The 72,089-nt window shown below is 47.3% G+C and overlaps 1 protein-coding gene across 1 annotated transcript; it reads left to right on the top strand.

Annotated features, from left to right (window-relative positions):
- Window positions 1–17,820: 17,820 nt before the first annotated feature.
- On the top strand, window positions 17,821–69,385 carry BLOC1S2 (biogenesis of lysosomal organelles complex 1 subunit 2). The gene is made up of 5 exons (XM_069215343.1): window positions 17,821–17,931; window positions 42,034–42,150; window positions 42,684–42,803; window positions 61,383–61,487; window positions 68,083–69,385. Exons 1-5 carry the CDS (start codon window positions 17,880–17,882, stop codon window positions 68,112–68,114), a joined length of 426 nt encoding a protein of 141 aa, XP_069071444.1. The 5' UTR covers window positions 17,821–17,879; the 3' UTR covers window positions 68,115–69,385.
- The last annotated feature ends 2,704 nt before the right edge of the window (window positions 69,386–72,089 follow it).

Below are 72,089 nucleotides of genomic sequence, written 5' to 3'. Positions count from 1 at the left end.
GATTTGCGCCATTTTTTTTTACTCCCAACCCCCATTGAAATGACTCCTGTCTTAGCAAAGACAGGAGTCATGCCCCCTTGCCCAATGGCCATGCCCAGGGGACTTATGTCCCCTGGGCATGGTCATTGGGCATAGTGGCATGTAGGGGGGCACAAATCAGGCCCCCCTATGCCACAAAAAAAAAAAAAAAAATTACTTACCTGAACTTACCTTAAGTTCCCTGGGATGGGTCCCTCCATCCTTGGGCGTCCTCCTGGGGTGGGCAAGGGTAACAGGGGGTGTCCCTGGGGGCATGGGAGGGCACCTCTCGGCTCCTTCCGAGCCCACAGGTCCCTTAACGCCTGCCCTGCCCTGGCGCTAAAAAACGACGCAAAAGCGGCTGGATGTCATTTTTTTTGACCCGCCCACTCCCGGGCTTCATTTTTGCCCGGGAGTGTAAATACGGCGCACATGCCTCGGAGTCATTTTTTAGGCGGGAACGCCTACCTTGCATATCATTAACGCGAAAGTAGGTGTCCACGCTAAAAAATGACGCAAACTCCATGAACTTTGGCGCTAGACGCGTCTAACGCCAGAGTATAAATATGGAGTTTGTTTTGCGTCGAATTTGCGTAAAAAAAAACGACGCAATTCCGCCGCAAACAGAGTATAAATATGCCCCATAGTATTTTGCCAGCCAATCCCTGAGGGCAAGACTTTATACACACCCCGCACTCATCCAACACAGGCGTCACTGGGCAGGTGACCCTGCCAATAAAGGGGGCCGAATGCACGTGCTCCAGGCCAGTTCCATAACCATGCATACTGGTGTCAGCGTCATCATTCTAAGTAGCATGTGGACCCAGAACACTAGGGCCCATATTTATACTTTTTTTAGCGCCGCATTTGCCTAATTTTTTTACGCAAAAGAGGCGCAAACTTGCAAAATACAATTGTATTTTGTAAGTTTGCGCCTTTTTTGCATCAAAAAGCGGCACAAATGTGGCGCTAAAAAAGTATAAATATGGGCCTAGGAGCGTCTTGGAAGGCGGAGGACCCGGGGCAGTTCCATCTCATCTCTTTGCCCTGCCACGCCTCCCAGGGTGGTGGATGCGAGGTGCTCAGCTCTCTTGTCTCAGGCTTATGCAGCAGTTTCACTAATGGCCACGTGATGGCAGCAGAGACCGGTGATTGCGGGCGCTCAGCATCTCCTGCAATGTGCATTGTACAGGTTCTCTGTCTTGAGGCCACAGCTGGCCGACAGACAGACAGCTCGTTTTCACAAGTGCACCTGTTGTAACATTTTGTTAAGAAGTCCAAGCTCACGTAGATTACATTGTCTCTATTTATTGCCTCTACCACAGGCAACACAGACACCACTGAATGAGCCACAATCCAGCTCTCCACTGGTTGCCTGGGACACCCACAGTTCCATATGATGCCCCCAGAACTCGACAGATTACCCCAGAGCTAAAGAGGGAGGAGAGGATCACCACACACTTCTTCTTGTACCTTTCCAGCAGAGGAAAAACAGTGCATCTGCTTTGTCTGTGGACTTACCCTGGGCAGCCAAACTGTATCTATGTCCAAGGCCGGCTTTTGGGGTGTGCAAGCGGTGCGACCGCACCGGGCGCTGACCTCCGGGGGTCGCTGTGTTTAGCAATAACGTCTGAAACTTGCGATTTAAAAACACCTCCTGAAAAGTTCCTTGTGCGTTTAGCCTTCAAGAAACAATTAAAATGTCTTGAGATTAATGTTCCTGCTAGGGCGAGAGATGGGAGTTTGGCCTGGTGGCAGCTTTGACTCAACATAAAGTAGCATAGAGGAGAGGGTTAGTATGCTGCACAAAACAGAACTATGGGGCATATTTAAGAAAACTTTTCTTGCACTCCTTAGCGCCTCTCTAATGCCACCATGTGTGCATCATATTTAAAATACCGTGCACCATGGCGGTAGTTAGGGGACTAGCGTCAAAATGTTTTACGCTAGTCCGGCGCTTTGCAGGATTAGCGTCAAAACTGTTGACGCTTATCTTGCAAAGCACCCAGACGCCCATTGTAACCAATGGGAAGCTCCTTTTAATGCCTGCTCTGAGCAGACGTTAAAAGTGCCGGAAAAAATGACGCAAAAAAATCTGTCAGACTGTCCTGTGACATTTTTTTGGGCCCCCCTAATGGGGGGGATGCCCCCTTTGCACACATTAAATGGACTAGCACTGCCCTATGGGGCATATTCGAAAAAAAGTGGCGCTGCGCAACTTTTTTGGGGCCCCTTAGTACACCCCTAAGGCCACCATGTGTGCGTCATAATTAAAATATGGCGCACCATGGCAGTAGATAGGGGACTAGCGTCAGAATTGTTTATGCTAGTCTTGCGCTTTGCAGGATTAGCATAAAAAATGTTGATGCTAATCCTGCAAAGCCCCCAGAGGCCCATTGTAACCAATGGAAGCCTCCTTTTAATGTGTGCTCTGAGCAGGCGTTAAAAAGTGCCAGAAAAAAATGACGCAAAGAAATCTGTCAGACTTTTTTGCGCCACTTTTTTGGCCCCCAAAATGCAGGCATAATGTAGTGCAAAGTGTTACAAAATTGCGCAATGCATGCATTGCGCTACTTTGTAAATATGGCGCAGTGTTTTTGGCCTTCTAACCCCACATTAGCTTAAAATAATTACACTAGTGTGGCTTTAGAATGGCACTAGGAGCTCTTAAATATGCCCCTATTGGGCATATTTGAAAAAAGTGGCATTGCACAGTGCTGCACCACTTTTCTTGCACCCCTTAGCGACCCCCCAACGCCACCATGTGTGCGCTGTATTTAAAATACGGCGCAACATGGTGGTAGTTAGAGGACTAGTGTCGGAATTGTTGACGCTAGTCAGGCGCTTTGCAGGATAAGTGTAAAAAATGTTGACGCTAATCTTGCAAAGCACACAGAGGCCCACTAACCAACAGAAGTCTCCTTTTAATGCCTGCTCTGAGTTAAAAGTGGCGGAAAAAAATGACGCCAAGAAATCTGTCTGATTTCTTTGCGCCATTTTTTGTCGTCCCCCCCAACAGGGTAATGCCACCTTTGCATACATTATGTCTGGCGCAGGCATAATGTAGCGCAAAGGGATACAAAGTGGTCCAATGCGTGCATTGCGCCACTTTGGCACAGCGTTTTTGGCCTTCTAATGCCACATTAGCGTGAAAAAAATGACTGGCGCTAGGGGCTCTTAAATATGCCCCTATATTTTATGTAGCTAGGTGAGTGGATTAGTAAAGCCAATCTTTACAAGTGCTTTAAAACACAGGAATGTATGTGAAAGGGGAGCGATGGAGAGATGAGGGGCACATTTGCCGGGTAGTGGTGAGTGAAACCGAGGAGGAGGTCATGGGGTGGGGGGGGCACAATAAACTGTCGCACAGGACGCCACCAGTCCTAAAGCCGGCCCTGTCTATGTCCATGTATCCTGCTACTGATGTCAAGCACTCTGAAGCCTTCGGGCCTTGTGGGCGCTATATAAAATTGCAAAACTAAAAGAAATAAATGTCTGAGCTTTCTTGTACAATAAAAAAACAATGAGGCTAGGTGAGGTATCACACACTCAGTCACACAAAGGGTGACGGCTGGAATGCTTGCAATTAGTTCTGGGTTCCTATCAATGTTGGGGGGAGATCCTTTCAAGCCACCCAACCCTGACACACACCCTAAAGCAGTTTACATGAAGGTACAAGACTTGTGCTGTTCAGTCAGGTGCTCGGTGGATCTGTGGCACACCCAGAAGTGCTGAAACATTTCACATTTTCCTCCAGAATGAACTTTAATACAGCAGAAGTGGACGCCTTTCTACGGAGACCCGCGCTCAGACAGCTTGTCCACCCTAGGCCTTCTGGAAGACCTCACGTGGTGTTTGTAGCGTCATAAGACTAGGACCCAGATTTAAGAAAAAGGGCGCATCAGAGCGCCACTCTTTCTGCGCCCCCTACTGGCACATAACGGCACAATGGTACACACACACAGCGCACCATGACAGCAGTTACAACAATAGACTTAACGTTTTTGTCGCTATTGTGGTGCTTTGATGCTAGTGTAGCAAAGTGCAAGAACGCCGATTGATTTTAATGGGTGCATCATTTTAACACCTCTGTTAAATTTCACTGCTCAATTTTTTCGTGCCTCCTAGCGCCGGAACACCCCCCTTGCATACATTATGCCTGGCGCAGGCATAATGTGGTGCAAGGGTTTACAAAGTGGTGCAATGAAACCATTGCGCCACTTTGTAGATATGGCGTGGGGAAATGCCACCTTAATGCCACATTTGCATTAAAAAAATGATGCAAATGTGGGGCAAGGTGGCAATAGGGGCCTCTTAGATATGCCCCTATGTGCACTAGGACCCTTGTGGTTCTGGGCAGACTTAACATAGTAACTATTTAATTTGCTGGGAGGTGTTAATGTGTGAATATTAACAGTTATGATTTAATCAAAGGCAGTGTGTGACTGTATACTGAGGAATAAAGATGTACAATCCAGAGCTCCATGTGTGGCGTATTCATTTTACATGCTCTGCTCCCGGGCTTGGAAGGATGCTACGTCTGGCGACAAGGATGGGCTCTGTGCTCCGAACAAACAAGACTTCTCTCCCTGAGAGTTTGAAACCTTACAGCACACAGTAATTTGAAGTTGGTGCATGCTGAGTCAAAGGCACGTTCCAGCCCAGAAACAACCACTGAAAAGGATGAAGGCCCTACAAAGGAGCTAAGTCGAGAAGAACGCCACTATGTGCTAGAAAGGTTTAAAGAAGAGATTACACTGCGCCATAACACAGCGCCAGCATTGATACAAAGACAAACAACAAAGGCAGCCACAACCAGAAATGATGCTAAAAGATAAAGGCAGATAAGACCAAGTGTGAGAAACAAAACCGTCACTTCCATCACAAAAGATGACACCATACAATCTCCGATCGGGCGTGACAACCCAATTTCAAGTACGCAGCCTGTGCTTGCTGAAGTGCCAGGTATGGGTGAACAGCAGCTGTCATCTGAACAGCATATACTCTCGACAGCAGCAGAAAAGGGCACGAAATACGATGCTGCTGTGTTTCTGAAGCCACCATTGAACACCCCCAAGAAGCAGAATATTGGCACCAGACGGACTGCATGGATTGAGACATTCAATGATTTTATTGGCGCACTGGAAGAAGTAGATGAAAAGAAAATCATTGAGTACTTAAACAACCTTGCTAGTGATGGAGTAAAAGAAGTGATAAAGAAAATATCACAAGATGATGCGGTATCATACCGTCAAATCAAAGAAGCGTTAGAAGCCAGGTTCAATCCAATGCCGAATGTCGACTATGAAAGGTACTTTTTCAATCAGGCACAACAGCAAGCTGGTGAAACAATGGATGAGTTTGTTGTGAGACTTTATGTACTTATCAAACACTCCAAGTTTAGTGAATTTAATGATGAAGAAGCCATACATCTCTAAGCTATAGATGCCTGTCTTTCAGACTCTTTCAGAAGGCACATGCTGATAGAGACGCTCAGCTTAAAGAAAGTGCTCATGGCTGCAGGGGCCGAGAAAAGAGCAGAACACCAAGCTTCTGACATGGAAGCTGGAACAGCGAGGAGTGAGTTGGCGTTGGTCATGAAAAGCGAGCATAAGCTAGATGCACACAAGTCAACGCCTCTAAAAAAGAAAAAGCTGTGTTTCCAATGTGGGTTTTCATTTCCACATGAAGAAAAATGTCCACCCATGGGGCAGACGTGTAGAGGTTGCGGGAAAGGAAACCACTTTCAAATGGTTTGCAAAGTGAAAGATAAACAAAATACATCACTGTGAGAGGAGAAACGGCTGCTAGGTTACAAGAGCATTCAGGCCACACCCACAAGACCACAGAGTGACACCAGTTACGACAAGTATAAAGCAGACAGAGTCTCTGTGACGTCATTGTCAAGACGATGGATGCACAGTGATGGCACCGACCAAGGAGCGACGTCCACATGTAAGTTCAGCTGCCTGCAAGGAGGAATCAAAGATAAAGGCAAGCCACCAACGGAAACAATTGAACTCATTTGGAGGCTTTCCCAAGACTACAATAAAGGCTATCAGTTGTCCCATAACTTTTGTCATAGGCAGTGGTACGCCGATTAACATCTTGCTGAAAAGTTCAACAGCCTGTCTCCTGTGCCACGCCTCAGCTCGTCAAACACAGAAGTATACACGTGGGCTGCTTCTAAACCATTGCAGAGTCGAGGATCATTCATAGTGACAATGCAACGTAAAGTAGCCTCAGTGCAAGTGCACATTCACGTTCTTCAAGGAGCCTCATCCAGTGCTTGTCTACTCAGTATTGCCACCACTGCTAACATGGGACTGACATCTCTCAATTACAACTTCCACATTCATTCTGAAGTTGTAAGTCAGCTTCCGTTGTTGGCCTGGGCAGTCTAAATGTGACTTCACATGAATGAGAACATTCCTCATGTTGCTCAGCAGCTCAGCCAAGTCACTTTCTATTTGCAAGAAGCTGTTGAGGAAGAACTAGAAACGTTGTTGAATCATGACATCATTGAGTGCTCCATCGGTCCGACACCATGTGTTTCGCCATACAGGTGGTGCCTAAAAAGGACAGTAGCGGTGCAGGGTGCATCTGTGTTGATATGCGCCAGGCCAACAAAGCAATCGAGAGAGAATGACATCCTGGTCCACACATAGCGGACATGATTATGCAACTGAACCGTACAAAGACTCTTCTCATCTTGACCTGAACAAGGGATTCCATCAACTCGAGCTAGAACAGAACTACAGGTACATCACAACTTTATCGACTCATGTTGGTTTGCTCAGATACAAGAGGCTGAGTTTTGGAGTATTGTAAGCTGCAGAAATATTTCAGGATGGTATACATTGAATAATTCAACTGTCACGCATGCAGGTTTCACTCTAAATACAGCAAAGTGCGAGTTTTCCAAACTCAAACTCTTTGGGCACATATTCTGAGATGGGGGATGACTGATTCAGATAAGGTGCAAGCTCTATCAGCTACCTGCCTCCCACAAGATGTCACCATGCTGAGATCCTTCCTAGGCATGGCCAGTTATTGCTCAAGGTACATTCTTGCCTTTGCTACTGGAGTGCCCCATTGAGAGACTTGACAAAACTAGATCTCCCTTTCCAGTGGTCCGCTAAATGTGATCGAAGTTTCAAATAAATTAAACATGCGATTGAAAATGCAACCAAAATGGCCTATTTTAATCCCAAGTTACATACACAGTCAATGCAAGCCCAGTGGGGCTAGGGGCAATGCTGGTTTAACATAATGGTCATCCGAATGCTCAGAGACACATTGTGGCCTATGCCAGTCGAAGACTGTCTGACACAGGACGTGCCTATTCTCAGCCGGAGAAGGAGAGGCCTGCAAACCCTTTCATGTATTTCTATATGGAAAACATTTTCCATCATTACAGATCACCAAGCGCTGCTCACTATTTGTGGAAACCCAAAAGCCAAGATGCACCCTTGCATCGAGAGGTGGGGATTGCGATTGCAAGAGTTTTACTATGAAAATATACACAAGCCAGGAAAAGATCAGAAAGCTACTTATTACTTTTTACAAACTCTTTTACAGCAGCACAGTTCAACTTCTAAAATGGCTGAGGAGTACATTAAATTAATTGTGAGGTCCAGTACACCAGTAGGCTTGTCCATTGAACAGATCATTCATGCTACTAATGGTGATAAGAACATACTTATCCTCCAAGACATCATTTCAACTCAGTCGTGGAAGAAGCATTCTTGACCTTTTGATGACGAAGTTGAATTTCAGAAATTCCAAAATGTACAAGATGAACTGTCCATTACCAAGGAAGGTGTTGTGCTGCGAGGCTCAAAAATTGTCATTCATTTCTGACAGCCTCAGACAGCAAGTCATCAAACTAGCCCATAAGGGACATCGTGGCATTGTAGCTACCAAAGAGCCCTAAAGGGCGGGGGATGGTTCCCGCACTTAGACGAGCACATTGAGAGGGAACTAAAAGATCAATCAATCAATCAGAGTTTCAAGGCGCTAAGGTTTTTTTTCCTCTGAGCTTCAGTTGAAGAGCCAGCTTTTAAGGTCCTTCCTGAATTGGGGTAGCGATGGTGACTGCCTGAGGTGCAGGGGCAGGGTGTTCCAGCTCTTTGATGCGAGGAAGGTGAAGGCTCTTCCACCCACCGATGTCTTCAATATGCGGGGTACGGTGGCTAGTGCTTGTTGAGCGGAGCAGAGAGGTCTGGTGGGGGAGTAGAAGGTGAGACAGTGGTTGAGGTAGGCAGGTCCTAGGTTGGGGAGGGCCTTGTAAGCACGGATAAGGAGCCATCTTTGCAACTATTTCTCTCCCAAAGTGATGCAACATGCATTGACAGTGTCTGACCTTCAGGCACATGCATGGGAAAGAGTTGCAGTTGATTTATTTGGGACTCTAGACAATGGACGTCATTTCATGGTAGTCATCGATGAGTATTCATGCTTTCCTTCAGTAGCAGGGCTATCGTCAACTACCCATGACAAGGTTAACAAGCTGCTAGATAACATCTTTGCGGCATGGGGTATCCCTGCCATTTTTAAATCTGTCACTTAGCCCCTGTTCACTAACAAAGATTTCAAGGAGTTTCTAGTCAAACTAAATGTCACGCATCAGAAGAGCACACCTCTGTGGCCCCAAGCCAATGGTGTTGTGGAACGGTTCATGGGCACCCTCAAAGGGTAATTCAGTGAGCAGCAACGGAGGGGATAGAGTTAAACCAGGCCCTATGTCAAGCTCTCCGTAATTATAATTCAACTCCTCACTCCACAACTGGTGAGAGTCCTGCCACCTTACTATTTGGGGGAGCCAGTTGAACCAAACTGACACAGTGGTTAGTAGACCAATCCTTGATTGCTGATAAGGTTTGTGTCTCCGACACATCTCGGAAGTGCCAGATGAAAACATATGCTGATGTCATTGACAAGCTCAGGAAAAGTCTTTGATGAACGTGACAGGGTCCTGGCCAAGCATACACTAAAGTGAAAAAAAGATTCTCCGTTTGCTGTCGATCTTCTGAGGGTTGTGACTTGCAAAGGACATATGGTGAAAGCACATTGTCCTGGAAAATCCATCACACCGGCTTTGTCGCATTTCAAGCACCTACCTCGACGGATGTCATGTCTTATGATCATAAATAAGGCGACCCTGCCTGACAGTCGAGATCAAGCATCAGATCCTGTGACATCGGTACCCGATCAGAGCTCATCTAAACTACCTCATAACACTCGATCTGGATGTACAGTGTGAGCGCCTCGTCGTCTAATTGGAGAAATCATTGAAGAAATACGTCATTGGAGAATCATCAACACCTTATTGGAGAAATATGATGTAACTGTTGTTTGTACTTTTTATTTAACAAGGGGAGGGATGTAGTGTTGTGAGACTATATGTGCTGGGACCCTTGTGGCTCTGGGAGGACTTAACAGAGGAACTACATAATTTTGCTGTGAGGTGTTAAGGTGTGGTTATTAATGTTATGACATAATCAAAAGCAGTGTGCGATTGTATGCTGAGGAATAAAGACATACAATCCAGAGCTCCGTGTGTGGCGTATTCATTTTACAAGCGGCTGGAGAGGGTGCTACAGTGCTTTCTTACTGCTTAGGTGGCTCCTCCTGGTCCGCATGTCCGCTCGCAGCAGCAGCTAATATGTCAACTACTCTCTCCTAATTCATGGATTGGTGTCAGCAATCCGAGGGGGTCTGTGTCTAGAGGAATAGGACTCTGTGGTACAACCAAGTCTGCCTCTCAAATGTCATCTGGAGTCTGTCCACACAAGGCCTTCAAAGCAAAAACCAAAGACACAGGGACTCTATGCTAAGCCCCGTCCACCATGCGGATGTCTTTTGGAGACTGTTTGTTGAAACTGGCAAAATGTCCACGTTAAAATCTGGGGGGAAATGGAGAACAACCAAAAGAAGTGAGTGTAGTTTACAAGATTCCCCTTATAATTACTGATTTCTTAGTGTACCCCGAGGATACAGACTAATATCCACTCTGAACTACTGATGCCCCAGGAAATAGCAGGGAATTTTGTATGTCTCCCTTGGAGTTGGAGTCTCCCACCTTAGTTTGTGGGTTCCAGAACTTTTTGCCACTCTTGAAGGGATCCATGATGTTTTCACTGGCTATCTTGTCTTTCTCTCTTGATAAATTGTTGGATCTCATATCCACACAAATCCTTACTGCTCCTGATTGCTTGGCCTTCTTTGTCACCATAATGGCAGGTACCCACAAAGTAGGATCCTCAACTTCACAATGACACCCCCCGACTTAAGCTTTTGGAGTTCCCTCCGTATTTTAGGCTGCATATGAAAGAGTATTCACCTATGTTTCTTTAATGAAGCTGGACGCAGTGGTACAGAAGGTCTGTGATTATATCAGACACTAATACTGTGACCCTGCCTTCTGATGCATTGTGTTGATTGTTGATCTCAAATGTGCCTCTGAAGATTAGATTGCAAGCCCATGTAAGCATAAGGCCCAATCAACATGTTCATACCCAAAACCAGGGATTAAACTGCCAGAACTGCTGTAAGGCCTTTACATATATTCAGGAAGCATGCCTAGGGAGTGGTTTTTGCATGTGGGAAATCCTCTGGTTTTGTAACCCTCCTTGTCCTATTAATATGGTAATCTCCATCCTCTTCACCTGTTCCCCTGACTCTGATATGCCAGTTGTGACTGCGGCTTCCACCATAGCCCTAACTTGCTTGAGCTTGGCCACCTTGTAATTTCTGAATGACAAAGAGGCTTGGCACACTTTTGTACAATGGTTAGCCTTTGCTCATTAGAGAAACATATTGCTATTGACTGGCCATGTACCCTTGAGGTGCCCTTGGACTTGCAAGGGCTTCTTCAATTTCTGAGACTGTGGCCCAGCCTATAACATGGCACTTGACTTGATTATACTCTACCAGGTATATCTTTTCATCTTTCAAGGGAAGATTGCTCTGGGCATCCTACATCTGGGTTGGTTATGAGCCCTATTGATGGCCAGATTTGACCAGAGTAGTGTATTCCTGAGTTTTGCTTGCTCAGTTTAGCTGAATTGCATCTTTGGGTGTTTGCTCCAAGACACCATAACTGACATCCACCACTGAGCACATTCCAGCCAGCTTCCAAACCCAGCAATGAGTATATCCGTGCCAGGCTAATGGTGGAAGCCTGTTTGGCCAGTTGTAGTATGGTCATCTCAGTTGAAATGAGTGTTGACATAAGGATGAGGCCATCACTGCAGTGTTTCAATCTGTTCCAACGTCTGCGTTGGTTAGCGCTTGGACGCTATTGTGGAAAACATCTTCACTTACAGAATAGCACTGTAACGGCCACTCCCTCTTTCATTGCACAGAAGATACTTTGGTAATCTTCTCATCAACAATCCTTGACACCCATCAAGAGTCATTGGTGCCACCGGCAACAGGACGGATGCAACAGATACTGGCCACTAGATAAAGAGCCCAGGAGTGGCCATAGCCCCATTTGATAACACCACCTTCGGCGGTTTCCTTACGAATGCATGTAGACGGGTAATGGTTTCATGTTATATGGGGCACTTCCAGCCATCCCAGGCACTTTATCCAACAGTACTTTGCATTCTGGCCAGTTTGCAAGTTTGGACTCAAACCAAGCATTCATTACTAGCTGTTAGGACTCCAGAAGTCCTTGTCCTACATCAAGGTCATTGTAGGCAGCTGCCTTGAGGTGCCATCTGAAATGGCCACAGTAAGGCAACACTAAGCAACGAATGGCCCCTAAAATAGCATTGTTCCTAGAGAAAAGGACCACGTATGTTTCACTGACTGGCTAACAGGGAAGTGGAAGAAAGGACTGTCATGGTCTGTAGTGGGTAGTAGCTGTCAATTAATTATGGACTGAGTAGGTATTGAGAAAACCTTTGCTTTCTACTACAAAAAAACATCTGATCTGGATACATACTATATACAGACAACATGTTGCTTTATGTCGGGCAGCCCAATACTTCCAATCCCCAGATTAATTCAGATGCTATGAATCTATGGAGACGCTTCTGGTCTTGAAGTAACTTGGGATAAAACTATACACATGTCAACACTTGGAGACTGTCATCAAGTCTGCTGCATGCTCACATCAAAGTGGCAGATAGTCATTCTATATATCTGAGTCTGAGGGTGACGAAAGATGCAACAGGGGTCGGAAACTGGACATTTTCCCATTCAGGTGCACCAAGCAGAATTCAGAAGGGCAGGCTTTCTGGCCATTGAGCACCGCGGTGTGAAGTGCGCTCTTTAAAGTGACTGGGCTACCCAGAATTTTGTATATTCTACAAAATGACTTGTTTCCTCTTCCACTCCGATTTTTTCAGAACCTACAATATCCATTCACTAATTCCAGTGGCATGACGGTGCTCCACGAGTTCCCTCTTCCAATTGTACACAGGAACGATAACGACGGAGGGTTGGCTGGCTTTTTGGTGACAGAAATGATTCTATGGTCACACGAGACTTAGAACTGAACAGTTTACACTTAATTTCAATTTCTATTTGGGTTAACAATTCCCTTTTCACATCCATACATAACCGTACTGCTGTTGTGTTGGTAAGAGGTCCTGCGACACTCTTGTCTGGCTCAGGTCTCACACCATGATCCTTTCCAAGCCTGGGACCTTATAGGAATTTTAAAGTTAGGGGACATCTGGGTCAGCCCTGCCAAGTTCCCTAGGTCCGTGCATGATATGCGGCGTCAGTCCAGGTCTTTCCTTTGAATTCTGGGACTTGAATTTGTATTTATTCCATTATAAAGCAGAACTACAAGTCCCAGAATTCAAAAGAAAAAACCTGGACTGAAGAAACACATCAGGCATGGACCTGGGAAACTTGGCAGCTATGCTGGGACTCCAGCAGCATTAAAACCTTAGAACATACGTCTGTAAAATTTACATTAAGAGAATCTCAGTATTTTTGATATTTACTTCACCATGATCTGGAAATATACATATGTAAGCTGATGAATGTCACAGGGTACATCCCGTTAGAGGCCAAAATAACCATGGAACGGGTGGGAATGAAAGGTATCTCCAGGTTAAGTAATCATTGCTACTCAGTACGCCTGATATCTACGTACAACTGCAACAGAAATGGGAGAATGATGTAGGTGATATATATAGAAGAAGGAGAATGGACCAAGCTGAAGATAGCCCCGCGCATCCTGGTCATATCCGCACACCTCTGGCTGATACAACTGAAATATTTCCACAGAATCTACTTTCATCCGGCCAGGCTGTGGCCAATGGGTATAAGACATAGTCCCCAGTTCTTTAAGTTGCAAATTGACAAATTGGAGTAGGGTTAAAAGATGGCTCTGTGTCACTGAGCCTCAGCTTTTCTAATTTGGGATTTTTAAAGGTTACAAATGATTTATTTCAGGAATGCAGTGTGTTGAGTTGAACAATGGCTGCAAATACCTAAATACTCTGAATAGCTAAATGATCTGTAGGCAAGGTGACATTGGGTCCCACAATATCCATTTATGGACGTGATACGAATAGCGAAAGGTAAGGGTGGAAGAAATGCAGCTCTGTGTATGGCACCTTTATGCAGAATATATGGGACTATCCTGTTATTGCATAGTATTGGAAATAAATCCATGAAATATTTGGGGACAGAGGCAACCTGCCTGTAGGAAGCTGGCCTGGTGTGTGGTGAGCACCTATGGTGTTATCACCTTATACCAGGTCCAGCTATCCCCTGTTAGTGAGGTGTAGGCAGTGTTTAGGAAGCCAGGCTCTCTAGAGGTAGCTGTGGATGAGCAGCCAAGACTTATCTAGGAGACATGCAAAGCTTATGCAATACCACTATATGTACACAAATCTTACACACATGAAAGAACCACACAGTGTTACAAAAGTAAAGGTACTTTATTATGGTAACACAAATACTAAAATACCGTATAGGCAAAACTCTGCTATCAGGTGAGTAAACACACTATTATATACACATTAGAAATCAGGAATCGGCATAGAAAGCAGTGAAACAACAGAAAATAATGGAGACCCTAGAGGGAAATCAAACCATATACTAAGTAAATTGAATGCCAAAGACAGCCCCCACCCAAGGATGTGGAATCCTTAGAGGGGAGCTGGAGGAACTAGGAACCCCAAAAGGTAAGTACCAGAATGCCCCCTTGCGACCAGGAGCGAAGAGGTAAGTACCTGGTTTTTCCCCAAACCCACAGGTAACTTTGTAAAAGGATCTGTGCAAAACCCAAGCAAGACTGGAAGAAACAGAAGATGGATCCTGACAGAAGAGGACCTGCAAATGAAGTCCAGTTCTAGTTGGAGTGTCCAGTTAGGGCAGGAGCCACTACCCACCCTTCTCGAGATGCAGGACCAGGTCGACGAGGAAGACAGGAGTCGGCTATGCAGCACAGGAGCAAGAGAAGAGTTCCAGAAGTGATGCAGTCGATGTCTGACGTCGGAAGAAGAGTTGCAGTCAGTCAGTGGTGTGGGAAAACCACCAACAAGCCTTTACAAAGGCACGAGTTGCAGAAAAGAGTTGCAGAGAGTTGAGGATGCAGCCCCCACAAGCAAACTGGCAGCAAGCACAGGAGTTGCAATGAGGCCCACTTAGCACACCTGGAGTGGAGTCCCACGTCACTGGAGCAGCAGGCAGGAGACTGTGCTTTACAGGGAAGAGTGCTCGAGGCCGGATCTACACAGGCCTGAAGATCTCTTGGAAATAAGAGCCAACAAGCCATGGTAGCTGCAAGAGTCGGGTGCACAGGGGTTCTGTCCTGCAAGGAGAGGCAAGGGCTCACCATATCCCAAGTTGGACAGCTGGTAGAGAGGACCGAGGGAACCACTCCAGACCACCACCTGTGTTGCAGGATCCATGCAGTTTTACAGGAGAGAAGATCCACACAGCTGGTTGTCGTTGCAGCTGGTGCCTGCGGATGCAGGGGAGTGACTCCTTCACACCAAGGGAGATTCCTTCTTGCTTCTTGTGCAGGCTGAAGACTCATTACCCTCAGAGGATGCACAGCCAGAGAAATGTTGCAGTTGCTGGAAGGAGATGGAGTTGTTGCTGAAGTTGCAGATTGTCGGTTCCTAGAGGGTCCAGTTGCACTCCCGGTGTCCAGAAGATGAGGTAAGCAATCCAGCGGAGTCCTGCTGGAATCTTGCTGTCGAATCTGAGGACCCACCAGAGAGGGAGACCCTAAATAGCCCTAAAAGGGGGACTGGTCACCTAGCAGGGTGACCACCTATCAGGAGGGGGCTGTGACGTCATCTACCTGACCTGGCCACTGAGATGCTCCCAGAGGCCTCTGTCCATCTTGCATTCAAGATAGAAGAATCAAGGGGCCGCTTGGAGGAGCGCTGGGCACCACTCCTGGGGTGGTGATGGACAGGGGAGTGGTAACTCCCCTTTCCGTTGTCCAGTTTTGCGCCAGAGCAGGGACCAGGGGTCCCTGGACTGGTGCAAACCAGTTTATGCAAGGAGGGCACCAAATGTGCCCTTCAAAGCATACAAGTGGCTTGGGGAAGCTCCTCCTACCAAGCCATGTAACACCTACTTCCAAAGGGAGAGAGTGTTGCCTCCCACTTCCAAAGGAAATCCTTTGTTCTTCATTCCTTGGCTTGAGCTGGTCAAGCAGCAGGAGGGCAGAAAGCTGTCTCTAGGGTGGCAGCAGCGTAGGATTCCCGGGAAAAAAGCTGCAAACTGGTAGAAGCAAAGGCTTGGGACCTCTAAGGAGCCCCCATAGTGCATGGAATCTTACAACCAATACTGACAACAGTATTGGGGTGTGATCATGACATGTTTGATCCCACACATGCCTAGGTTCGGAGTTACCATTATGTAGCTGGACATAGGTAGTGGCCTGTGTCCAGTACAAGGGTATAATGGCTTCCACGCACTTACGAAGTCCAGGAAAATAAAGCTGGAGTTTGTGGGGGCACCTCTGCTCATGCAGGGGTGCCGTCACACACAGGTACTTGCACCCTGCCCTCTGGGCTAGGAGAGCCCACTATAGGGATGACTTACAGTGACCTTGTGCAGTGACCTGTAGTGAAAGGGTGCATGCACCTTTTCACACAAACTGCAATGGCAGGCCTGCAGACACATTTTCCATGGGCTCCCATGGGTGGCATAATACATGCTGCAGCCCACGGGGAACCCTAGTACCCCAATACTCTGGGTACCTATGTACCATATACTAGGGACTCACATGGGGGCACTAGTACGCCAATTGTGGGGTGTACAAAGTCAGGAACAACCAAATTTAGAGGAAGAGAGCAGAGTCACTGGGGCCCTGGTTAGCAGGATCCCAGTGAACACAGTAAAAGCACACTGACAGCAGGCAAAAAGTGGGGGCAACCATGCCAAAAAGAGGGTACTTTCTTACACTGCCATTCTGGCCTTCCATATATAATGGATACTTGGGGGGGGGGGGTATTTAAATGTTTAGCCTTTATATAGATGGGAGTAGAACTTGTGGTAACCAAGAGGGACATAGCTCGTGGATGGGAGGATCTAAGGGACCCACCATTGTATGAATGGTGCAGGGAAACAAAGTACTGTGCAAAAGCTGAGAAAACAATGTATAAAGCTTTGGAAGTGCTAAAAAAAACAGAAGATGTGGGAGCCCTGTTGTAAATGCTATAGCAAGATTATGGCATAACAAAGGCCTCTTGTATTACCCCCTGATATAATTTGGAATCAGTATGCCGCTGAAATGCATTGCAAGAAAGTTTCAAGTTTATGTTGTCATACACCTGCAGTATGATGTGCCTACCTTTGTTTGATGTTGCACAAACATATAAAATACACTAAAAAGATTTATAAACAAAAAAAGAAAAGGACCGAACAAATTGCCAAATGAAATGCATTTAGTGGTCAGATATCAGCTGGGCACATGGAATTAGACAAGGACTTTGAGTGCTATGTGGCCACTTTTTTCTCCCAAAAGTAACCATGTGCCTTCGGTATTTAGCTGCATGTGGACGTGCCATTGCATCTTACATTCTTAAGGAAGCAGCTGGTCCCATGCGTGCAGGGCAAGTATATGGCTGATCGGAGTAGAGCTATGAGATGGCTCTATGTCACCGGGACACAGCTTTTCTAGTTTAGGATTTTTAAAGCTTACAAACGATTTGTTTCAGGAATGTAGCCAGTTGGTTTGAACAGTGGTTGCAAATACCTAAATACTCTGAATAGCTACATGATCTGTAGGCGAGGTGGCACTGGGTCCCACAATAGCTATGCATGAGAGTGATATACGTAATGAAAAGGAAAGGGTGGAAGAATATTAAAAAAGTTGCAACTCCCTCAAAACTCAGGGCAGGCAGCAACTCGAAACAGGCACCTCACACTCCTAACAATATAGAGGTGCAGACTTATTTTGTTTCCATGTTACTGCTTAAAAGGAGACTATATTTTTAATTAGTTGCCTAGCGGACATGAAGCGTGTTTATGGTATTTTCTGACATCCCAGACATTTCATCTAACAGCAACTTGCATCTATATTTTGTGGTTTTGAATTTAAAATTGTGATAATGGCTTTGTTAAATGCCAGAAAGCACACAGATATTGTAGAAAAGGCCGGGAGTGGTTGGTGGTGTGAATTCTCCCCCTGGGTGCACACTCCTGCTGGAGGTTGGAGGTCACTGGGTGGCCCTGGCTCTCTCCACCCCATGATGGCGGCTCCGTTCAGCCTCTTCTGCAGTCCTTCGTTTGTTTTCATGGCGTGCACTTTGACGCGCGTCCGCTTCGTTCGAGGGGCGGGGCTTGTTTTGGGCTTCTTTCTGCACACGGTTCGGCTTGTTGCAGTGGCAGCACTTCCTGGAACCCCGTCCGTGGAGTCTGCGATGGAGCCGGCGGGGCTGGGGCCGGAGGCGGCCAAGGAGCGCAGCGGCAAACGTGAGCCGTGGGGTGGGCGGGGGCACGCGGGGGTGTGCGGCAGCAACTCCCAGTACCAGCTGTACTGACGGGGTGGGGCGCCCTGTGTACTGTGTGGGGGCTGTACCCTGCAAGCAGGGGGGAGGCGGACACCCCCTCTGTACGGGTCCTGGCCATAGATCCCCAATGTACAGCTCCCTGTGTACAGCTCGTAGCTCCCTGTGTACTGGCCGTAGCTCCCTGTGTACAGCTCGTAGCTCCCTGTGTACTGGCCGTAGCTCCCTGTGTACAGCTCGTAGCTCCCTCTGTACAGCTCGTAGCTCCCTCTGTACAGCTCATAGCTCCCTGTGTACAGCTCGTAGCTCCCTCTGTACTGGCCATAGCTCCCTGTGTACAGCTCGTAGCTCCCTGTGTACAGCTCATAGCTCCCACTGTACAGCTCATAGCTCCCTCTGTACAGCTCATAGCTCCCTGTGTACAGCTCGTAGCTCCCTGTGTACTGGCCGTAGCTCCCTGTGTACAGCTCATAGCTCCCTGTGTACAGCTCGTAGCTCCCTCTGTACAGCTCATAGCTCCCTGTGTACAGCTCATAGCTCCCTGTGTACAGCTCGTAGCTCCCTCTGTACTGGCCGTAGCTCCCTGTGTACAGCTCATAGCTCCCTGTGTACAGCTCGTAGCTCCCTCTGTACAGCTCGTAGCTCCCTCTGTACAGCTCATAGCTCCCTGTGTACAGCTCGTAGCTCCCTCTGTACTGGCCATAGCTCCCTGTGTACAGCTCGTAGCTCCCTGTGTACAGCTCATAGCTCCCACTGTACAGCTCATAGCTCCCTCTGTACAGCTCATAGCTCCCTGTGTACAGCTCGTAGCTCCCTGTGTACTGGCCGTAGCTCCCTGTGTACAGCTCATAGCTCCCTGTGTACAGCTCGTAGCTCCCTCTGTACAGCTCATAGCTCCCTGTGTACAGCTCATAGCTCCCTGTGTACAGCTCGTAGCTCCCTCTGTACTGGCCGTAGCTCCCTGTGTACAGCTCATAGCTCCCTGTGTACAGCTCGTAGCTCCCTGTGTACAGCTCGTAGCTCCCTCTGTACAGCTCATAGCTCCCTGTGTACAGCTCGTAGCTCCCTCTGTACAGCTCGTAGCTCCCTCTGTACAGCTCATAGCTCCCTCTGTACAGCTCATAGGTCCCTCTGTACTGGCCGTAGCTCCCACTGTACAGCTCATAGCTCCCACTGTACAGCTCATAGCTCCCTGTGTACAGCTCGTAGCTCCCTCTGTACAGCTCGTAGCTCCCTCTGTACAGCTCGTAGCTCCCTCTGTACAGCTCGTAGCTCCCTCTGTACAGCTCGTAGCTCCCTCTGTACAGCTCATAGCTCCCTGTGTACAGCTCATAGCTCCCTCTGTACTGGCCGTAGCTCCCTGTGTACAGCTCATAGCTCCCTGTGTACAGCTCGTAGCTCCCTCTGTACTGGCCGTAGCTCCCTGTGTACAGCTCATAGCTCCCACTGTACAGCTCATAGCTCCCACTGTACAGCTCGTAGCTCCCTGTGTACAGCTCATAGCTCCCTGTGTACAGCTCATAGCTCCCACTGTACAGCTCATAGCTCCCTCTGTACAGCTCATAGCTCCCTGTGTACTGGCCGTAGCTCCCTGTGTACAGCTCATAGCTCCCTGTGTACAGCTCATAGCTCCCTCTGTACAGCTCATAGCTCCCTCTGTACATAGCTCCCTCTGTACAGCTCATAGCTCCCTGTGTACTGGCCGTAGCTCCCTGTGTACAGCTCATAGCTCCCTGTGTACAGCTCATAGCTCCCTCTGTACAGCTCGTAGCTCCCTCTGTACTGGCCGTAGCTCCCTGTGTACAGCTCATAGCTCCCTCTGTACAGCTCATAGCTCCCTGTGTACAGCTCATAGCTCCCTCTGTACAGCTCATAGCTCCCTCTGTACAGCTCATAGCTCCCTGTGTACAGCTCGTAGCTCCCTCTGTACTGGCCGTAGCTCCCTGTGTACAGCTCATAGCTCCCTGTGTACAGCTCGTAGCTCCCTCTGTACAGCTCGTAGCTCCCTCTGTACAGCTCATAGCTCCCTGTGTACAGCTCGTAGCTCCCTCTGTACAGCTCGTAGCTCCCTCTGTACAGCTCGTAGCTCCCTCTGTACAGCTCATAGCTCCCTCTGTACAGCTCATAGCTCCCTGTGTACAGCTCGTAGCTCCCTCTGTACTGGCCGTAGCTCCCACTGTACAGCTCATAGCTCCCACTGTACAGCTCATAGCTCCCTGTGTACAGCTCGTAGCTCCCTCTGTACTGGCCGTAGCTCCCTGTGTACAGCTCGTAGCTCCCTGTGTACAGCTCATAGCTCCCACTGTACAGCTCATAGCTCCCTCTGTACAGCTCATAGCTCCCTGTGTACAGCTCGTAGCTCCCTCTGTACTGGCCGTAGCTCCCTGTGTACAGCTCATAGCTCCCTGTGTACAGCTCGTAGCTCCCTCTGTACAGCTCATAGCTCCCTGTGTACAGCTCATAGCTCCCTGTGTACAGCTCGTAGCTCCCTCTGTACTGGCCGTAGCTCCCTGTGTACAGCTCATAGCTCCCTGTGTACAGCTCGTAGCTCCCTCTGTACAGCTCGTAGCTCCCTCTGTACAGCTCGTAGCTCCCTCTGTACAGCTCATAGCTCCCTGTGTACAGCTCGTAGCTCCCTGTGTACAGCTCGTAGCTCCCTGTGTACAGCTCGTAGCTCCCTCTGTACAGCTCGTAGCTCCCTCTGTACAGCTCATAGCTCCCTCTGTACAGCTCATAGCTCCCTGTGTACAGCTCGTAGCTCCCTCTGTACTGGCCGTAGCTCCCTGTGTACAGCTCATAGCTCCCTGTGTACAGCTCGTAGCTCCCTCTGTACTGGCCGTAGCTCCCTGTGTACAGCTCATAGCTCCCTGTGTACAGCTCATAGCTCCCTCTGTACATAGCTCCCTGTGTACAGCTCATAGCTCCCTCTGTACTGGCCGTAGCTCCCTGTGTACAGCTCATAGCTCCCTCTGTACAGCTCATAGCTCCCTGTGTACAGCTCGTAGCTCCCTCTGTACTGGCCGTAGCTCCCTGTGTACAGCTCGTAGCTCCCTCTGTACTGGCCGTAGCTCCCTCTGTACTGGCCGTAGCTCCCTGTGTACAGCTCATAGCTCCCACTGTACAGCTCATAGCTCCCTGTGTACAGCTCGTAGCTCCCTCTGTACTGGCCGTAGCTCCCTGTGTACAGCTCATAGCTCCCTGTGTACAGCTCATAGCTCCCTGTGTACAGCTCATAGCTCCCTCTGTACATCTCATAGCTCCCACTGTACAGCTCATAGCTCCCTGTGTACAGCTCGTAGCTCCCTGTGTACAGCTCGTAGCTCCCTGTGTACAGCTCATAGCTCCCACTGTACAGCTCATAGCTCCCTGTGTACAGCTCGTAGCTCCCTCTGTACTGGCCGTAGCTCCCTGTGTACAGCTCATAGCTCCCTGTGTACAGCTCGTAGCTCCCTCTGTACTGGCCGTAGCTCCCTGTGTACAGCTCATAGCTCCCTGTGTACAGCTCATAGCTCCCTGTGTACTGGCCGTAGCTCCCACTGTACATAGCTCCCTGTGTACAGCTCGTAGCTCCCTGTGTACTGGCCGTAGCTCCCTGTGTACAGCTCATAGCTCCCTGTGTACAGCTCGTAGCTCCCTCTGTACAGCTCGTAGCTCCCTCTGTACAGCTCATAGCTCCCTGTGTACAGCTCGTAGCTCCCTCTGTACAGCTCGTAGCTCCCTCTGTACAGCTCATAGCTCCCTCTGTACAGCTCATAGCTCCCTCTGTACAGCTCATAGCTCCCTGTGTACAGCTCGTAGCTCCCTCTGTACTGGCCGTAGCTCCCTGTGTACAGCTCATAGCTCCCTGTGTACAGCTCGTAGCTCCCTCTGTACTGGCCGTAGCTCCCTGTGTACAGCTCATAGCTCCCTGTGTACAGCTCATAGCTCCCTGTGTACTGGCCGTAGCTCCCACTGTACATAGCTCCCTGTGTACAGCCCATAGCTCCCTGTGTACAGCTCATAGCTCCCTCTGTACATAGCTCCCTGTGTACAGCTCATAGCTCCCTCTGTACTGGCCGTAGCTCCCTGTGTACAGCTCATAGCTCCCTCTGTACAGCTCATAGCTCCCTGTGTACAGCTCGTAGCTCCCTCTGTACTGGCCGTAGCTCCCTGTGTACAGCTCGTAGCTCCCTCTGTACTGGCCGTAGCTCCCTCTGTACTGGCCGTAGCTCCCTCTGTACTGGCCGTAGCTCCCTGTGTACAGCTCGTAGCTCCCTGTGTACAGCTCATAGCTCCCACTGTACAGCTCATAGCTCCCTGTGTACAGCTCGTAGCTCCCTCTGTACTGGCCGTAGCTCCCTGTGTACAGCTCATAGCTCCCTGTGTACAGCTCGTAGCTCCCTCTGTACTGGCCGTAGCTCCCTGTGTACAGCTCATAGCTCCCTGTGTACAGCTCATAGCTCCCTGTGTACTGGCCGTAGCTCCCACTGTACATAGCTCCCTGTGTACAGCTCATAGCTCCCTGTGTACAGCTCATAGCTCCCTGTGTACAGCTCATAGCTCCCTCTGTACAGCTCATAGCTCCCTCTGTACAGCTCATAGCTCCCTCTGTACAGCTCGTAGCTCCCTGTGTACAGCTCGTAGCTCCCTCTGTACTGGCCGTAGCTCCCTGTGTACAGCTCATAGCTCCCTGTGTACAGCTCGTAGCTCCCTCTGTACTGGCCGTAGCTCCCTGTGTACAGCTCGTAGCTCCCTGTGTACAGCTCATAGCTCCCACTGTACAGCTCGTAGCTCCCTCTGTACTGGCCGTAGCTCCCTGTGTACAGCTCGTAGCTCCCTGTGTACAGCTCATAGCTCCCACTGTACAGCTCATAGCTCCCTGTGTACAGCTCGTAGCTCCCTCTGTACTTGCCGTAGCTCCCTGTGTACAGCTCATAGCTCCCTGTGTACAGCTCATAGCTCCCTCTGTACTGGCCATAGCTCCCACTGTACAGCTCATAGCTCCCTCTGTACTGGCCATAGCTCCCACTGTACATAGCTCCCTGTGTACAGCTCATAGCTCCCTGTGTACAGCTCATAGCTCCCTGTGTACAGCTCATAGCTCCCTGTGTACTGGCCGTAGCTCCCACTGTACATAGCTCCCTGTGTACAGCTCATAGCTCCCTGTGTACAGCTCATAGCTCCCTGTGTACAGCTCATAGCTCCCTCTGTACAGCTCATAGCTCCCTCTGTACAGCTCATAGCTCCCTCTGTACAGCTCGTAGCTCCCTGTGTACAGCTCGTAGCTCCCTCTGTACTGGCCGTAGCTCCCTGTGTACAGCTCATAGCTCCCTGTGTACAGCTCGTAGCTCCCTCTGTACTGGCCGTAGCTCCCTGTGTACAGCTCGTAGCTCCCTGTGTACAGCTCATAGCTCCCACTGTACAGCTCGTAGCTCCCTCTGTACTGGCCGTAGCTCCCTGTGTACAGCTCGTAGCTCCCTGTGTACAGCTCATAGCTCCCACTGTACAGCTCATAGCTCCCTGTGTACAGCTCGTAGCTCCCTCTGTACTTGCCGTAGCTCCCTGTGTACAGCTCATAGCTCCCTGTGTACAGCTCATAGCTCCCTCTGTACTGGCCATAGCTCCCACTGTACAGCTCATAGCTCCCTCTGTACTGGCCATAGCTCCCACTGTACATAGCTCCCTGTGTACAGCTCATAGCTCCCTGTGTACAGCTCATAGCTCCCTGTGTACAGCTCATAGCTCCCTCTGTACAGCTCATAGCTCCCTGTGTACAGCTCATAGCTCCCTGTGTACTGGCCGTAGCTCCCTGTGTACAGCTCATAGCTCCCACTGTACATAGCTCCCTGTGTACAGCTCATAGCTCCCACTGTACAGCTCATAGCTCCCTCTGTACTGGCCATAGCTCCCTGTGTACAGCTCATAGCTCCCTCTGTACTGGCCATAGCTCCCTGTGTACAGCTCATAGCTCCCTCTGTACAGCTCATAGCTCCCTGTGTACAGCTCATAGCTCCCTGTGTACAGCTCATAGCTCCCACTGTACAGCTCATAGCTCCCTGTGTACAGCTCGTAGCTCCCTCTGTACTGGCCGTAGCTCCCTGTGTACAGCTCGTAGCTCCCTCTGTACTGGCCGTAGCTCCCTCTGTACAGCTCGTAGCTCCCTCTGTACAGCTCGTAGCTCCCTCTGTACAGCTCGTAGCTCCCTGTGTACAGCTCATAGCTCCCTCTGTACAGCTCATAGCTCCCTCTGTACAGCTCGTAGCTCCCTCTGTACTGGCCGTAGCTCCCTGTGTACAGCTCATAGCTCCCTGTGTACAGCTCGTAGCTCCCTCTGTACTGGCCGTAGCTCCCTGTGTACCGCTCATAGCTCCCTGTGTACAGCTCGTAGCTCCCTCTGTACTGGCCGTAGCTCCCTGTGTACAGCTCATAGCTCCCTGTGTACAGCTCGTAGCTCCCTCTGTACAGCTCGTAGCTCCCTCTGTACAGCTCGTAGCTCCCTCTGTACAGCTCATAGCTCCCTCTGTACAGCTCATAGCTCCCTCTGTACAGCTCATAGCTCCCTGTGTACAGCTCGTAGCTCCCTCTGTACTGGCCGTAGCTCCCACTGTACATAGCTCCCTGTGTACAGCTCGTAGCTCCCTCTGTACTGGCCGTAGCTCCCACTGTACATAGCTCCCTGTGTACAGCTCATAGCTCCCTGTGTACAGCTCGTAGCTCCCTCTGTACTGGCCGTAGCTCCCTGTGTACAGCTCATAGCTCCCTGTGTACAGCTCGTAGCTCCCTCTGTACTGGCCGTAGCTCCCTGTGTACAGCTCATAGCTCCCTGTGTACAGCTCGTAGCTCCCTGTGTACAGCTCGTAGCTCCCTGTGTACAGCTCGTAGCTCCCTCTGTACAGCTCATAGCTCCCTCTGTACAGCTCATAGCTCCCACTGTACATAGCTCCCTGTGTACAGCTCATAGCTCCCACTGTACAGCTCATAGCTCCCACTGTACAGCTCATAGCTCCCTCTGTACTGGCCGTAGCTCCCTGTGTACAGCTCATAGCTCCCTCTGTACTGGCCATAGCTCCCTGTGTACAGCTCATAGCTCCCTCTGTACAGCTCATAGCTCCCACTGTACAGCTCATAGCTCCCACTGTACAGCTCATAGCTCCCTGTGTACAGCTCGTAGCTCCCTCTGTACTGGCCGTAGCTCCCTGTGTACAGCTCGTAGCTCCCTCTGTACTGGCCGTAGCTCCCTGTGTACAGCTCATAGCTCCCTGTGTACAGCTCATAGCTCCCACTGTACAGCTCATAGCTCCCTCTGTACAGCTCATAGCTCCCACTGTACATAGCTCCCTGTGTACAGCTCATAGCTCCCACTGTACAGCTCATAGCTCCCTCTGTACTGGCCGTAGCTCCCTGTGTACAGCTCGTAGCTCCCTGTGTACAGCTCGTAGCTCCCTCTGTACAGCTCATAGCTCCCTCTGTACAGCTCATAGCTCCCTCTGTACAGCTCATAGCTCCCTGTGTACAGCTCGTAGCTCCCTCTGTACTGGCCGTAGCTCCCTGTGTACAGCTCGTAGCTCCCTCTGTACTGGCCGTAGCTCCCTGTGTACAGCTCGTAGCTCCCTGTGTACAGCTCATAGCTCCCACTGTACAGCTCATAGCTCCCTGTGTACAGCTCGTAGCTCCCTCTGTACTGGCCGTAGCTCCCTGTGTACAGCTCATAGCTCCCTGTGTACAGCTCATAGCTCCCTCTGTACTGGCCATAGCTCCCACTGTACAGCTCATAGCTCCCTCTGTACTGGCCATAGCTCCCACTGTACATAGCTCCCTGTGTACAGCTCATAGCTCCCTGTGTACAGCTCATAGCTCCCTCTGTACAGCTCATAGCTCCCTCTGTACTGGCCGTAGCTCCCTGTGTACAGCTCATAGCTCCCTCTGTACTGGCCATAGCTCCCACTGTACATAGCTCCCTGTGTACAGCTCATAGCTCCCTGTGTACAGCTCATAGCTCCCTCTGTACTGGCCATAGCTCCCACTGTACATAGCTCCCTGTGTACAGCTCATAGCTCCCTGTGTACAGCTCATAGCTCCCACTGTACAGCTCATAGCTCCCTCTGTACTGGCCATAGCTCCCACTGTACAGCTCATAGCTCCCTCTGTACTGGCCGTAGCTCCCTGTGTACAGCTCATAGCTCCCTCTGTACTGGCCGTAGCTCCCTGTGTACAGCTCATAGCTCCCTCTGTACAGCTCATAGCTCCCTGTGTACTGGCCGTAGCTCCCTGTGTACAGCTCATAGCTCCCTCTGTACTGGCCGTAGCTCCCTGTGTACAGCTCATAGCTCCCTCTGTACTGGCCGTAGCTCCCTGTGTACAGCTCATAGCTCCCTCTGTACAGCTCATAGCTCCCACTGTACAGCTCATAGCTCCCTCTGTACTGGCCGTAGCTCCCTGTGTACAGCTCATAGCTCCCTGTGTACTGGCCGTAGCTCCCTGTGTACAGCTCATAGCTCCCTCTGTACAGCTCATAGCTCCCACTGTACAGCTCATAGCTCCCTCTGTACTGGCCGTAGCTCCCTGTGTACAGCTCATAGCTCCCTGTGTACAGCTCGTAGCTCCCTGTGTACTGGCCGTAGCTCCCTGTGTACTGGCCGTAGCTCCCTGTGTACAGCTCATAGCTCCCTGTGTACAGCTCATAGCTCCCTGTGTACAGCTCGTAGCTCCCTGTGTACTGGCCGTAGCTCCCTGTGTACAGCTCATAGCTCCCTCTGTACAGCTCATAGCTCCCACTGTACAGCTCATAGCTCCCTCTGTACTGGCCGTAGCTCCCTGTGTACAGCTCATAGCTCCCTGTGTACAGCTCATAGCTCCCTCTGTACTGGCCATAGCTCCCTCTGTACAGCTCATAGCTCCCTCTGTACAGCTCATAGCTCCCACTGTACAGCTCATAGCTCCCTCTGTACTAGCCATAGCTCCCTGTGTACAGCTCATAGCTCCCTCTGTACAGCTCATAGCTCCCTCTGTACAGCTCATAGCTCCCTCTGTACAGCTCCCTGTGTACAGCTCATAGCTCCCTGTGTACAGCTCATAGCTCCCTCTGTACTGGCCATAGCTCCCTGTGTACAGCTCATAGCTCCCTGTGTACTGGCCGTAGCTCCCTCTGTACAGCTCATAGCTCCCTCTGTACAGCTCATAGCTCCCACTGTACAGCTCATAGCTCCCTCTGTACTGGCTGTAGCTCCCTGTGTACAGCTCATAGCTCCCTGTGTACAGCTCATAGCTCCCTCTGTACTGGCCATAGCTCCCTGTGTACAGCTCATAGCTCCCTCTGTACAGCTCATAGCTCCCACTGTACAGCTCATAGCTCCCACTGTACAGCTCATAGCTCCCACTGTACTAGCCATAGCTCCCTGTGTACAGCTCATAGCTCCCTGTGTACAGCTCATAGCTCCCTGTGTACAGCTCATAGCTCCCTGTGTACAGCTCATAGCTCCCTCTGTACAGCTCGTAGCTCCCTCTGTACTGGCCGTAGCTCCCTGTGTACAGCTCATAGCTCCCTCTGTACAGCTCATAGCTCCCTGTGTACAGCTCATAGCTCCCTGTGTACAGCTCATAGCTCCCTCTGTACTGGCCATAGCTCCCTGTGTACAGCTCATAGCTCCCTCTGTACAGCTCATAGCTCCCTCTGTACAGCTCATAGCTCCCACTGTACAGCTCATAGCTCCCTGTGTACAGCTCATAGCTCCCTGTGTACAGCTCATAGCTCCCTCTGTACTGGCCATAGATCCCCAATGTACAGCTCCCTGTGTACAGCTCATAGCTCCCTGTGTACAGCTCATAGCTCCCTGTGTACAGCTCATAGCTCCCTGTGTACTAGCCATAGCTCCCTGTGTACAGCTCATAGCTCCCTGTGTACAGCTCATAGCTCCCTGTGTACTGGCCATAGCTCCCTGTGTACTGGCCATAGCTCCCTGTGTACAGCTCATAGCTCCCTGTGTACAGCTCATAGCTCCCTGTGTACAGCTCATAGCTCCCACTGTACAGCTCATAGCTCCCAGTGTACAGCTCATAGCTCCCTGTGTACAGCTCATAGCTCCCACTGTACAGCTCATAGCTCCCACTGTACAGCTCATAGCTCCCTGTGTACAGCTCATAGCTCCCTGTGTACAGCTCATAGCTCCCTCTGTACTGGCCATAGCTCCCTGTGTACAGCTCATAGCTCCCTCTGTACAGCTCATAGCTCCCACTGTACAGCTCATAGCTCCCACTGTACAGCTCATAGCTCCCTGTGTACTGGCCATAGCTCCCTGTGTACTGGCCATAGCTCCCCTGTGTACTGGCCATAGCTCCCCTGTGTACTGGTCGTAGCTCCCTCTGTACTGGTCGCTGTAGCCCCCTCTGTACTGGGCGTAGCTCCCTGTGTAGAAGCCATAGCTCCCTCTCTACTGGCCGTAGCTCCCTCTACTGGCCGTAGCTCCCTCTACTGGCCGTAGCTCCCTCTACTGGCCGTAGCTCCCTCTGTACTGGCCGTAGCTCCCTCTGTACTGGCCGTAGCTCCCTCTGTACTGGCCGTAGCTCCCTCTGTACTGGCCGTAGCTCCCTCTGTACAGGCCGTAGCTCCCCAATGTACAACTCATAGCTCCCTGTGTACAGCTCATAGCTCCCTGTGTACTGGCCACAGCTCCCTGTGTACTGGCCACAGCTCCCTGTGTACTGGTCGTAGCCCCCTCTGTACTGGTCGCTGTAGCCCCCTCTGTACTGGTCGCTGTAGCCCCCTCTGTACTGGGCGTAGCTCCCTGTGTAGAAGCCATAGCTCCCTCTGTACTGGCCGTAGCTCCCTCTACTGGCCGTAGCTCCCTCTACTGGCCGTAGCTCCCTCTGTACTGGCCGTAGCTCCCTCTGTACTGGCCGTAGCTCCCTCTGTACTGGCCGTAGCTCCCTCTGTACAGGCTGTAGCTCCCTCTGTACAGGCCGTAGCTCCCCAATGTACAACTCATAGCTCCCTGTGTACAGCTCATAGCTCCCTGTGTACTGGCCACAGCTCCCTGTGTACTGGCCACAGCTCTACTCTGTACTGGCCACAGCTCTACTCTGTACAGGCCACAGCTCTACTCTGTACTGGCCATAACTCCCTGTCTACTCGTCGTAGTTCCCTCTGTACTGGCCGCAGCTCCCCTGTCTACTGGCCGCAGCTCCCCTGTCTACTGGCCGTAGCTCCCCTCTGTACTGGTTGCACTGCTGTTCCCTATCTGCAGTGGGACATCCAGGGCTGGCTTTAGGGCAGTGGGCGCTGACCTGGGGCTGGGGGCTGCACTGTTTAGCAATGGCTTACAGTTAAAAGCACCTGCTGCAGAGTTCTTGTGGGTCCATCTTTCAGGCAGCAATACAAATGTCAAAATAATTATAATTAATGTTCCTGCTAGAGAGAAAGATCGGAGTTTTGTCTGGTGGCAGTTTTGACTCCAAAAAGTAGCTGTAGGAAAGTGCCCTTTTTCTTGGCATGGTTACCCCCATTTTCTGCCTGTTGTCACTGTGTTTGACTGTGTCCACTGGGCTCCTGCTCACCAGGACCCAAGTAGCTTTGTGCTCGCCTCTAAATTGTACCTTTTTCTTCCCACATTTGGCATACTGTTTCCCCCATGTAAGTCTCTAGTATATGGTACCCAGTGTATTGAGGTACCAGGGGATCCCTATGGGCTGCAGCAGTTATTCTGCCAACCTTAGGGAGCCCATGCAAAGTGTTCTGCAGGCCTGCCATTGCAGTCTGCGTGAAACAGGTGCATGCACCTGTTTTCACTACAGGCCACAGGTCACTGTAAGTCACCCCTGTGGTAGGCCCCCTCAGCCCAGAAGGCAGGGTGCAGGTACCTGTGTGTGAGGGCACCCCTGCACTAGCAGAAGTGCCCTCACAAACTTCAGTTCCATTTCCCTGAACTTCATGAGTGTGGGGTCGCCATTTTACATGTCTCCTGGACATAGGTCACTACCTGTGTCCAGCTCAGGGGTGTGGAATTTATTAAAATATCTACTTGTCCAGGGGACAGGTTGCTTCTCAAATCTACTTGTCCTGTAAAAAGATCTACTTGTCCCTTTGGTGCCATGTAGTGTGGCGACAAATTATGGCAGCAATCTCATTATGTAAGAGCTCTGATAATAGCCTCTCTGATTATGCCAGGGCTACTACCATAGTAGGGCTTGAATACTTGCAGTTTCAATCCCCACTGAAGCAATTTCCTTATTTTGCCACCTTTCTGCAGATCTGCATACTGGGGCTGGAGGAAGCAGTAAGCAATAGTTCCAGGGCTGGAATGCCTTTGAGTCTGCAAACCTACTAACATGCATGTTTTAAAGATTTTCACCAGCTTCTCTCTAATATTTTCCCATAATAAGAAAGGTTGGACATTTACTCCTGACACTGGCAGAATTAGAACTTCTTCCAGGGTTGGGAAGAAAGTGGCTGGAGGGAAAATGAATTTGCAAATGCTCAATAGATTTTCACATGAGCAAATCTACACATCGTATTTACCCATGCTAAAATACAGTTCACAAATATTTTATAGGGGTACGACATATACCATGGGTGCACTTTTGTGACTTTCTTTAAGAATTTGTGGCCACATGTAGGTAGGTTCAGATTTGCGAGTCGCAAATCCGAATGTAGAATGGTGTTCCTGACACTATCTGTGATTCGCAAGGGCTTCGCAAATGCACACCTCATGAAAAATCATGAGGTGGGTCGCAATTTGTGACCCCCTTGCGAATGGCGGCCCTCACAGGGATGGTGGCCTGCTGGAGACAGCAGACCACCATGTCTGTGACTGCTTTTCAATAAAGCATTTTTTTTTTTTTTTGTATTGCAGCCCGTTTTCCTTAAAGGAAAACGAGATGCATTACAAAAACGAAAAATGAAACGTTTTTGTTTCATTTTTTCAGAGCAGGCAGTGGTCCACAGGACATGTTTACAGTGACATTCACTTTTGCGAAAGTGTTAGCACCCATTTGAAATGGGTGCAAACTGCGATTGGTTTGCGCCCGCGTTCGCGGTCACAAAACAATCCTACATTGATAATTGCGAGTCGCAAACCCGTTTTGCGATTCGGTAACCAGGTTAAAAAGCTACCTACATGTGGGTCTTGGTCCCTAATTAGGTCTGGTGTTAACAAAGACATTTTGTTTTTATTAAACTTCTATTTCTCTCTCTTTCGGCTGGTTTTACTGTGAGTGATCGCATTCTGCTCTTCCACAAGGAGCATATTGGCACACAAAGTAGTTTTGTTCAGTGTCAGGAACTACAGTGGCAATCAGTGACGTAACGAAACTGGAGGGTGCCCCTTTGCAAAGAACATGGAGGAGCCCCCTCTCCAGACTCACTCGGGGCAGGTGCTGTGCTGAAGGGGCCCCCTGGAGGGCGGCTGCGGGGCCTTTGTTATGCCACTGGTGGCAACGTGTGCTTATAGAGTTCAAAAACGTTTTGGGGGGGTTTTGCCAGTGTTTGTTACAATGTTGAGGGCCTGGTAGGTCCCACAACAATAAAGTGTTACAAAAGCCATGTCAAAACAAGACACACATTGATGAAACTAAAAGACTTATAAAAATATGTCAGATCAGTTGGCTTTGTCAGTGTTTGTTTATTTTCATGCTTCCCATAATCGTGTTGAAAATGGTTACACTGATTTTCCATTAGAAATATTTTTGGGAAATACTAGCATGCATCAACACATTTTACTAAATGACACTTCATTTGCATCTAATCAGAGAGCATTCTGGGAGCATTATACTTAGCCTCATAGCCTAAACTTTTCAAACATGTGTATACACGTTTGTTTTTTTTTGTACTGGAACCAACGTCAGTAGTGAAGTGTGACCTTAAAACATTTATTTACAGCACTCACCCTAATAATGAAGGCTTTCAAATAATGAACCATAAGTTCGAACAGCATTATCCTTTGGAAACACATTACCTCAACTGCAGAGAGTTCCACTCTCTGTAAACTGGCAGCCAAAGGGTTTGTGCTGCAGAGGGTTGGGCCTACTTGTCCCAAGGACAAAGTAAACATAAAAACTTCTTGCCCTTAACCCCAAACAAGATGTCCCTACCCCAGTACTGCTGCACGTATTGAAAGTATGTTTCCATGCTCTCTGGGGCCTCCTTGGAGGACCCCAGCATTGCTACCACCAGTCTTACAGGGTTTTCCGGGCAGCCCAAGCTGCTGCCACCCCTCAGGCAGGTTTCTGCCCTCCTGCTGCTTGATCTGATCATGCTCAGGAAGGCAGAACAAAGGATTTCCTTTGGGAGAGGGAGGCAACACCCTCTCTCTTTGGAAATGAGTGTGACTGGCTTGGGAGGGATAGCCTCCCCAAGGCACTGGTGTACTTTGAAGGGCACATTTGGTGCCCTCCGTGCATAAACCAGTCTACACCGGTTCAGGGACCCCATGTCCCTGCTGTGGCACGAAACTGGACAATGGAAGCTCCTCCAGAAGGTCCATGGGTTCTGCCAATTTGTTTCCAAGGCTGGCAGGGAACTCTGGGAGCATCTCAGTGGCCAGGTCATGCAGGTGATGTCAGAAGCACCGTCCGATAGGTGGTCAACTGGCTAGGTGACCAGTCCCACTCTTAGGGCTATTTAGGGTCTTCCTCTGGGGTGGTTCCTCAGATTCGGCTTGCAAGATTCCAGCAGGACTCCTCTGCAACCTCCATTTCGACTTCTGGCCACTGGAACTGCAACTGGACCCTCCAGGAACCGACAATCTGCATCTACGAAGAAGACTCTTCTTGCAACATTGTTTCCACTGCTCCTGCCAGCTTCTGCAACATTTCCCCGGCTATGCATCCTTTGAGGGCGGCAAGACTTCAGTCTGCATGAGAAGGAAGAAGGAATCCCTTTGTAGTAAAGAAGTCATTCCCCTGCATCCGCAGGCACCTACTGCAACGATGACCAGCTGCGTGGATCTCCTCTCATCCTGAGCTGCGTGGATCCTGCATCATGGGTGGTTGTCCAGAGTAGTCCTTTTGGTCCTCTTTGCCAGCTGTCCAACTTCGGTGGAGGTAAATCTTTGCTTTCCAATGCAGGACAGTACCCCCTTGCACTGTGTCTCTTGCAGCTGCCAAGGATTGTTTGCATCTCCTCCAAGGTACTTCAGGCTACGAGCAGCGCCAGCCGCCAGCACTTCTTCCTGCGACGCACAGCCCTCTGCGTGGTTCTCCTGCAGCGTGGGATCCTTTTCTGTAGTGCTGCGTGGGCTCCTTCTGCAACTTCTATGTCCCCGTCCTGTGGGACTCCTGTGGGTGCTGCCCTGCTTCTGTGGGCCCTCTGTGTCGCTGAGGGTCCCCTGTGACTCCCCACTCCTGGGTTGAGTCCTCCTGGGCCTTGGTGGTCCCCGGCAGCACCACTTTTTCACCAGCCATGATATTTGCCTTTGCCAAGGCTTGTTGGTGGAATTCTGCCACAGATACCCATCTGCAATCTTCCTTCCAGTGTGGGACAGCTCCTGCAACCCTCAGGAACTCTTCTTCGGCTCCAGGGCTGACCTCCTCTTCATCACCGTCGACCAACGCTTGCAAGTACAGCTGGGTGGGTAGTAGCTCCTACTCCTCCTGGACTCCACTATGACTTTTGGACTTGGTCCCTTCTCTCCACAGGTCTTCCTCTCCAGGAATCCACAGCTGCTTTCTTGCAGCCTTTTCTGGGTGTCTTCTTATCTTCACTTTTGGCCTTTTGGGTGGTTTAGGGAATTTCCACTGATTTACTCCTGCTTTCCTGGTCGCTGGGCGGGGTACTGTGTTACTTATCTCTGTGGTTTTCTAGTACTCCCAGCTCCCCTCTACACATTCCGCTTATCTAGGTGGGGGTCCTGTGTTCGTATTCCATTTGTTTTAGTATATGGTTTGGGCTCCCACTAGGGTCACTATTGTTTATTGCTATTTTACACTGTTTTCTAACCTTTTTATGCGTCTTACTGTTTATTAGTGTATCTGTATAGTGTATTTACTTACCTCCTATTGGAGGGTTGCCTCTAGTATTTTCTGATACTGTGTTCCAAAAATAAAGTACCTTTATTTGTATACAACCAAGTCTTTTCTTTCTTGTGTGAAAGTACTGTGTGACTGGAGTGGTATTGCATGAGCTTTGCATGTGTCCTAGAGAAGCCGTTGCTGCTCATCCACAGCTACCTCTAGAGAGCTTGGCTTCTAGACACTGCCTACACTTCACTGAGAGGGGATACCTAGACCTGGTATAAGGTGTAAGTACCTTAGGTACCCACCACATACCAGGCCAGCTTCCTACAGTAGCGCAGAGAGTTAATATGCCTGCTGAACAGATCTGTACTTTATGTGGATAGCTGAGTTGATTAGTAAAGCCAGACTTTACCGGCGTTTGGAAACAAATTAAATGTGTGTGAGACAGGGCTAGGGAGAAATGAGGGACACTCGTGCACGGTGGTAGTGAGGGAATCAGAAGAGGAAGTCAAAGGAGGGAGAGGGTGCCACAAAATATTGTTGCACCAGGCGTACCTCTGTTAAAGCTAGCCCTGGAGCCATCTCCATGGTACTGATGACAGCTCCCTCTGTACTGAGCAGGTTGACTAGCCTGCAACAGTTCCCTGTGTAATTTGGGAATTGGGGTGGGGGTGCTGGTCCCCCTTGTGTACCACTGGGGGTGGGGGGGTGCAGGGCAGCTCCTTTTTATACTACTGAATGGTGCAGGGCAGCTCCCTGTATACCACTGGAAGGTACGGGCCAGCTCCCTGTGTACCCCTGGGGAGGGTGCAGGCCAGCTCCCTGTGTACCACTGGGGTGGGAGGTGCGGGGCAGCTCCCTGTGTACCACTGGGAGGGGGTGCGGGTACCACTGGGGGGGGGGGAATGGGGCAGCTTCCTGTCTACCACTTGGGGGGTGGGGGCAGCTCCCTGTTTACTACTTCGGGGAGAATTGTGTGTGAAAGGTAGCTCCCTGTGTATCACTGAGAAAGGTGGGAGATGGGGGAGAGGACTGCGGGGCAACTTCCTGTGTACCACGGGGGTGTGGGGCAGCTCCCCATCAACCACTGGGGGTGCGGGGCAGCTCCCTGTTTACCACTGGAGGGTGGGGGCAGCTTCCTGTGTACCACTTGCGGGGGCAGATTTCTTTGTACCACTAGGGGGCGTTGTGCGGGCAGCTCTCTGTGTACAACATGAGGGGGTGCGGGGCAGCTATCTGTACCACTTGAGGGGGTGCAGTGCAGCTCTCTGTGTACCAGTTGGGGGGGTGCAGGGCAGCTCCCTGTGTACCACTTGAGGAGGGAGCGGTGCCCTGTGTACCACTTGAAGTGGGTGTGATGCAGGCAGCTTCCTCTGTACCACTGGGGCTTGCGGGATAGCACCCAGTGACCCAGTTGAAGTTGTGGGCCAGCTGCCAACTGGGGTGGGGGGTTTGGAATGAAGGCCTTTGTACTGCTAGACATTCAGACAGCTCCCTGTGCAGTGGTGAACAAGCTCCATGTGTGCCATGGGGACATCTGTCTGTTGCAGAGGCTCCTTGTGGATGGTTCTCTGCATGCTAGGGGACAGTGTTCTGTGTATTATACAGAGCTCTGTCTACTAGGGCAGTGCACTGCCTACTAAGGGGTGCATGCCTGTGTGCTGACAGAGAGCTCCATGTGCAAAGAATACAGCTGTCGTGTACAGGATGACAAGTCCCTGTGTACTGGAGACAGCTTCCTGTACGCTGTGAACAGGTGTCGAAAAATCATAAAAATGTTTCTAGACCTGCAGGTCGAGTAACTCAAATAATTTACTAGACCTAACTGTAATGTACTTGACCCGTAAACAGGTCTCAAATTGTATGATCCTAGGCAAATAGTTTACAGAGTCACCTTTTTCTTCATTCTCACATATGATTGCACCTTCAAATATGTGAGCTCAGTATTTCTGCAGTACAAAAAAACTCTTGTGTGATTAAGTAGACTAAAGTTTGCTGCATGCATCACAAGAATCTAGCCCACATAACATAGGACTTCTTTTAGTTTATTAACAACATTGCCATCAGGGAAGGAGTGTTTCTCAGTTTGTTTAAACATTCAATTTTTATAAATCAACCACTAAACCATGATGTGGTAACATATTGTCATCTACACCCAGTAACTTTCCAAGAAATGTCCAAAAACCTCCCCACCAACTTGCAGCCTTCCTGATAAAACTACATAGTGTATTAACAATCTGTGAAAATTGGGTTTTAGAAAACATATCCTTTGCACATCAACACGTATTCTGATTTGTTTTCATCCTATTAAAATATTTTTGCATCACACAGAAATATAAAAAAGGGCTTTCACAACTACTGAAACATAGTTTTAAATGTTTGCACAGTTGACTTAGTCATTTAAATGTTGTGTGTTAGGAACAACCTGACACCCTAAATCCTTTTATTTTACATTCTAAGCGGCAGGTCACACAGTTCACCTTACAAAGTCCTGGAACTCTGCAGTCAGAAGGAAAATTAATTGTAAGAAAAACTGACTTTTGACATCTGTCTGTGAACACAGAGCAAATGTGACATAAGAACAAGATTTAAAGGCATCTTTTATTGCCCCTCCACTTTTTAACTGAACAGAACACCTGTTCAGTGTAAACTCGCCAGAAGAGGCGAGTAATTCATAAAAGTAGCTCGACCTGATCGAATAAGATTTCCCAATGCAAGTGGTTGAGTATAAATTTTTCGAGCCCTGGTGAACTACTTCCTGAATACTTGTGGACACCTACCTGCCTAATACAGTAACAGCAAGGATGATTTACATGTGCTTGGTCGCTGCACTAAGAGAGTTGGGTAGTCTGTGTTCTGTATGTGCTGTCCATCTATTTCTAGTAGCAAGGTGAGCAAAAGAACCATGGGCTGGAATTCACTCCAGAATAATTGCTAGCGGCTGAAACATAAGGTTCTGCCTGTTCTGAAAGATAAAGGATGCATATAATAAAATGCTTTTTAGATAAAAAATAGCACCTGGGAGAAACAGAAAGCCAGTGGGCTGTGACCCCGTTCAGGACTCCCCGCCTTGTATGGAAGCCTTTGCAGCCTCCCATTTGGAATCTTCAGCAGCCGCAGTAGACAAAGTTCACATAATCAAGACTCAACTCTTATATTGGAGACAAAGAGAGCAGAGAAAATACAAAATACTACACCTAAAAGTGGCCTACATGTAGCAACTACTTAATACCAGTTGCCTGAACATCTTACATTATTTCATCAGACCTTATGTAATAAAATGTGATAATACTTGCAGATACCTGGATGTTATTAAGGTATTGGTGGGTTCAATATATATAAAGTATAGAGAAGATATGAAAAGAAAGTTATTCTGTGTGGAGGTCTTTTGTGATGGAGATGGCAACAACTAATTGTCATGGCGATGGGTGGAGCTATTATTATTAAAGGTGGTGAGATTATACTTTGTGCCATAAAGCTTCTATGTTGAGGAGGTAATTCCTTTGTTCATGGTTGTTTACATTTTCTAGAAAGAGATCTAGTTTTTCTATAGGGGTCTCCCTTTCTACAGAGAGATCTAGTTTTTCCATAGGGTCTCGCCTGCGTCACAGTGGGTGACTCACGTGGACGCCAAGATGATAGTCTCTCTTCTGGTTGCACAAAATTGCCTTTACACTCCCTGTTCAGAATACATCAACCAGTAGTAGGTCTGAAATTGGTAGCAGCTGTATGAGATCCATATCTAAAACTCCTAGCAACACTGGAAAGGGCCAGATGTATGTGACACTGATACATTTTTTCCAGGTGTCTGGATCCCAGACCATAAATGGGAGAGACGTTTACAGGCATATACCATATGGGACAGGTCTCCTTTTCGTTTGTGGCTCTTCCAGCATGTTTTTGATTGCAGCAGAGATAGTTGAAATACTCTCTCAGATGTCCAGAATACCGTGCATTGATTAGTATTTACTTGTGTTAGAAAGGGAGGGATTTTTGATTTACTTGTGTGGGGGTCACCAGTATAAAGCTTGGTAGCTAACCAGTACCCTGGAAGTAGCTCCCTGAAGTGCAGCCCAGCACGGTGCATCATTACCCGTCTGGCCATATCGAAAAAGTCAAAGCTACACATCGCCATATAGTTGGAGCAACCTCTAGCCAAAGCAGTGGCAGGGAAACACACACCGCACAACACCGCCGTACCTGGAACACAACCTCAACTCTGTTTTCAAAGTCATACGGAGGATGGTCAGTTGGCAAGCCTCACTTTATCAGTCAGTGTTACTGAAAACTGGGCCAGTGGTAGCCGGAGTGGATTTGCTAGAGGGTGGGATTGGAAACGACAGAGTGGATGTGTGTGACTACCACACGTTACCAACCCTGTAGCCAAGGAGAGCAGCGGCTGGATTGAGAATGGAGACAGGTAATGGTTTTGTTTGTTTCAGACAGTAGGAGCAGTGTGAGCGCATATGTATGTGTATTTGTTTAAATGTTTTTGTGCGCATACGTACGTAGATGTTTGCATTTAGGTTTCTGGCATTTTGTCCCTACCTAAAATATATAGGGCCTGATTACAACTTTGGAGGAGAGTGTTAATCCATCCCAAATGGGACGGATATCCTACCCACCATATTACGAGTTCCATAGGATATAATACGGCGGGTGGTATATCCGTCACATTTGCGACGGATTAACACCCTCCTCCAAAGTTGTAATCAGGCCCATAGTCTCTTCCTGAAGACATTCCTGGTGTCAGAGAACACCAAAAGTGTCCGATGCCTCCAATATAAGGAATTTGTTTCTGGTACAATTGTGTCTATGTCCGACATAACGCTGGCATAATAATGGTATATGTTGACGTATGCTGGGTATCCTTGAATTAATTCTCGCATAAAGACTGCTATCCCTGCTATACTATGAGTATTCTTGGCTTAATTGTGGCCATAAATCACATACTGGTGGGCACCTTTGGAATCATTATGTCCACGGCTGGCACAAGGTAGCGTTTGTTATCACTATGGTGGGCTGAAATGGCACAATTGTGATCCTAACATAGTTGTGGTCGTCTGGGGCATGATGGAGGTATCTTTGAGAATGTTAGGGACATCCCTGGCATGTGGTGGTAAAACTTGGCAGAATCTGTCTTTGGGGTGCATTTGTACTAAGGAAATCACAAGCTGATGCTTAGAGACCATGCATTAGATCTGATTTTTTTTTTTTTTTTAGGCAAAAAAATATTATTTTTTCCTAAAAAATAAACGTTTTTCTTTGTGTTTAACCTAAAATAGAAAGTGCATATTTGATAAAAAAAAAAAAAAAACATGTATTTTGAGAACCGATATGGTGTTTGTTAACAAAACAAAAATCCAAAACATATGTAAGCTGCTCTTTGAATGATACCTCATACATAGTTGGGGGGATTTATAGAGTTTAGTATTTCCTTTGTGCCAGCGGGCACTTACCGCTGTGGCTGTTATCTGATTGGTCATGTGGAGGCATTTCATTGCGATAAAGAATTTCCTGACATTGCTGTTAGTAACTCTATCATATGCGTTGGGATGGTTGGTGTTATACCACAATATGAATTTTCAATATCGTCCAGCCAAGATACTCTATTCAGAATATAGAATTGAAGAACATCATATGGGCAACTATAGGTTTATATACATTCCTTCCTCCACATCTATTTATCTTAAAGATATATCTTTAAGATTTGGAGTTTAGAATAGTAAATTTATGCTTACATGTGTACATACTTTCATGATAATACATTAGTCAACATTCTTGATATGTTATTTTGGCATCACTCAATCCTGTGACATACATCTGTGCGGTCGCTACTAGTAATCCTGCAAGGTGTGGTCAGTATTGGGATTGTCTCGGTTGAGATCACTGTTGTAACAGCTGTCAAAGTCATTCATATCTCTGGTCTGTTTTTGGTCGATCAGAAGTAATTCTTGTTTTGGAAGAGGTTTGAGTCCTCTAGTCTATGCTAATTTGCTACCTAGCTTAGTCACCAGGCACAAAACGAGTGCAGCTCTGTAAATGACCACCACCCCCCTTTCCTGTTCGGTCGCAACAGAGGATCTTAAAGGCTGAGGGTAATGTTATTTCCTAGTCTGATGGTGAACTTTCCATTGATTGTAGGGAGTGACCTCCAGCTCAGGAGCTGGAAAATGAGACCCAATTACCTGAGGTACAGCTCCCCCCCCCCCATCCCTGCCACAGCCCCACCATCTGACGGCTCTCAATGAGGGGATTGATGTTAGCACAGATGGTAAACAGTTCCTGACCAGTGTAACTTAGGCGGTTAACAGGAGTCAGACTGCAAGGATCTCTCTTACACTGCCTGAACTTGGTGCAGATGGGTGCAAGCGGGCTTGTCTGTGGCGTACCACTGGTGCTCCTGGTGCACGGCTGCATGGTTCCGGTGAATAACTACAGACCGGTCAGTAGCCGCTAGATTTTACACTTGGGAGATTTGGAGCTCACCTCCCAAAGATGGGCTTCCTAACAAGAAAGAATTCCAAAATCAAAGGGCTCTCAAGTACTGAAGATAGTGCAACTAAGCAAACTGGGAAAGGTTTTTCTCATTAGGATATCCCAAATGCAGTATGCATGTTTAGATGCGCCTCCCATACCTCGGTGTGCAACAAATCTCAAACTGCTCCTCACGGAGGAGCCTCAATAAGGTGACACCTGTATGGAGTTTTGTGTGGTCCTGTTTATAGGTGACGTGGCCTAGCAGGTTGGGCTGGAACCATCCTCTTGTAGCAGTACCAAGGCTGATCTGCCTTTTGTTGATCCTGTAGTGGCAGAGTGAGCCAAAGGAAGATGGCTGGAATGCGGACGAGTACTTACCAAACATTGAGATTAGTTCAAGCATTCCACCCATCATTTGTTTTGTTTTTTCGGGACTGATGGATCAGGTGTGGGGCTGGGGTAGCTTTCTGCGCACTAGGCGACTACTTCTGCAGGGGCAGCTCCCTGCATACAGCGGGTAGCAGCAAACAGGGCATAGTTCTCTGTGCACAGTGTAATACTTGCTTGAGTACTGAGGTATGCAAGAGAGTGCTCACCGTGTACTGGAGAAAGCTGGTGTGTACAAGAGGGTGCTACAGCCATACCAGGGGATCAGCATCCTCCTGAGAGGGTTAAACGCGCTCTTTCACATCCGAAAGATGGGCACAAAAGCATAGACAGAAAAATGGTTACTAATGTGGGTAATGCACAATAACAGGTTCACCTATTCCAGTAGGCTGGCCACCTATTTCAGTTAGCTGAAGGTTCACCACTGTCACATTGTAGTGTGTGGGAGGTCATGGGTCTGAATCCCATTAAGACTCCCCTTGCTTTCCTTCCTAGGCCATTAAAGTGAGTTCCATAAACTAGGTATTGAAAACATTTGCTATTTCCAACACTTAGACATTGCAGAGGTGCAGTATAAAAACAAATTATTACTAACTAATATACTTATGAATCGCCTTTACCGCAGTGAAAGCCACCCCCGCCTGTAGCGATGGTAGCTGCCATTCTTTACCTGAGGCAGCCCTCCATCTCTACTAGGGGCACCAACCCTCTTTAGCATTGGTAGCTGCCCCTAACACTCTGCCCTTCTTTGACATGGACAGCAGACCCATGTCAGCACGGACAGAAAGTATTAGAGGGTGCAATACTTAAAATGGACCACAGTGTTCGCAAAAGGGCCCTTGTAGAAAAATTGCTATACCCACCCCACCCATGCATCTCATCCCACCTCTGGGACCTGACACTTTGTGCTGTGTTCCACCCTTGCCTTGAATCAGGAAGTGATGTAAGTTGTGTTTTGTTTGTGCTGTATTTAACAGCATGGCTTAGATGACACATTTATTCAGTGGAAAACACTAGGTGATGCATACTGCTCAGGAAGAGCTCTATCAGGAATCGGGCAGTTGTGTTCCTGAAATAGTGTTGTTGCCTGACCCTTCTCTTGGCTGTAATTCCACCTTTGGTGTCTGTTTCGATTAAATGACACGGATTCTGAGTTTGGTGCTGGAGGCAAGATCATTTTTGCCCCAAGACACTGTCCTGCATTAAGTTGGCTTGGACAATGAAAGTTCGCTAACCCAACTGTTCCTGCTGACCACTCCTCTTGTTACTCACTTAGATGATGCTGTGATCGAGACAGCGGAGGAGGCGAAAGAGCCGGCAGAGGCGGACATCAACGAGCTGTGCAAGGACATGTTCACCAAGATGTCTACGTACCTGAGTGGTGAACTGACCGGTGAGTCCAAGACGTCATATCCTGTGTGCCACACGCCCTTGGCCTGACCCTCTACAGGAGGCTCCCTGTCACCTTCAAGAGACTGCTTGGCCCATTCTCTCTGCTTGCTTCCCTGCCTTGAGTCAACCGTGCAAGCTCTCCATGCTCTTCAGTTTTGATTTTGTTTCACTCCTTATATCTGTTCCCAGTAAAAAGCCACTTTCATCACCAGCCAAGAGTAGTCTGACCTTGATATGCTGACCTTGACTACTGGAAAATGTTTTTAAGATCTTTGAGCTTCATTAGTAAATATACCAACATTAGAAAAATACAGACAATTGAACAGAGAGATTCCCCTTAACTAAAATAGAAGCCTTCACGTTAGGTGATGCCAGGATGTACTTTCCGTGGATGTCTGAACACTCTGGTGTCTGTCCCCTGCCAGCCCCCCACGGTCTGAGCTGCAGTATGGGATATATCAAGCAACAGTCCGCCAAAATCTCATCATTGTCACTAACTGTAACATTGAGAGATGTTTTTATTTTTTCTTCCAGCCACCAGTGAAGATTACAAACTCTTAGAAAAAATGAATAAGCTGACCTGCCTGAAATACATGGAGATGAAAGACATAGCGATAAACATTAGCCGAAATTTGAAGGATCTGAATCATAACTGTGAGTACGCGTGACAGTGTTGGAGATGGAGGCAGTGCTGTGTGTTTGTAGTGTCTGGCACGGGGTGGAGGGCAGTGTTTTTGTGCAGCGTGAGTTGTTCCCATTTAATAGTTATTTAGTTTTTTTATTGCTCTACTGCAGAGAATTGATTACAGATAGTAAACAGTCGATACATTTTGAGATGTGCAGTATCATGAAGGATGGATAAGACATAACAGGGTTAAAGCAGTGATGGAAAGGTTTTTTGTTTTTTTCATATAGAAAGCAAATAGTTTTCACACCTCTGATGAAAGTTAAGTTTTGTGCTTTTGACACTTAAAAAATAAATAAAAAAAAATCTTTTTATTGAACAGCAAAACTGCCATTGCACAGTATAACATGTCGCAATACAATCTGTGGCAATCATTCAAGGTGTAATATTCGAAAATCGTCCAAATATGACAATCAAATACAGCTGGTACGCTGACCCTCCACCCGCCCGTGGAATTCCACCTAGCGAGTCATTCCCCATTCCTGTAGGCCTCCCCCGATTTTCTCCCACTTTTTCGGGCAACCCCTACTCTGGTAGATCACCGCACCCCGGCACCAATCCAGATCGGTGTGCCATGCCTGTACACTGGGCAGAGATTCAGCTCCCCAGGTTGGTGCTATATTACGCTTACCCACCACTGCCGCTATGGCCAACCAAATGCCCTGGTATTTGGGCAGGTAATCTTATCCCTCTATATTGAGTAGGAACATCTTGGGATCCAATGGGACCTCCTTCCCAAGTGTCCGAGCCATTGCTCCGGCGATTCTCTGCATAAGCCTCTATCACGGGGCATGCCCACAGAATATAGTAAAAGGTTCCCTCCTGCCCACAGCCTTTCAAGCACTGCGGGGTCTGCACCCTGCCCATCTTACATAGCACTACCCTGGAGTAGTAAGCCCTGTGTAGAATCTGCAACTGGACCAGCCTGAACCAGGGACATTTTTTATTTCTCATACCTTCTGGATATGAACAGTTCCTGCTCCAGAGACCTCTTTGTCTGTCCATGATCCCAGGTTGACCGGATAGGAAGGTTTATTGGGGTAATGCCTTAGTACGAGAGGCAACAAAGTTTGAATTGTATCCTTACTTTGTTGGTTAGACAGTGTAGATCTTTCAGTACTGGAGAGCTGGGATCATGGCTTGTATAACGGTGGCCTTGAAATGTAGAAGAGCCTTGAGGGGAGCGATTGATGCTTGAGGAACAGCTGCTACTGTGGCTGCCCATAGTGTCTGCTGTTACATCTACAGGGTCCAGTCTTGGGAATTACTTGGCTGATTACTCTACTGCCAACGAGCCTTCAGTAGGTTTCAAACCTGGCAATTCAGTTACAGCTGTTCACAGGCAGCAGTGAGTAGAGGGCTCCAGTGTGCCTTCTGTGACACAACATCTGTGAGACTTTCCACAAATGCACTGACACACACACAGCGTTCCCTTCACTACTCACTCTATCAGGGTCGCACTTCTGCAGGACCAGTCGAGGATTCTGTGGTGTCTCCATTCTGTGGCCAAATTCTGCAACTCTTCTCGATATTCTCGATTTCACATCATAATCTGCAGTATCATGTCACTTGTCACAGTGGCGCTTACCCACTGGTCTTTATTTTGCTTCAACAACTGCCTCTGGCATCTCAGAGTTACTGTTTTGGCATATTGGTCCATTACAAGACATTTTACCGTAACCTGAAAATAATATTTTATGTAATTGTTATCCATTTGATGCCATTCCTTTCCTGTATGAAAGTCTGACAAGTTCAGCTCAGGTTCAGTAGTAGCAGTCGCCAACAGCTGCATAAATACCCGCTGCCAGCCTTGCGGACACTAGTGTCCTGGTGCTGATGCTGGGCCTTATGAAGCGAAGGGTTTCGTTTGGTCGCTGTCTGCTACAAGAGTGATGTTTCTCTTGGTCCTGGGATAGACTGTGATTTCTGGGCAGTTTCAGTGATGGATATTGTTGTTTTATTAATGAGGTCTTTGGGCCTTAAGCCTATTAACTCCTGTTTTACTCCTGATTCTCCAATGGTAGCGAGGTTGAGCAGCAGATGTTTACTGAAAGTAGGATTGGAGCTCCGGTACATATGACAGAGCAGTCACACACAGTGAACTCTGTATCAAGAAGAGCAATGTCCTTTAAGATAACAGATTATTTATTTACATATAGCAAATGTACTAAGCTGAAGATCTACAAGGGCTGAGTCAGACTCCAGATATATTTACAACACTGAGCAATAAGGCGCTATATTCCAAGTAATGTGGCCTAAAGACTATGTTATGGTGTAAAGGGAAAGCACCATGAGATCCTGGCTATGGTAAAGTGCCCCTTTTGACATGGTCACCCCCCACTGATGTGCACTGGGACCTTGCTAACCAGGCCCCAGAGTCAGTGCTCCTTCCCTAAACCAAGGTAAAATGCTCTAATTGTGTACGATTGGCACACACTTTAGCACCCCTGTAAGTCCCTAGTAGATGGTACGCCTAGGGCATGGATACTAAACAGGGTCCCTATAGGCTACAGCATGTATTATGCCACGCTAAGGGACCCCCTTTCAATTTGCATGCAGACTGCCATTGCAGGCTGTGTGCCATGGTACAAAGCAGGTGGGAAAACACAAAATGGCAGACTCACTGTGTGCCATGCCCAAGTCACTGCAAGTAGTATAAGTAAGTTACCCCTATAGCATATGAGTAAGTTACCCCTATAGCAGGCCTTATAGCTCTAAGGCAGGGTGCATTATATTACATGAGGGCACATCTGCATTAGCAGATATGTCCCTATGCTGTCTAGTTCAATTACTAGATGGAACAGAGAAGCCATCTTAAGTATATATATACTGGGCACTAGTCATTACGAGTTCCCAAGCTACATGATGGCTTCACTGAAACATATGGTGTTTGGTATCAGTGATGCCAGTATTGGATTTATTATGACATGCACCCATAATGATGCATATTCCAGAGCAGGTAATAGTACCTCCTTCAGCAGGATGGCCAGTAATTCTGCCTACCAAGGCCAGGGGCTTCAAAGCCCCTACTGCCTTTGATATGCGACCCCAGGTTCCTCCAGACCTGGAGAATGCCACCCCCTGCCCTGAGACCTATTTGGCACTAGGAGAGGCAGGAAACTAGCTATGCAGTAGGCTTGTTGCACCTCCAGGCTAGTCACACCCCTAAGGTGGGCTACCCGATGTGCTTCACGAAAAAAAGGGTTTTCCCATCTTGATTTTGGCTAAAGTAGGAACTCTGGGTCAAGAACATTCCCACTGTCCACAGGAAGTGGTCATCTAGGGGACTTAGTCACCCCAAGAGTAAGTAGCCCATAGGCCACTAACCTACACGCCCCTTCGTGCCCCCAAATTCAGTATTTAGGTGTCCCCTGACACCAGGAACTCAGTTTCACCTGACTTCCAAGAAGAAGATGGACAAAAAGAGGTGAAGATGCAAGACTCTGGACTAGCGGTGGTCTTAGCGCTAAACCCTGCCTGCCTGCTCCTGTCCCGACAATTGCAAAGATCCGACTCGTCATGCAGCTGTGCACCCCCCAAGAACCCCGGAAGGCTGCCAGCACTTCGCCAAACAGCCAGCGTCTCCCTTGGAGCGGAGGAGCCACTTACCTGCAACCTGTGAGCACCAACAGCACAGCCGGTCCACCGATTTGCAGACCATTGGGGCCACCATTGCAGCAGCAAACCAGGAGGAGGTCACCGAGTGTCCAGCAGGTTTGTCTCGTCGATCCATCTAGTCTTTGAGATGCTGATGTACCCCAGAGGTTCCCAGCATCAAAACCCACGGTAACGGAGCCTGTTGCAATCACCAAGGCTTGTTTGTGATCAGTCCGAACACCACCCCCGCCAAAACTCACCTGCATGTCGAGGGACTTTTGAGAGAGGCCAGCTCAACACCAGAAGTCATCTTGCTGTGTTTTTTTTTTCCGCTCTTCTCCAGGTTCAGCAAGAAACCATGAGCCTCAAACTCGCCTACCCGTCGAACCAAAACACCTATGCACCCGAGCCCCACAGCCCCTGTCCATTGAAACTAATGCTGTCTCAACGGACCTGAGACCCTCACTCCATTCCCCACTCACCATTGGCTCGAGGCTGCCATAGCTGAAAACACCTCTGCACCTGGATGCACCAGGGCAGGTATACACAAACTCTTGGTTCTTCCTTGGACCTTGCCCCCTTCTTACCTTAAGTTCAGAAGAACAGTCCAGTAAGTCGTCTGTAAGTGTACCTATGCAGTGAATGTTTTCTCCCATACAATAACATTACCGTGTTCAAGGATCATGCCTCAATTTTCACAACTTTGACAGTTCACAATTTGTATTGTTTTTCTTGCTAAAAGTTAATAACGCTTAAAGTACTTATCCGTTATTGTTGATTCTGGTGTCAAAACATATATAAAATTCTGGGTTATTTTTCTAAATTGGTCTTGGGTTCCTTATTGAGTGTATATCTCATTTATTGACTCTGTGTTCAATAAATGCTCAACACTCCCCCCTCATAAGTCTAAGCTGCTTGATCACACTACCACAAATGGAGCACTTGGGATTATTAAAGTAAGCCCTGTAAACCAAATAAGGGTCGTCTGGACTGTTTGCATGGTGTACCCTTACATTGGGAAGCTACATAAATAGCCAAGTTCCTACATTGGCTGTCTCCAGATTCGCTGTGTTTATTTTGACTCTTTTTTTAGTCAGACTCCTCTTTGCTGCTGCAGTCGAGCTGTTCTATAGACCTCCAGATAAATGTAATCTTCTGACTCCATGGCCAGTGTTCATCTATCACATTGAAACTTGGCAGGACGCCAGAACCAATCACATTGAGTGCCATAGAAAAATAGTATAAACTCTGCTAACAAATCTAGAGGGCCTCGTCACTAGTTTAATTAGAAGGCTTTCACAAAGGATGTGAATGACGGGTTAGCTGAGTAAGGAAATAGGAATTCCCAAGAGACTGTCTACAATCTTTGAGTGAGGTCACTGCATTTTTTAGACCATCCTCAGTGGAACCCATCTGGATACAGCACAGAGGGTCACAGGATTTGGGTTGGGCCTCATGCCAATCGTACATTCTCAGGGTGATCTAATGTCTGGGTAGGTGGAAAAACTTCAGGACAATGGCAGATGTAGAAACCTGGAAGCTTTAATGTGCAGAACAAGTAAGCGAAACCCACCCAGGAGGGAGACCAACAGTGTAAGGAAATGCCTCCTTGGCATGGTTACCACCTAACTTTTTGCCTTTGCTGATGCTAAGTTATGATTTGAAAGTGTGCTGGGACCCTGCTAACCAGGCCCCAGCACCAGTGTCCTTTCTCTAAACTGTACCTTTGTCTCCACAATTGGCACAATCCTGGCACTCAGGTAAGTCCCTTGTAACTGGTACTCCTGGTACCAATGACCCTTATGCCAGGGGAGGTCTCTAAGGGCTGCAGCATGTCTTATGCCACCCTAGGGACCCCTCACTCAGCACATGCAGACTGCCTCACAGCTTGTGTGTGCTGGTGGGGAGAAAATGACTAAGCCGACACGGCACTCCCCTCAGGGTGCCATGCCAACCTCACACTGCTTGTGGCATAGGTAAGTCACCCCTCTAGCAGGCCTTACAGCCCTAAGGCAGGGTGCACTACACCACAGGTGAGGGCATAAGTGCATGAGTACTATGCCCCTACAGTGTCTAAGCAAAACCTTAGACATTGTAAGTGCAGGGTAGCCATGAGAGTATATGGTCTGGGAGTTTGTCAAACACAAACCGCACAGTTCCATAATAGCTACACTGAAAACTGGGAAGTTTGGTATCAAACTTCTCAGCACAATAAATGCACACTGATGCCAGTGTGCAATTTATTCTAACATACACCCAGAGGGCATCTTAGAGATGCCCCCTTGAATATCTACCCGACTTCTAGTGTAGGCTGTCAGCCTTCAACACACCAGACATGTTGCTGGCCACATGGGGAGAGTGCCTTTGTCACTCTGTGGCCAGGAACAAAGCCTGTACTCGGTGGAGGTGCTTCTCACCTCCCCCTGCAGGAACTGTAACACCTGTAACTTGTTACAGCACCCCAGGGTATCCCAGCTAGTGGAGATGTCCGCCCCTCCGGCCGCTGCCCCCACTTTTGGTGGCAAGGCTGGAGGAGATAACGAGAAAAACAAGGAGGAGTCACCCACCAGTCAAGACAGCCCCTAAGGTGTCCTGAGCGGAGGTGACCCCTGCCTTGAGAAATCCTCCATCTTGAGTTTGGAGGATTCCCCCAATAGTATTAGGGATGTGACCCCCTCCTCACAGGGAGGAGGCACAAAGAGGATGTAGCCACCCTCAAGGACAGTAGCCATTGGCTACTGCCCTCCCAGACCTCAACACACCCCTAAATTCTGTATTTTGGGGCTCCCCGGATCCCAGGAAATCAGATTCCTGCAACCTGAAGAAAGAAGAAGGACTGCTGACCTACAAGCCTGCAGAGAAGGAGGAAGACGACAACTGATTTGGCTCCAGCCCTACCGGCCTGTCTCCAACTTCCAAAACCTGCTCCAGCGACGCATCCAGCAGGGACCAGCGACCTCTGAAGCCTCAGAGGACTGCCCTGGACTACAGGACCAAGAAACTCCCGTGAACAGCGGCCCTGTTAAAAACCAGCTACTTCTTTGCAACAAAGAAGCAACTTCCAAAGACTTCACGTTTCCCGTCGGGAGCGTGAGAGTCTACACTCTGCACCTGAGGCCCCTGGCTTGACCTGCAGAAAACCAACACCTCAGGGAGGATTCCCCGGCGACGGCGAGCCCGTGAGTAACCAGAGACGACCCCCCACAGTGACGCCTACAGAGAGAATCAATCCAGAGGCTCCCCCTGACTGCGACTGCCTGTAACAAGGGACCCGGCGCCTGGAACCAACACTGCACCCGCAGGCCCCAGGACCTGAAGGAACCAAACTTTGACGCAGGAGTGACCCCCAGGTGACCATCTGCCTAGCCCAGGTGGTGGCTGTCCCGAGAAGCCCCCCTGTGCCTGCCTGCACCGTTAGAGTGACCCCCGGGTCCCTCCATTGTTTCCTACCTGAAACCCGACGCCTGCTTTGCACACTGCACCCGGCCGCCCCTGTGCCGCTGAGGGTGTTTTGTGTGCCTACTTGTGTCACCCCCCCCCCAGTGCTCTACAAGACCCCCCTGGTCTGCCCCCCGAGGACATGGGTAATTACCTGCTAGCAGACTGGAACCGGAGCACCCCTGTTCTCCATAGGTGCCTATGTGTTTTGGGCACCTCTTTGACCTCTGCACCTGACCGGCCCTGAGCTGCTGGGGTGGTAACTTTGGCGTTGCCTTGAACCCCCCAACGGTGGGCTGCCTATGCCCCAGGACTGGGACTTGTAAGTGTTTTACTTACCTCCTAACCTAACCTTTACTTACCTCCCCCAGGAACTGTTGATTTTTGCAGTGTCCACTTTGAAAATAGCTTATTGCCATTTTTACAAAGACTGTACATGATATTGTTTCCATTCAAAGTTCCTAAAGTATCTAAGTGAAGTAACTTACATTGAAAGTGTTTACTGTAAATCTTGAACATCTGGTTCTTAAAATAAACTAAGAAAATATATTTTTCAGTATAAAAACCTATTGGCCTGGAGTAAGTCTTTGAGTGTGTGTTCCTCATTTATTGCCTGTGTGTGTACAACAAATGCTTAACACTACCCTCTGATAAGCCTACTGCTCGACCACACTACCACAAAATAGAGCATTCATATTATCTACTTTTGCCACTATCTTACCTCTAAGGGGAACCCTTGGACTCTGTGCACACTATTTCTTACTTTGAAATAATATATACAGAGCCAACTTCCTACACACAGCAACTGACCTAACACTCCTCTTCAGATTCTATTCTAGAAAGGAATCTCAAGCACCCTCAAGACACCACACACCTCCCTTCCTTAAGCAAAATATAACTTATTTAACATATAATGTAAAACTTAAGATACTTGACCATTCAAGATGTGCTGTATTGTTAGTGAGAAATACATTGTTGTTTTGGTGTTCACAAATCTTTAATACATCTTGTATGGTCAAGTATCTTAAGTTTAGTATAGCATATAATCATCACATTTTGCTGGGAACGTTCTCTCTCTTTGGTCCCAAATCACTCTACGTTGCTCCTCCACACTTGCATGGTCGTTTTGCTCTCTCTTTTTCCAACTCCTAACTTTCCTTCAACCAGTGAGGAACCAGAACGGAATCTCAAGCATCCTCAAGACACAACACCAGGCCTGCAGGCAGAAGAAAACAAGTTACTTACCTGTAACTATAATTATCCAGTATTGGTATCTTTAATAAATTCACATGCTTGAATCATCCCCGTCGTCGAAGTGGGAGTCCCACGGTACATAAAATAGCAATAAATAATAATTTTTTGCCATAGGCTATAATGGAGTCAGAGCTTGCTCATATAGCCTATCCATGTCCTTTTGTGAAAGGACCCAAACCTGCCTGCTGTCCAATCAGGCACCATCACCCTCTAGAACCTTCTCCAGAGAAGCTCCCTTCCTCAGATTTTCCAGCACGAGAGTGAAAAATTAAAAACCTGAGAGGAATGTGAGCATCAAAGGGGAGGAGTGTGGGTCGCATGTGAATTTATGAAAGATACCAATACTGGATAACTGTAGTTACAGGTAAGTAACTTGTTTTCGTATCCAGTATTGGATCTTTCATAAATTCACATGCTTGAATCTGAATAGACAGCAGTATGGTTGATAAACATTGTATCCAGCGTGGGTGGAGGGTGCGAGCATGAAGACCCTCTATCTCAATTATAGTTAATAATAATCATAATAATAATAACATTTATAGAAAACTCATATATTTCTGAGCGTGAGTTACGAAGGAATACAGATACATACACTTGAGATATTTCACCAGGAAGCACAATAGAAACATGGTTATCTGCATCTTAAACCATATGACTATAACTAAGGAAAGGTCTCACCTTAATGAAAGAGATGGCGTAGCACAGCTTGTCCTACTAGAGAGTCTGTTCTTTGTGATGACTCCAAACAATAGTGCTGCGTAAAGGAGTGCGTGGTTTTCCATGTCGCAGCCTGGCAAATTTTTTCAAGGGCAATACCTTGGAACAAAGCAGCCGATGTGGAGACTGCTCTTGTAGAGTGGGCTCTCTGGCGTCTAGTCAATGGTTTTCCTGCCTTGGTGTGACAAAATTGGATTGTGGAAGAAATCCATCGGGCTATAGTGGCCTTGGTTACTCCTGTTCCCTGACGTCCCAGAGAATAAGATACTAGGAGTTGGTCTGATTTCCTGATGTTATTGGTACTTTGCAGGTAAAATTTTAGGCATTGTTTAATGTCCAAAGAATGGAGAGTTCTCTCTGCTATCGTAGTAGGGTTTGGAAAAAAAGGTTCGTAGAATAACTGGTTCATTGAGGTGGAACGAAGATGGAACTTTGGGAATATATCTGGGATTGGTTCGGAGCATAACGAAATCCTCAGAAAAAACTAGAAAGGGTTCTTTAGTAGTGAACGCTTGTATATCACTGACTCTTCTGGTAGAGGTGAGAGCGAGCAATGTTGACACTTTCCAGGTGATGTACTTGAGTTCAGCTCTATGGATGGGTTCAAAAGGGGCTTTCATGAGCTGGGAGAGAACAATATTAAGGTGCCACTCTGGCGGAGGTAAGCGAACTGGAGGAAAGGTGCGGAACAGCCCTTTCATAAACTGTTTGATGACTCTGGTTGAACCAATAGACGGCATGTTAGCCGATCGTCTGTAAGAGGCTATAGCTGCTAAGTGAATCTTGACTGATGCATAGGAAAGACCAGCTTTGGAAAGGGAGAGCAGGTAAGGAAGAATTTGCTCAGGATTGATTTGAAATGGGTGAAAATTGTTCTGAGAATACCAAACACAGAACTTCTTCCATTTTAATTTGTATGTCTTATTCGTGCTCTCCGCTCGCGCTTTAGATAATATGAGCCTACATTCTTGGTCGATGTTCATATCTTGGAACTCTCCGAACTCAGGAGCCAAGCATGCAAGTGCAGTGAAGTTGGGTCGGGATGTAAGATGAGACCCTGATTCTTCGATAGAAGATTGTGGTTGCAAGGGAGACTGACTGGATTGGCTATTGACCGGAGGAGGAGCTCCGTGTACCAGTACTGCCTCAGCCACTTGGGGGCTATGAGAATGATCTTGCAGCCTTCGGTCTTCATTTTCCTGAGGAGTCTGGGAATCAGTGGAATGGGGGGAAAAGCGTATGCAAAGATCCCGGACCATCTTATCAAAAGAGCATTTCCCCACGACCCCGGGAGTGGGTATCGACTGGCGTAAAACTGGCATTTGGCATTCAGGTTGGTGGCGAACAGGTCTAGGATCGGCTGACCCCATCGTTGAAAAATGCTCTCGAGTATGGTCTGGTTGAGTTCCCACTCGTGACAGTTGTCGTCTGTCCTGCTGAGAGAGTCCGCTAGAGCATTGTTGACCCCCGCCAGGTGCTCTGCCCTGAGGCGGACGTTGTTCCGTGTGAGCCAGTTCCAGAGAGACTGAGCTTCCCTTGAGAGGGAGAGGGATCTTGTTCCTCCCTGCTTGTTGATGTAGAACATGCTTGTTGTGTTGTCTGTTCTGACTAACACTGATGATCCTGCGATGCGTGGCAGAAAAGCTTTGAGCGTAAGATGAATCGCCTTCAGTTCTAACAGATTTATGTGCATCTCTTTTTGGAGCTTGGACCATCTGCCTTGAATGCGCATGTCCTGTAAGTGGCCTCCCCATCCTTCCAGGGAGGCGTCCGTGGTGATAACGAAATCTGCTATTGGTGCCAGAAAGGTTAGACCGTGGGAGAGGTGGTTGATGTGGGACCACCATTCTAACGTCTGCCGAATCCTTGGTGTGATAGTTATTAAATCGTCGAACGATCCTTGTGACTGGGTCCATTGGAGTTGTAGTTCTTCTTGTAGAGGTCTCATCTTGAGTCTTGCCAGCGGTACTAGGACTATGGCTGAGGAAATCATGCCCAGAAGCGATTTGAATAGTCGTACTGAAACTAACTTTCTTGCGGAGATTGTAACAGCCAATTGGGTCAGCTTCTGCTGCCTTGTTAGGGTAAGATATGCCTTGTTTTGGATAGTGTCCAATTCTGCTCCCAGGAAAACTCTCCTGCGTGCGGGGAACACAACTGACTTTTGTAGGTTCACTGTTAGACCCAAACTGTTGAATAGTCTTAGGCAGGCATCTGTGGCTTTTGAGGCTAGTAGAGATGACGGAGCTTTTATGAGCCAGTCGTCCAGGTAAGGGAACACCTGGAAACCCTTGCTTCTGAGGGAGGCTGCGACTGGGGCAAGGCATTTCGTGAAGATTCTCGGAGCTGATCTGAGGCCAAATGGCAGGACTCTGAATTGATAATGGGCACCGGCTACTGTAAAACAGAGATATTTGCGATGTTTTTCGTGTATTGGAACGTGGAAGTAGGCGTCCTGGAGATCTAAGGTTGTCATAAAATCTCCAGGATTCAAGAGGTGCAAGATATCTGACAATGTGATCATCCTGAAGGATTGTTTCCGAAGGAACTTGTTGAGCTTCCTGAGGTCTAATATAGGACGCCACTCTCCAGACTTCTTCCTTATGAGGAAAAAACAGGAGTAGAATCCGAGACCTCGTTGCTGCAGAGGAACTGCCTCTATAGCCCCTTTGGCCAGAAGGCTGAAGACTTCCGCTTGAAGCAGACGAAGGTGGAGAGATCTGCCTGATGTTGGTGGGTGAAGCGGTGGCTTTTCTGTGAACTCCAGGGCATGACCTCTTGTCACTATATCTAGCACCCACTTGTCCGATGTTATCTTCTTCCACTCTTGGATGAAGTTGGAAATGTTTGCTCCTATTTGTTGATGTTGCGGGCATTGAGGGAGCATAGACGGTGCCTGTGGAAAATCATTGCTTTCTGGGTTGATCTCTGGATTGTGAACCCTGTCTTCGTTTCCCTCCCTGTCTGGTATAGGAGGCAGTCGATGATTGCCTGTACTGCTGATGGTATGAAGGCCTGTACTGGGATTGCTGGTACTGTCTATGAAAGGAACCTCGAAATGAGGTGAAACCTCTCCCTCTAGCCCCTCGAAAGGGCTGCTTCCTGTACTGTAGGGTACCCAGGGACTTGGCCGTGTCTGTGTCTGTGTCCGTCTTAATGGTTTGAAGTGCGTCATCCACATGTTTGCCAAACAAAGATTCCCCATCGTAAGGCATGTCTAGAATTCGGGACTGCACTTCTGGTCTGAAGGATGTGGCCTTGAGCCAACCTTGTCGTCGTAAGACAGCGGCGCCCGCTAGTTGGCGGAAACCAGTAGAGGCTATGTCCAGAGCGCAGTCAATAATCTCTTCCGACGCACGCTTACCTTCCTGTAGGATCTCTTGTGCCTCTTCTTGCTTATTTTCTGGGATGAGGTCCAGGAAAGGTTGCATGTCGGACCACATTTGACGATCATATCGGCCTAAAATTGCTAATGAATTCGCTGCCCTGACAGTGATTGCAGACATTGAGGAGAATCTCTTGCCTATATTATCCAGTCTGCGACCTTCCTTGTCTGGAGGAGTGGAGATAGGCGTTGATGGATTTTTGGAGCGCCTTTGAGCAGCCTGTGAGATGACCGAATCAGGCTTTGGATGGCCAGTAAGGCATGCCGGAGAATCTTGGGTCGCCTTATATTTTTTATCCAGTTTTTGTGGAACTGGCGGAACAGTAGCCGGATTCCGCATAATCTTTGTGCCCTCGCTCCAAATGTAATCAATAATTGGAATGGACCGTATCGACTTCCGTGATTGCTCTTTGAAAGCATGCAGGAAACATTCCGATTGGGAGACAGATGTTGGTAGGTGGAAACGTACTGCGGCTCTGTCCATAAGATTATGGAAACCACCTATGTCCTCGGGCGGAGAATCAGAGGGGCGAGGAGGTGGTGGAGAAGGAGTGGGGGCCAAATAATCATCCCATTCCTCTGTAGGATGTTGTGGAGTAGAAATTTCTCCTTCTTCTTGTTCTTCTTCCCCTGAAGTGGAACCTTCATCTCTGGGGGGTGCAGCTAACACCGAGTGTGATGTTGATCTTGGAGTAGCTGGAGGAGGAGGAGCATTACCTGGCGTCACAGTAGAGACCGGCGCCGGTGGTTGACCTTCCGCTGGAAACCTTCTCCTATAATCCTGAAGCATGAATTGTAAATCCTGGATTAAGGAGGAAGGCATTTCTACGGTGTCTCTGTGTTGAGGCTCCCGTGTTTCATAGTATTGGTCCTGATGAGAGTAGTATGGTTGATACTGTTCATACTCATTCTCTTCATCGTCGTCTTGATATTTGACATGGAGCTGCGAAGGGCTATGTGCATCTCCAAAAGGACCTTTGTCCGATTCCTCCCAGTCAAGAAGATGACTGGGTAGTAAAGCGGACACCTTGTTTGGAGATGTGTCGGTTGGATAAACGTCCTGTGCAGGTAGACTTCTGATGCTGACCATGGCTCGGAGAGCTGGAGACCTGGAAGAGGTAGGAATGGCCTCAGCGTGTCCACTAGGCATCACTGCTGTCGATGGCGTGAAAGTTGATGCAGCCGTGGATGGTGCAGATTTTTCCGTCGACGGTGGTCTCGTCGACGGTGGTCTCGTCGACGGTGGAGTCACAGACGATGGTTTCGTCGACGATGGTTTAGTCGACGATGATTTTGCCGACGATGATTTTGCCGACGATGATTTTGCCGACGATGATTTTGCCGACGATGAAGTGGAGACGGTAGATGTAGATACCGTCGTCGTCGTCACGGTCGTCGACGGTGTTGTCGTCGTTGTTCTAATTTTCAGAGTCATTTTTCCAGAAGTGGAAGGCTCTGAAGAAGGAGATAGATGGTAAGACTCCTTCTTTTGAAGAGGAGAGGAAGGCTCAGAGGAGACTGAAGTCTGTAAGCCCTTCCCATGATGAGATTTCTGCCTCTTTCTGGATTTCTCTATGTGGCCTAGGTCCTCAGATCTGGACCTTTTATGTGGCCTCTCTGACCCACTCTCCTCACCTGAAGTACAGGATTTGGCCTGTAACCATGTCAGTAGTCTGCCCTCCCGGTCTCTGAGGGTCTTTGTGGAGAAGGTGCGACATATTTTGCAGTCCTTAACCTTATGTTGTGGGTAGAGACAGTACAGACATTCTTTATGTGGGTCATCCACATGGAGCCTTTTCTTCCCACAGGTCTTGCAAGGGCGGAAAAGGCCTTTTCTAGAAGAATCTGACATTTGAAGCTTTCTTGAGAGAAAAATCTCTGAAGTAGAAGAAAAACTGAGCAGAGCTCAGGGAGACTCCCTTCACACGACGTGCGGTAGAAAATCTGAGGAAGGGAGCTTCTCTGGAGAAGGTTCTAGAGGGTGATGGTGCCTGATTGGACAGCAGGCAGGTTTGGGTCCTTTCACAAAAGGACATGGATAGGCTATATGAGCAAGCTCTGACTCCATTATAGCCTATAGCAAAAACATTTTTTTTATTATTTATTGCTATTTTATGTACCGTGGGACTCCCACTTCGACGACGGGGATGATTCAAGCATGTGAATTTATGAAAGATCCAATACTGGATAACTTCTAAGTAATCGAATTGGTTTTAGTCAGTCTTCTTTCTGTTCAGGCAGGGCTCATGCCGATTGTATATTGTTGCCAGAAACCACACATCAGTGAAGCTACTGCCGGGGCGTTCTGAGTTGCATCCCAGGCACTGCTCAAGGGATATGGAAACTGAAATGGCTATACCCTGTACGTGGCATCAACATTGTGTGACACCATTCATGCCACGTTCAGTCTCCATGAAGACCGCATTAAAGCTTTAACACAGACTTGTGTGGAACAGAAGGTCCCAAGTTTTAGGCACTGAACAAATGTTACCTAGAGATGATCAGAAGGCTCGTAGCTTGCAGGCAAAAATATCTGTGTTCTCACTAGAATAATGGCCGCCGCTGGACACCTTCCTGCTTGTTGAGGGAACAGTAGCAACACTCAAACATGGGTGCAGGTGCAATTTGGGGGCATCCCCAGGTTAGCAGAGCCTTGTGCTGCTCTGTGTGTAGCAGCTCATTGGATCTCACAATGTGTGAATGCAAGTCACTAAGTTGAGGACTTGGTTGTGTCTAGATTTGTATTTATTTATGTTTGAGTCTGCAGGATTCCCAATAGTTTGCTGCCAGCTTGGAGACCAACCTTGTGGACCCAAGAGCCGTGTGAACCTGTCATCTAGGTGAAGCCATCCAGCACTGGGGGTCTCGGTGAAGTAGGACCCTTTCTAGAGAAATGATTTTCTCCACAGAAATAGGAAATTATGGTGGACTACCAGTAGGCATTGAGGTGACCCCATAACAAATTAGTTGAAATGAGGGAGTAGAGAATGAATGTTGATGTGATGAATGCCATCAGGTGATTCAGTAGTGCTGTGTGTGCTGATCTGAGGCTGGCCCTCAGGGGGCGAGACATCTAAGGCAAGACTGGGAACACTTCCCAATGATATGAAAGTGCTGCTAGAAGACTGTATGGTGCCTAATTTTAGATGACCTATCAGGACCCAGAGGGACTTTGTCCCAGAAGCCTAATAATGACCGCCTACTCCAGTAGTTGCTTCCAGGGTGGGGTTTAGATGTTCGTAACATAAAAGTAAATGGGCCGGCGCGTGCATCACTTTGTGCTGCTGAGAAGACATGCAGATGGATTTTTATGGCATGATATGGAACAAATGTAGTTCCTTTTTGCAAGGACGCTTGCAATCATTAACATTAGCTACCTTTCTGTTGTCAGATTTTGCTGTCAGTTGTGTGTTGCTGCAAGGTTCCTCCTTGTGCCAGATGTTGTTTAACATTTATGATCAGCGCTTGCTGTAACTTATTCGCTCGTCCAGATACCAAGCATTCTCCTACTTGGATGATATTGATGTTGTGGTGCAGCTCAGCCGACATGTGGCGGGTTGCGATTCCAGCTTGCACGTTGTCTCGGTGTCCTTCGGCAGTGGGTGGCCCATAACTTTTTTTTTTTTTTTTTAGCTTAATGATGATAAGCTCTTACTTTAGGGCAGAGAGAAGCATCACTTAAACAAGAGTCCGTAGCCTTCATTCAAGTGTATTCCATGACACTTGTGCCAAAGGTTAAATAACTGTGGCTAAACTTTGACAAGAATCTGTCATTTTACTACAATACTTACTTTGTGGTTAAGACGTTTTTTAAACTACTGAAGGCATTTAGCAAACATTTACCATTCCTCTAAGGCAAATCCCATGCGTCAGTAGTATCCTTGTGCTTTATGTCCAGGCTGGACTATGGTAACTCTCTCTGCTTAGGCTTTCTGGCATCCAAGATTGAAATGCTCCAAATGCAGTGATAGTGGTCAGCAAACTGAAGAAATATGATCATGTGTTGGATGAAAGGAGGGGTCGTCATTGGCTGCCAGTGGACAGAAATATTAGATTTATGACCTTCTGCATGACCCAACATGTTTTTATATTGTGAGCCAGTCGGTCTTCGAAAGCAGTCTGAAGCCCTGGTGTCTACAGAGGACTCTGAGATCCTCTGAACAATCTTTACTGCGCGTTCTGGGGACAATTAAGCATGCAGTCTGAGACTCCAACACTATTGAATGACTTCCCAATTTCCTAAGGACAAATTAAAAATAAATTAATCTTTCGCAAAATGATCATACTGTTCTTGTTTAAATGAGTGAGGGACTGGTCATCTTGTCTGTTCTGTGAAATGCCTTCTACTGTGACTTGTAGTTGTGTAAGTGTCAGGAAACCACCTGGTGGTGTACATTGTGCTGAATAAATGCATCAGTATAGCCTCCTGGCTCACCTCAGCAGAAAGAACGTAGACTATGGCTTCATATAAGTAGTTTCCCCAACATTAGGTTAAGAGTTGGTAAAAATTCAGAAATGACCAATCCTTTGACCAAGTATAACGTTGTGGACACCATACACAAGGATGAGGGACAGTTTGTCATAAGTAAAGAGAAGCTGTACAGCAGCTCCCATGTCCGAGAGTAGGAATATTAGTTTACCAAAGTCTTGGGGGGGTCACATTACATAAATTGCACAGTTTGAAACGAGATGCTATTTTAAAGAAATGGAACAAAATAGGAGAAAGATGCTATTTCACAGCTTACTAAAAATGTTAAGGCTGTGCTATTTCACTCCATCACATATTGTGATAGTGCTATATTGCAGCAGTGAAAATGAACCTTTTAAAATAAATCCATATTTTTTGCTGCTGTGAAACAGAAAAGACACCTGTAAAAAGAGGGGGCAGAACAGCACACATTGTTAATGTATTATGTAGTGCTAATGCTTTGGTTCAAAGTGTAACAGTCAACCAAGTTTATGTAATTCAGCTGTTGGTGTGCAACAGTTCAGTGGACAGAGATCTTTATTTTTGTGTAAAGTTTCCCTCCCAACCCCCACCACCCCCATACCGTCCTAGCCCAATTCAAAATGTTTAATTTGCATTGGCAGGTGAAAGCACAAATGAGGACTTTAGGCCCAAAATTACTACTTTTTGATGTAGCTCAGCTTTTATCCATAGTGGGCGTCAATGTGCTTTACAAATAACCCCTCAAAAAATCTTGAGTTATCATTTCATCTAGGCGTTCAAGAAAAGAAAGTAACATTCAATAAACTATCCAGAAGTTGCAACCTTTGCTGAAGTATCAGGTGTGTAGTAGTCACTCAGTAGTTCAGGCATGGCATTGATAAGGGGAGGAGGTGAGAGCAGGAGTTAGTAATGAAGATGGCGCTAAGGTTGTATATTTTTCGACTTTTGTGGAATTGAAATAGCCTTTCTTGGATTTTGTAGGGTAGAGAAAGTCGTATTAAGACAGCAGCTCCAAGGAAGGGTTTTCCTATTGGGAGTTGATGCAGTTCATATTTGCTTCGAACACCTTTTCTGTGCAGGAAATATTTAAGGTGGACTGTAAGCAGGCAGCGTGGAGTTTGAAGGCTTTATAGGTTAAACTTGCATACAAAAGCTTGATTCTAAACCCTTGAGGTAGCCAATGGAGGTGTCAACACTGGATTCTTTGGATTATATGTCTTGGAGCTTGAAAGGAGGGGAGTTGGGCTACATATGGGCCACAGAGTTGACCTGATTTTGTAAGAAAGGCATTATTGTAGTACATTTTGGGGACCACAGAGATCGGATTACTGATTGGTACGCTGATGGTTTTATTTGGAATTTGTTTTATTAGGGAGAGTTTAATCAGTGAGAGAGGTCTTGGATAGCTGGGGGTTGAGCCGGAATCCTTTTTGTGTGGATGTCTATTAATCATTATATTCACCCTCACCTTTCCGGAAGCCTATCAACATGCTCAAACGTGTAGAAAATGTCAGGTTGCCCCTTTGCTTTGCTAAGGAAGAGCTCACTTTTTTAACAATGCAGATCACGGTTTACTTAAAAAAAAAATTATATTTATGTATGATTGCTGCAGTTTTTTGCTTATAACACTTCTGTGAACCAACATGTTTTATGTTTTTAGTATCAGAACTTGTATTCAGCATATTATTGTGTTTCTTTCTTCTCAAGATGCCAGCCTTCAGCCGTACTTGGAACAAATCGATCAGATTGAGGAACAGGTGGCCTCGCTGGAGCTTGCAGCGTACAAGTTGGACGCATACTCCAAAAAGCTTGGTAATGGATTCTCATTTGACACATTTCCACTTCCAAAATGTGGTACAGCCGAGGGACCGTGATGCATAACACATACATCGGGAATTGTTAGTTATTTTTAACAGCGAAATGTTACTATGTCGAGTGTTTCCCATTGTCACATGTTTTGACAGATATACCTCCAGAGACAAGTCCATTTTTTTCAACTAGATCCTTTACGTAGCCTCTTACAGCTGAGCAACAAAGCTACAAGCGGTAGCAAACGATGAGTTGTACGGCATCATAAAACATGAGAAATGCAACCTTTCATATCGAGATCAATCCCCACTCGTCAGTAGTAATGGGCAACTTCACGCATCCTGCAATTGCATTGCTACACTTCAGGGCAGGCTCTACCTCTCATACCTCCTCTCTGTGGACTCTTGACATATACCATAAACCTCACCCGCAACTGCGTTATTCACTTGGAACCACATCACGTGTGAGAAAGTATCTTTAATACTAAATGCCAAAATACCCTTTGACTGTCCCTGGCAGACACTTCCTTTGACAAATGTCAGGACTTGGGCACCGAACCCTACAGGTTTTTTAACTCCATGTTTCGCTCCGATTCACCACACACGACTCCACCTTGGAAGGAACAAGTGAACCAACCACGGTACAAAACCTTTTCTTCACCTTGTTCCTCAAGAGCCCTATTTAGAAAACCAAAAACCTTGTCCAGGCTTCGAGTACCCCAACGTTGTGCATCACTGCAAATGTTACCCCATCAGTAAGTCTTTCTTGCCTCATGTAGTCCCAACCTTGCATCTTCAGGGTTTCCCCCAGTGTAGTAGTTGTCAGTTCACAAACTGATATCCTCCACATTTGTTACCCCGATTTAGGTGGTCCTTTGCCCACCTCCAGAAATTTGAAACTGGAAACCCCTCCAATCTTCACCACTCCCACATGAATGCGTTGTACGGTTTCTCACCAAAGGATAAAACGTACTTCAAGTTCAGAGGTATAAGGGCATGAGGAGTGTTCTACATCCCCTCAGAATTCAAGCTCTTGGCGCGGGAGCTCTGTCGCCCCATGAGAATATTACATTCCGACAGTCGTTGGCATTTTGCAGAGCTCCCTTCTGTATCGCCTTCATCCTCCTCTGTTACGCTTCACGTTGTCCTTGACTCCTTCTTTCACCCTTGCCGGTCTTTGTTTGCCCAAACTAGCAAAGGGCTGTTTTCAGCACCCAGTCGATGGAGTGTCTTTGGACTGCCACTCCGTCTTCTCCCTACTATCTGCTGTCTCTCTGACTTCCTCCCATCAGTATACAGCCCATTGTCCTTCCCTGCTTTTCTTCGTAAACACTTTGATTCCTTCGCTTTACAATGGTTGTCCCCATTGACGGACTTCTCGACTGATATTGCACTAGTGCTCACTTCTTCAAAATTAGAGTTCCCTGCTTGCAGCAACCACTGCTACATTCCTTGAGAACATTTGTGCAACATCAACTGGTCCGCCATGACTTGATTTAGAGAAGACTAAAGTTTTCATGAACAGCAGTATATCTCACTGCTGTGACAAATTCAGCCACTGTTTATCCCTTCCTAAGGTGTCATATAGCACTTGTTACTTTTTGTGATGTCATTTTTCTCTTTGAAAAATGCCTCTGCAGCTTGGACATGGCCTTCTCAAAAACATAACACTGTTTCCCCACATCCCCTCACTCAGGCCTTGGAGCAATACTTCTGCATGAAGTTTGGCCATCAGAACCCATATAATGGGAACCTTTCTTCCCTCCAGCAACACTGTGCGGGTCCTCCCTTGTCGACAACTGCAGGCCCACAAGAAATGACCAGGCAGCTGAAACAACTTCACCGCTTGCTTACCCCAAGTGTCGCAGTACTCTGGCATATCCCACTGAGTTCCTGAGAACAACAATATAAAACAGTGAAGCAGTTTATTTCCCATCGAAAGCAAACCGATGCTTTCGCTCCTAGTTTTCGACATGTAGAAATCCTTCGAGTTTGACTTGAAAAACAGCACAAACGTGGCTCATCCATGTGCTTTAGACTTAAAAACACACACTTTGAGTAGATAGTCTCCTGCTGGCATGGTAACTTCTTGTTGTGTCTTTAGCAAAGGCCAGTAGACTGCATGTTGATGAGCTCTTTCTGCACTTCAGAGAACCGATGCAGATTTCACATGCAGAAGTACATTTTCAAGATCTTTTTTAAAGCAACATGCTATGGCTGGAAACGTCATGTGAACAACATAGTTTAAAAACACATTCTGGGCACAAGTGCATGCAACATATAAAATCACTACAAATCTTGGGGTTAAGAGGAAGTCTCCAGAAGAAAGGAGACGAGAAATGTGTTCTTAACTGTAACAGAGGGAGTAAGTTACGAAGGAGGGTGGTTTGGGGGCTGTGGGGCATAGCCCTCTGCCACATTGAAAAGGGCTCCTTTGAAAACAGAAATGTTTATTCCCATTTCTATGTCCATTTGTGGATCATTCTTTTGTTTTCGTTTTTCACACCATGGATCTGCATTGTCAGTTCTCATTGTTCAGAAGCCATATCACACTTGGGTGTAAATTTCACATGGATGAAATCAGCCACCAGATCAGCGCGGTTTCTGATCGGATAAATACAATTAGCAAAAATAATGGGGAGTGGGAGATACGCAAACTCAGTTCAGGTTTCCACCTGCACCACCCTTAAAATATGTCCAAATTAGTTCTTTCTTCATCTGGGTTCCATGCAAAGGTACTGGACTGTTCTTGCTGTTTGTTGTGAAGAAGGGTTGAAAGGTGAAACACTCATCTTTTCATTCGTGTGAATTTCTGCCTACAAGTTAGAAATGGGTAGCATTAAATAAATACCCATGATTAAAAATTGTAATGAAATATTTAGCATTTCACCTGCTTTCAAAATAGAATTACGTATTTACACCCTATGCAATAGAGCTCAAAATTAGGGTTTAAAGCCCTGCTTAGAGCCTTATATGAAACCATGAAGGGCAACAGAAGTAAGGGAACAGGGAACTAATTCATTTTCCAATAAAAACCTAAGTGATTGGAAAATTTGCAGTCAAGCTGTCTAAGGGGAAAATTTGATGTGGAGAAGAGATTTAACCTGGAACAGACTGCTTTGTAGAGATTTTGTGGTTCAGCCCTGCTTTGTTTGGAGAAGGGTATGGATTTAGGCCCCACTTTGAGGTTGGGTGATTTGATTGAAAATACTTTACTCTGTCCAAAGGACCAGTATTTTGGAAGATTATTTTTTCCACATAAATTCTCTTTGGAGTTTTGACCCTGAGTTTGACCTCTTCCTGCCCATCTCTTTTCCCTGGTGACCGTCTTACCCCATAGGGTCTCTCACAGATTTGGCTTGACGCCCATGAAGCCTTTTCTCTCACTCCTAGGGCAGTGAATAGTTACTGGGCAGTATCTGTGGGGGGCAGGCTTGAACTTACAGAGGATTGGTTGGCCGAGGCTTCTTACCTGTACTTCCAAAGCTGGATAAAGATTGCCATCTGGGCCAACGATTTCATAAACTATCTGAATTTCAAGGAAACGCTACACACTAGTGACACAGATGTTTACCAGAGGTAGAGAGTTTGCTTGTGTCTCTTTTTCTTTAAGGTTGGGGCTAATACATGGTCTACTGGAAAATGTGGGCAACTGTCACAGTCTAGAAAACATTAGAACTAAACTGCGCATCATGGAGAGGAGTGTAGCGGTGTCTGTGAGAATATCTACATTTGGAAGAATATCCGTGTGGAGGGCAGAAGCAGGCAGTAGCCGCTAGTATCTTGCAGTCCAGCTGATCAGACTCTAAGCGAGCATGGCTGTGGTTCCTCTTTACTCCTGCCATTTGAGGTGTACTCTGTTGGCTGTAGTTGCTCAGTATGAATTTGGATCCATGTGATTCACCCTCAAAGCCCTTTCAGTTTCATGGATAGTTTCATTTAAAGTCACTGTTGGTTCCTAACTCTGTCAAGTTCCCAACTGGGACAGGCCTAATAGTTGTCGCTAGAGCATCTTGACTGCCCCCTTTTTGAGTGACAAGCACGTAAAGTTAGGAACCTGCTCTGGACTTTATGATGGATGCTAACCCACTGATATCTTCTTCTCCGTCACAAGATCTGGGAGGCCTGCCGGGTTGGCAGCTGACCTGCTCCTGGACTGTGTCCTAGATGGATGCCAACTGCTAGATACCACTTTGTTACTTTGAACTGGACCTGGTCATCAAGAATGCTGGCACCCAAAATTAGCCATTTGTTATACTTTGAAACTCTTGTTGCTTGAGTGGCGGGGTTTTAACCAAAGGGGTGTCTGATCATTTTTCTAAAGCAGTAAGTTGACCCACTGATTTTGCATCCAAAGACCTTTGAGATAGTGTGTCAGACGTACAATGGTAATCTTGTGACATTGTGTTATTTTGTCTGACACCTCAGAGGGGTTGATTTGCACTTTGCGTACAAACAACAGACTAAACCAGATGAGTCCCAACGTTTGCTGAGCTCTCCTAAACGCTTTCCCAGATACAGTGGCCAGAGGGGCCAGTGTTCCAAAAGGTCTGCTGTCTGGCAGGTAAACGCTGTATAAATGTTTGGGTCGTATCTCGTCCTAAGAACCAAGCTTGCGCCTTGTTGTCTTCTTTGTGTTGTTTTACTTTAGCTGCCTCTTGTACTTAACCTCTTAACAAGCCCCTTCCGAGATGAAGCTTGGACTTCACTGCCCCAGAGGAGTCGAGCCTCTAGAGGTATTAACCTGGTTATCCATTTGGAGTGCAGTAGAAATCAGTGGCCCTGGGACACCAGTGGCAAAGGCAGGACCCTGTGCCAGGCAGGATACTCCCAGTTAACCTCTTCCTGCCTCAGGGTGCCAGAAAAGGGAGGAAGAGCGCCATCTGTTTTACCCTCTTCTCCCTAGGCCTAGCTGTAGATGTGCAGAGGACCCGCTGGTCCAAACTAGTGAAGGTATTGTGTAGGTTGGGCCCAGATAGCCGCAGCCATGTTACCGTGGTCGTTACACTGCGCCCAGCGCAATGCAGGTGAATAAGATGAATATGATTTTGGTGCAGCCAGGAACCAGTGTCAAAGATTACTGTAACTCTTTAGTCCTAGGCCCTGGAAAACTGCTTAATATTTAACCCTAAGGCCACTGTTGTCTTGTGGGCGGTGTTTCGATATGCCATAATTTGGGCTAATGGAATGTACTCCAGTGTATTGTGTACACCTTCTACAAACCCACTGATGTCAAACTAATTTACTACCCAATAGTGGATTGCCCACCCTACAAAATAATGTTTCCCTGTATTTCTAGGGGTTCTTTCTGAAGTGGTGCAATAAGGTTGTCTAGAGGAAGGAACACAGACAATTGCTCTGGAGTTCAGACTCTGGAAGGCATTGGGTTGAAGACATTGGCTTGCTATGGAAACAGCGTAGCTTAGACACCCTTTGGAGATGGCCATTGGATTGGGGCCTGTGTCTTGGTACCAGCTGGTCGCTGTTGAAGTTTTCCGGTGACCGACATACCCAGGTATCTGGAGTGCCACAGTGGACACTGGTGAGCTCAGTGGCCATTTGGCTACAAGCCTAGATGGTGTTGAAACCAGAAACTCAACCCACAATATCTCTCAAACCAGAACATCTAGAGAAATAGTCCAGTGGAACCTCCTCCATCTGGTAGGACGAGTAACCAGGCTGGGCTTGTGGGAGAGGTCACTTGTCTCCCCATCTTGCAGCGCATGGAAAGAGAAAACTACAGGGATCCCAAGGTCACTGAGAGCTTCAGGAGGAGTAGGCTCACGCTGGCCTCCGATACCTCAAGGCAGATCCTTTGGGGCTAGCTGCAGATATTTGGTTGCAGTACCCCACCACTTCTGTGGTTTGCAGAGTGTTGTCATCGGGTGTTTGGCCGGCATGTGAATCCAGACCCTGAGACTCACAGTCCTAGTCTCTTCTGTCTCTGGCCACCCAAAGCAGGAACAATCTCTACCTGCTGGACTCAGCTGACAGTCTCCCTGATGTCCACCCAACCTTCTGTTGCACTGGAGTATTGCAGAACCGCATGCGCCTCTACAGGGAGATAAATCGCAAGCTTATTAACTGACTTGCTCACGATTGCGTTGGTAGTAGCTCCAGTGATCGAGCTACGAGTAGAACCGGTAACTTCATGTCTTAAGCTCTAACCAATGCCATTTATGTAGGATACATAACTACTCAGAAAGCCACAATCACTACAAAAAGACAACACCTACTACAAAGAAGTCTACACCTGTTATCCATGCGCTCCCTGTCCCTTCTTGAGGATAAGCCCATTAGTCAGTCAGCACATACCTTACCCAGAAGACCACCCTCTGCCAGGAAGACATCTGACACCTCCAGAAGGCTAGAGTTGTTATTCAACAGCCTCCATGAACCCACACATTGCTGCTGGAATGTATCCAATGACTGTGTGACCCCACTGCCCTTGTCCCTGCCTGGTTACCACTAGTCCACACCTTGTTCTGAGGCATCTGTTCACTGTAATGTAAGAACCAGAGCTTGGGAGAGATGTTGCCTTTGTATTTTTAAATTAGCTCATTTTGTTTATTGATTGCATTTTCTTTTCACCCCCACAGAGGCAAAGTTCAAGAAGCTGGAGAAGCGGTAACCATGATGATGTTTCAAGTACAGAAATTATACCGGGCGTCCTCCACTGAAAAGGTCCCTATGCTGGCAGGCAGTGCCCCTGGCTTTGCAATGCTCCCCCAGTAATTTGAACCTGGGGATTCCTGGGTCCCATTCCTGCTGTCATCCCTTGAAGGTTAGACCTGGCGAGTTCCTGTTGCACGAGACAGCACTGGCTGCAAAACTAGGGGAAGAGCTGTGGGCAGATGCCTTTCAGACTGTATAATTTGCAGAACTGGCCATCCTATTGAAAGATTGACAGGCCCAGTTTTCCATAATTTCATTGGAATGACCCTAGGGGAAAGCTTCAGTTCGTTCAGTAGGCTAGTGCATCTCTGTCATGCTATAATGTTGCCATTTTCATGTGCATATTTTTGGCGAAAGCGACCATTTTGCTCAATGAGAGGCATCAGCGCATGGGTGATACCATTTGTAATGGAAATCGCAAACTGGTTCAAGAGGTTACCCCACCTGCAGCCAGCTCCCAAGGAAAGTTGGACAGGAAACCAGAAATGATGGACAGCCACTGCCCCCCTTGCCCTTGAAGGGCACTAGCCTGTTAGGGTGTTGCATATGTTCTTCCAGACTGGTGCACTAATACACGGTAAATGTAAAGAAATGTAGAGTTTGTTCTTTGCTGGTAGCGTCTGCCTTTGATGTTTGTAAAAAAAGAAACAAAAAAAAGCACAACTTCAAAAATCACTCTTATATGTATTCATTTGTGCATGTCCAGCTGCTCAATTTCCTACTGATCTGTGGTGTGCTGACCTTTTGGCTAAATCTGGGCTATTGTGAGGGACTTTCACTGTACCCATGGTGAAGCTACTGACAGCCAATTTGGAAAAGTGTAAAATATAAAAACATGGCAGACTAAATCAGTAAAGTACCTGCAAAAACATATTAAAACGTGTTTTTTTATGCTTTATTTGAGGAAGGTGATCCTAATGTTATTTGTCATCCGATAATGCAGCTTTGAGACAACGTTGATGTGTAACCGCTGGCTTCATAGTTTAATGTGTGAAACAACGCATTGCTGTAAATGTAGAGCAATTTAAGCCTAATATTTGAAGGAGTAGTCAACAGGTGTGGTGACGAGTACTCAGAATCCGTCCTGTCTCTCCAGATGCTTAGGTTAAAGCTTTTGAGCATTTGTCATTTTGTGCATGCTTTTACACATTCTCGTTTTGTGTGACACTTTCAAAGTTTTGGTGTTTAAGAGAATAATTTTTCCCATAAAGCCTGTTGTGTTCTGTAGTTCTATGTAGTGCTTCTTGCAACTGCGCAGGCACCAAAGCGCTTTGTGGTGTGTTAGCCTGCTTTTCTGCCGTTTGTGCTTGGTTAGAAGGGGTGGTGTGGCTTTAGTGTCCCCTACTACTGCAATCTTTGTGTTAAGTGTGAAGCCTAGAGTTGTGCTTTTATTAAGTAATATGCCACTGCACCTTAGCTTGTAGTGGAGTAGAAAGCGAATGAGCAATAAAGTGCTTGAGCGTCTGAAGGCATTTTGTGGTTGGTTGGAAGGGTCTAGCAATGCTCAGTGGCCTTCCCTTTTTAAGTTTGTGTGATTGACAGAGGTTACTCTTGTTGTAACACTGCGGGAGTGTACCTGCATGTACAAGTGAAATCGAGAGAGCGTTGTTTTTGAGTTCTAGAATGGGGGTGATCCAGAATTCAGTGGCATCCAGTCCTTAATTTATAAAAAAAAAATAATAATAATAATAAAAATATAAAACATAAGTGCAAAGGCCCTCGTCGGAAGGGCACCACCCATTTCCCCTGCCATTGCACCCAACGTCAATACCATCACAACGACTGACCTTCACACTCATACAGGTGTGACAAGCCAGACTATTCCAGGCTCCCAAAGCAATAAGATTGGCTTGGACGGCAGGTATTAGTCATATTTAATGTATATTGAAGTAATAAGCAACTGTTGTTGTGTTCATCTCTAAATTACACAGACAGCACCACCATCTGGCAGACTGTGTTAAGTGCTGGTGTTTACAATTAAGTGCTGGTGCTTAGCACCGGAAAACACTGGTTCAAATTAAGCACTGGTGGCATCCATGCCACCTTGTTATGACGAATGGCGACTTCTGTTACCTGGTGGGGCTCTGTCATCTTTTGGAAAGAGCTATGTTAAAAGATGGTCCATAAATAGTTGAATGGATATGTGGTGAAAATGATTCATTTAAAAACATGACATATTTACTACATTATAGATCTGTTTTCCCCAAAACAACTATTTGCCATTTCAGACACGAGATGAAGTGATTTGTACACAATCACGTACTTCAATGCACTTGTAAGAAATACCAGTGATAACACAAATGTCAAAAATGTGCATGACTGTAAGAAGTAAAAACAAATGGATATAATTCCTGTAACCTGTTTGAGAAAGCAGGTCCCAGCAGATAACTGTTAATGCGTTTTTCCAAGAAGTGGCAGGGAAAGTCAGGTAGTATAAGGTGAGTTGGGCTGCAGTATACGGCCCAGTAAAGTAAAACACCTAATGCGGGAGGGCGCACAGGGTAGAAAAGGGGCAGAAAAGGAGACCTTGGTCTGCTGAACGTACGTTACGAGCAACTTGATAGAAAGTTAGTAAGGAGCGGGATCTCTAGGACACTGAAAGTCCACACATAAATATTAAAATTGAAGGTGATCAAAATGGGCAACCAGCATAAATGAGATACCCAAGGGGTAATGAGAGCAGAGTTAGAAAGAACAAGACAAATAAAGAATTAATTGATATGGAAGGAAAGCATATTGTGGTATCCTACTTATAAAAAGCAACAGTAGCGCATTGTACGGAATGAGAGTTCCAATCAGATGTTTTACTCTCAGAACAGAAGGCAAATATGAGTGCGAGCAAGTATGAAATCTGTTTGTGAAAATTGGGAGAATGAAAAGTATTGCCTTGGTCGTAAGCAAAAGATAACGTATTAAGGCAAGGAGGAAAGAAGATTGAAGAAGGAAACAAAATAAATCATAAGAAGAAAACAAGAAGAGATCAGTATTTGAGAAACAGCTGAGAACTCCAAAACTGCAAGAATAAGAGATAGTTTGTGGTTATGAGAATAGACCACACGTAAGACACAGCAAACAAGGCAGACTCTGTAAATTGTCCAGGATGAAAACTGGACTGAGTTAAAATGGCTGTGTGTTGTCAAGCACTAAAGCTTTGATTGTAGGCCATGTCTTCAGGTTACAAAATCAACAGTTTTGCCACCAGACCACATTATTAGTAGTTTTTTTAAATCAAGTTAAATAAATCAGCACGAATCCTGGAATCCTCTTGGTTCTAACTCCAGTGACAGAATTCTTTCTCTAACATAATGGTTGGGGTTTGATGCAATCACAACTTTTTGTTTTTTCTTTGTCAGATCAAAGAAGTTTCTCACCTTCACCTGACTTCTGCTTGGGAACAACATCCTCCTTCACTGGTGTAGTTTATTTATTTATTTAGGTTAGTGTTTTGTTTATACAAAATTGTACTTCAAATAATTACACACATAAAAGAAGAAAAATATATAAATTTGATTAATGCAAATTCACAATCTTAAACTCCACAATTTCACCTCCAATAAGAAAGCCTTAGGTACACTGCCAAATCTTAAGATGGATTTCTACTAAAAGATTTGTGTATTGACTTTCCCCACAGATATTTGACAGGGAACTTGTACCCCACCTCTTTTAGGGGAAAAAGATTTAGTATTTGTTGTTTTTTCTTATTATTTTGACAGGCACATAATCCCTAAAAAGACTTATCAAGACTGGAGCAGCACTGAACCCTGTCGTAAACCATTATGCGCCCAGATGCATTTGATAAGATGATACATCAGGTTATCCTTCGCTTGGTATTTCCTCGAAACTTTGAAAATAACACTTCCCAATAATCGTTCTAAAAAAATAAATGCTTTGTAAAAGCAACACGTCCAAAGGGATGTGTTCACAAACATTT

The sequence above is a fragment of the Pleurodeles waltl genome, chromosome 11 (assembly GCF_031143425.1).
Source record: "Pleurodeles waltl isolate 20211129_DDA chromosome 11, aPleWal1.hap1.20221129, whole genome shotgun sequence".
Classification (NCBI taxonomy): domain Eukaryota; kingdom Metazoa; phylum Chordata; class Amphibia; order Caudata; family Salamandridae; genus Pleurodeles; species Pleurodeles waltl.
The sequence above is the reverse complement of the archived record's forward strand: the minus strand, read 5'-3'. Positions and strand labels throughout refer to the sequence as shown.

Bases quoted from the DNA above. Each gene is read 5' to 3' on its own strand.
- BLOC1S2 (XM_069215343.1), top strand. From the start codon at position 17,880: ATGGAGCCGGCGGGGCTGGGGCCGGAGGCGGCCAAGGAGCGCAGCGGC. The intron at 42,151-42,683 runs GTGAGTCCAAGA...TTTTTCTTCCAG, and splicing joins CCTGAGTGGTGAACTGACCG to CCACCAGTGAAGATTACAAA. The intron at 61,488-68,082 runs GTAATGGATTCT...TCACCCCCACAG, and splicing joins CGCATACTCCAAAAAGCTTG to AGGCAAAGTTCAAGAAGCTG.